We start from the raw sequence: 70709 nt of genomic DNA on the forward strand, positions 1-70709 counted from the left end.
TCACTGGTGTACTTGGCAGCCCAGGGGTGGTTTTACTGTAGGGCAGATGGGAACAGTCTAGAGTTTGAGAACTGTTACTCATGTCCCTAAATTACTCCAACACACCCAGCAATGAGCGACAACGCCCTCCTTTTCTTTGGAAGTCACACGGATCTGTGTAGTCTCCATGTCAGAGGGTCTGACGTCAGATCACAATTAAACAACATTAGGATAAGAATATTTTTTGGTTTTATTCATGGTAGAAAAGCTGTAACGGGGGCTCCAGTTTTAGATGGACGTAGGACTTTTCTATCAAGCCCCGCAGCCGACGGTGGTCAATGTTGGGGCTCTCATGCAGTTGGGGCTCTAGAGAGGGGAAACAAGTAATACAAGTGTCTTCATGGGCCTTGTCTTGTGCAATAGCTTCTGCTGTGCTCCTGCGCTATTGCTATCTCAGGATGAAAATAGTAATAGGCTAAACCTGCTTTATTATTACAATTTATTTCATGTATTATTATTTTTTCTTTTAACAGTTTTATATTCATTTAGGTTTTTTGTTTTTTTTGGTTGATTTACACATACGCTGGGTTACGGGTAAGTCTCTGCTTGCTGCTGACAGCAATTAACGGCCAGGGGAGCTGGGCAACTCAATTGAATTTTAGTAAACAGGCCCCAAAACTATATCACAGCGCTTCAATAAGCATTAGGGCGGGATTATGGGAGGGACCACAGGAGCTCCCCACATGCTGTTTTTTAAATGTATATTAATAAACAGCTGCCACTGAGGATCTCCTCTTTCACTGGGCAGTGGACGTGGATGCTCAGGGTCAATGTCTTGCGGGATTTCACTTGACTACACTGCAAGCTGCCAGCAATTGCTGCTGTTGTGATGGCTAGGTCAGAGGTGTGTAGGTGAGTGTGTGCATGTTTTGGGGGGGGGGGGGGGGGGGGGTGGAGCATTTGGCAGCATAAGTTAGGAAACCTGGACTGAGTCTAATTTTCCTGCTGCTGCACTAAAACCTGGTCTGGATTTTCCACATGATCCTTACGTGGAAGTATGCTGTATCCCACACAACAGTTAAAATATATTTCCGATGAAAATGGCAATGAGCATGTATAGGATGAGTGAGAAGTGGTTTGGTCAGGAACACATCCAGCAGCAGAAGCAGGTAATGTGTAACAAGCAGGACATGATGTACAGACATGCCTGCAGAATACATTAGCCCCATGCATAATGCCTATGCGTGTGATGTCACAGGATTAGGATTACAAGTACTACACCTTACTCATTATTCATTTGCCATTCACAAACTCTCCGCTCCCTAGGGCTCGCATACTGTGTATGTAGAAGATACTTGTCCGTGGTTATTTAATTATGTAACGAGCCCTCTTATAATACCAGAGGGTGCAATATGCAGGCAGAGGACGCCTGAGCACTCGCAGCATCAAGACCATATTGTATTATTTATGGGAGCCTGATCTAATATTCTACAGAGGACCCACGTCTGAAGGGCAGGCAGTGAGCAATTCCTCAGTCTACCTGTGTGTTGTACTGTTATCTATGTGCTGCTGGGGTACAGGATGTCATTATGGTATTTTCGTTAGATAAAGTACAATGATCTTAGAACTCCCATTTTACACACTGAGGCCACTGAGACGGTGATCCCTGAAAAATAAAAGAGGTGATTGGTCGGTGGCTTTATCTCTTCACAAGGTTGGATACGTCTTATGCTGTTATGTACAGATATATATTATTTTTATATGGAGTACTGTGCATTTGCTATAGCACAGGTATCTGCGTTTATCAGTCTATCGCAAGTTAAACAATTAAAAGAAAGTTTCTGATTACTCAATATGATCACATACAAATGTCGGTTGATAAATGTTCCCAGTTGGAACCAACAGTTGTGTTCTTCTTAAGGGGCGATTTTAACCACATGATAGACAGAATCTGTTGGTTGCTATAGGCAACGTCACCTTTTTTTTTTCATATTTAGAAGCTTTATTAAATGTTACCCTTAATGTTATGGTTATCTGTTTATTTAAGTTTGCTCTATGATGAAATGATATGTTTAAAAATCATCAAATCTTTTTTAATACAGTAATTGGACTTTAATAGACATTGATCATTGGGGTATCTGGATTCATTGCCATTAGGTGCCACACTCTTCCGGATTTTTACAGTGGCGGATTCAGGGGTGGCATCCGGGCTGTTCATGTTCCCTGGGGGCAAATTTCTCTGTTACTAAACGGCACAGTTTCACGGGACCAATATCATTCAAAGCCCATTCGAAAGTTATTTAATTTGATACTGGCCTTGTGTAAATGGGTCAATTGGTTCTGAAGAAATAGCCGGTTAAACAATATAGCCGGTTAAAGGGGGGGGGGGGTTTCTCTCCCCCTGACGCAGAAAATGCAGGGACTAGGCTGTTGTGAAAGGGGCCAACACGGGAATGTCCCTGCATGATCCAGGGACCTGCATTTTCTGGTGTGAAAGGGGTATTATTTCAAGTAGCCGGGACTTACAGTGCTCTGAATACAGCTGGGCAGCCCCCTGCTCTCTGCCCGGCTGTCAATGGCTGTCACTTCAGTTCCGCAAGCATGTATTCCTCCTTGGCAACGAGCATGTAATCCCACATGGCAATGAGCATGGAACCCCTGGCAATGAGCACGTAGGTAAACAGCACTTATGTAGCATAATTTTTAATAGGCATTATGGTGTTTGGCATAATACGTAACGGACATTATGATGTGTGGCTTAACGTGTAATGGGCATTATGGTGTAAATTTTTAATGCGCAATGTCCCTATTTATTAAGCATATTTGAATTTTGGATTAATTCATGTGGCATAATGTGAATTTTAGCTCATTCCGTTTGGCATCATGTGTAAGGGGCAAGTATAATGGGGTCTAGTATTTTGTTACATAATGTGTAGAAGTGGTATATGGTGTGGTACACTACACTTAAGGACACGCCCCCTTTTGAGTGGCAAGTGGCCAGGGACTATTTTTAATCCCATTCCCGCCCTCTCCCTGCTCTCCTCCTCTCTCTCGCCGCTTTCGGAGCATGTACACCACTAACACCCCCCTCTCCCCCTCCCATCCCCACTCCTATCATGGTGCCCCCCTGTCATTTTCTCCTGAAACCGCCAATGGATTTTCTTACACAGAGCCAAACAAAAAGTTGCCAATAGGAATGAACCGTGCAGCAGACTGTGATCCGCATGGTCAGAGGATGGGATTTCTATTGAAGATGGGATCAGAATATATTGCACCTAGAAGATAATACATAGAATCTGGTTGGTTGCCCATAGCAACGTCACATCTTCAATAGACCTGCTCGCTGGGATGCGTATATTCACAGGTTATCGCCAGGGCCGCCAAGAGAAATTCTGGGCCCCGGTACAACAACTTCCTGGGGCCCCCACGGGTGGAGATCCCCGCACACTCTGCGGACCTTGTGTTACGCCACTGTTTCCAAGGTGGATACACGTACAAAAATTTACACTGTAATGCCTATTACACATGTCACACATCCATTACATATTATACCACATGCCATAATGCTCATTACACGTTATGCCACACACCGTAACGCTCATTGCATATTAAGAAGTTAACATGCTCTACCAGGGGTTAACATGCTCTGCCAGGGGTTAACATTCTGTGCCAGGGATTAACCTGTCTGCCCTGATTTACATGCTCTACCAGGGGTTAACATGCTCTGCCAGGGGTTACATGCTCTTTGCAAAGGATTTACACATACCCTCCAACATGGCCCATTTCATTAGGTACAAAATGCTCTGTTCCTGGACTTCCCTGCCAGTGGCAATTACAGATGTGAGCCTGCAGCACAGTCCAATATTCAAAAGGGGGAGGGGGGTCACATATACTGCCACCCCAAGCATCACTGTCCTGGACTCACTGGCAGTTGATGTGACTGCCCCTCTTTGAATTTTGGACTGTGCGGGAGTCCAACCTCTGTAATTACCACTGGCAGGGAAGTCCAGGAACAGAGCATTTTGTACCTAATGGAATGGGTCATGTTAGGGGTACTTGCCACCAAATAAAAAAAAACCTGTGTGTCCAGACCAGGGCCCCCCTGACAGGCCCGGGCCCGGGTAAATTGTACCTGCTCCCCCCCTCTCTCGGCACCCCTGGTTATCGCCGCCCCCCGAATTGGCGCACTAGCCTGCGAGCGGATGCGTTTGCAGAAATGGCAGAAAATTCATTCGATAGTCACTCACCATCGAACGAAACTTCGGGTTGGCATGGTGGCGTTTCATCATTCAGTAAGCAGCAATTTTGCACACACTGGAAACATTATGCCATGGTGGGCCGTGCTTGCAAACTTCTAACTGCGTCCACCGTCCTGCCAGCGTTCTGGTTGGCTCCGGGACATTCTAGCCCCGCCCATGTTGGTGTAATCAGCTGCTGTGTCAGTCATTGATAAACGGATCATGATAATAAAATGCACCTAACAACACAGAACTTTGGACTTGGGTGAATTTAGGGATTGTAGACAAACATTGTAAAATGGTCCCCTCCCTCCCCACTCAGGACAAAGTCATCTAGGTGGATACACAGATATTTTGCTTACTCTTGGTGACTTGAATGATAATGACAATTGTATGCATCACATCTTTTTCTGGAGTCACAACTTGTGCCGTTACGCAATGTTCCCCGGATGCGTTTGCATTGCAGTACAGTATAACTGCTGTCATGTTGTCATACAGTATATTTGCTGTTGATTGACCGTCCGCATTCCCTGAATGACTTAGTGTATGCAGGGCAAATACAGTATCACTACAGTGCAGATGTGTCAGTCATTCACAAGGGAGGCTCCGGGATGTACTGTATACTGTGAATAATTGCTTTTAGCTGCTGTAAAAACACAACAGGAATCTGCAAGATAAAACCTGACTTATTTACAAGCATCCGAGTGTTTTGGGGTTCCTTGGTTGATCTGGTTAATCTGATTTTGAGGCCAACTACCAATAATACTTCAATGGTATGCAAGAACATAAGTGGTAGAAAAAAATCTGTAAAATGTAAACTATCATTAATTAAAGGTATCACTAAGTTATACCGGCCACCTGTCACGATTCCAGAAGGACAGTCCCACTGTTTGGACACTGTCCTGGTGTCCCACCCATGGGTTGCAGTTTCCAGTGGGCAGGTAGGGGACAGGGTATGCTGCAAACCTCCATCCATTTCCTGAGGCTCCTCCCCCTTTGTGACCGCAAAGATCCACCAATGTTGGGAGGGGAGTTATACTTGAAGTGTTCAAGTGGCAATCACTTAAAAACTAGTGGCGCTTTGGTGGGGAAGAACATTTTCTTGGTGGACATTAAGCAGTGGCATCACTAAGAGGGTGTGAGGAGTGCTGGCCTGGTGTTATATGTGTAAGGGGCTCTGACTGGGGGGGGTTAATATGTGTAAGGAGCTCTGGCTGATGTAATTTGTGAAAGGGGCTTGGCAGTAGCGAATGCAGGGGGTATTTCTAAATACCCAGAAATCCCACTGGACAGAGGAGAGATTCCCGGTAGCATGATATTACTAAGACCTGTATCCATGCGTCAATTTTCTGTGATTGCCGGTCAATGGGGAGGGGGAGGAGATAATGGGGAGGGGAGGAGATAATATGACACTATTCCATTAGAATTGTGGCATTTTGGCCCCCCCCCCCCCATTTCTGTGTTTGCCCCTGCTCTGCCTGTCGCAGTGTGTGTAAAGGACTCTGCCTGGCATAATGTGTGTAACAGGGTTCTCCCTGACATAATGTGTGTAAAAGGCTCTACTGTGAATTGGTACTGTTTTGGCCACGCCCTTTCCCCATGAGGCTACACCCCTATATATTAATGTGCGCATCTGCCACACCCTATCCCTGATTTAAATGTGTGTGTGTGTGTGTGTGTGTGGGGGGGGCACCAATGATCTTTTTTGGCACAGGGCATCAAAATGTCTACCTATGGCCCTGACAATGTTATTTTATCACATGCCAGCCTCTGTGCATTCAAAAGAGCAAAAAGGGTACCATCAGAGCAGGTTACCATTCACAGCTGTGCCCAGTGGCGTAAGTTTGTCAATGGCGCACGGAGGCAATAATAGTTGGTGCCCCCCCTCCCCCATAGATAGATAGTTACAAAAGGAGTATGAGAGATAGGAAAAAAATAGAGAGAGAAAGAATTATGTAGAAAGAGAGAAACAAGACTGCCAGAGAGAAAGAAAGAATGTCAGGGAGATATGGGGCTTTCATAGACTCACCCTCAACGTCTGCTGCTGCAGTGTCTCCCACCCGACTCCCGGCTCTTTGTCACTGTCTGACAGTGACACTGTTGGCTGGCTTCCTCAGCCTCAGGCCGACTTCCGCCCCAGCCAGCATCCAGGTTACAGGGAGGAGCGGCGACGCGGCCACTACACACAAGACTAGGGGGGCACCGCTACACACAAGGCTGGGGGGGGGGAGCCACTACACACAAGCCTAGGAGGGGATGGGGGGGCGCCTGCCCGCATGCACCACTGCACACAAGGGTATGGGGGAGGGGGGCCAGTGCCAGCCGCCCGCACCACTGCACACAAGGGTACGGGGAAAGGAGGGAGGAAAGCAGCCCCACCCGGCCCGCCCATGCTGTGCTGCATAACATAGCCACATGCCGCTGAATAAGATAAGTGCAGCAGCGGCAGTAATGAGCAGAACATCGGAGGCAATGGAGCCAGTGCCCCCTTTAAGCCTGGTGCCCGGCGGCAGGTGACTCCAGTGCCTCTAGGAGTTCCGCCTCTGGCTGTGCCCACCTTTCCACACGGCCCCACAGCAGCTGCAATGGCTGCCAATGTGGTATTTACAGCAAGCATAGAGCTAATGACCACTTGCCACTTATACCAGGGCCCAAACTAGGATTTATGTTATTCGGGGCAAGGGCATAACTACTATAGGTGCAAGCAGCTGCTATAGGGCCCATAGCTGAAGGGGGCCCATCATTACTGTGTTAGTTATATATGCTATATACATTTTGCACCATTGGTTGGTACATAGGGGTCCTTACAAGCTTTTGCTATGGGGCCTACAAATATCTAGTTATGCCCCTGACTCTGGGCAAGGCCGGAATTTGATAAAGGCTGCTGAGTCCATCAAAAGATGGTGTTAGCGTATGAGACCAGCTAATATGGATCAGACATCTGTTCGTATACTACTAGACTATGGGGATGGCGTGTTTTGGCGTTATACAGGGGGTAGCGGTGACATTTCTTGTGTTAAATACCACACTTGGTACCTAAATATGAGTTATTACCACAGAAAATGCCATCTCCACAGGAATAGGAGTGGATGGACCTCTTATCTTAACCATCGATAATTTTGTTTTGATGGTAGTAGTACTGTTACCATTCGATGGCGCCATTCCGATGTTTTCCAACATCAAATGGTAAACATTTGATGGTGATTCCATGGTCCCAGTGCTTCTGCGCATGCGTGGCCGTGCTGAAGATATTTGTGTATGCACAAATCATATTCATTATTTTTCTGTCAAATTCTTCTGATGCGATGGTCAGTTACCATAGCATTGATAGATTTAATTGCGGAAGCCCAGCTATCATTTGATGGTGGGCTTCCGAATCATAGTTGCCTACACTCCTGCATTCTGCAAGAGACTCCCTGTGATAACAGCAATCTCCCTCTCTCCCTCATTAGTCTAGCAATCGCCCTCATTTCACCTAGCCAACATTACACCGTTACATTTTTGGGGAAAAAAGGAATGAGAGATAGATACATTTACATTGAATCATCAGCACCATTTCCCAGCACTTTACCAAGTATAGTAACTCTTACTAACTGCTTTATTATTTATTTATTTATTCATTAGCAGTTTCTTATATAGCGCACACAGATTCCGCAGCGCTGTACAGAGAATATTTTGACCATTCACATCAGTCCCTGCCCCAGTGGAGCGTACAATCTATATTCCCTACCACATGTACACGCACACACAGACATTCTACGGTTAATTTTGTTGGGAGCCAATTAGCCTACCAGTATATTTTGGGAGGAAACCCACGCAGGCATGAGGAGAATATACAAACTCCGCACAGTTAGGGCCATGGTGGGTATTGAACCCATGACCTCAGTGCTGTGAGGCAGTTATGCTACCCATTACACCGTCCGTACTGCTTTGGGGCTCAACAACATTTGGATATAAGTCATTTTAAAAGATTCCTCTCATATGTAGCAGTACACACCCACTATTCTGGGGGCCAAGTTCACAATCTCTCCATATATGGAACTAGCCACACCCTTTGGGAGGAGCATGACACGCCCCCTCAATGGGGCACTGTGCAAAATTCTATTACCAACTATAATCTCCCTGAAACTAGTTTTCAAAAGTAGGCAAGTATGCTTCCATTGTACATTCCTACTCAGGAATTTATAGGGATATTGCTTAGTAAATAGGCATTTCCTGACAGGCAAGTCTGTAAAAAAGAGGCACCACCTGGAGGTACACGGAGACTGAGGCATTTGAGGCATTCTGTGTGTTTGTTTGGGACTACTACTCCGGGCAGGCTACAATAATGAGACGTGTAGTACCTCTGGATGTGAGTTGCGTGTTTACAGAACACTCCTGTCAGGTGAGTGACAGACAGATCACAGTATCACACACACACACAGAGAGGAGGAGGAGGTAGGAGGAGGCGCCCTGAGGGACACAGGTCAGGCAGAGCCCCCCCAGTAGTGATGGGAAATCTAGTTCGTTTTGGTGACTAGTTCATTATGATCTAGTTCACCCAAAAGATTAGATCAGAAGATTAGTTCATCTAGTTCATTTAGTTCATTATTCCAGCCCTGACTCAGAGACTGGGAGGAGTGCATGGATCTAGATGAACTAGACTAGATTATGACACACAGAGCAGGCATTGTAATACCAGCTCATTGTAGGAGTTATAGTCTTGTTAGAATGATCATATACTGTATGTTTAATAAATCAGATTATTTTCTAGTTTAGAAAAGCAATAAGTTATACAGCACCCTTCTAGGGACATGTTTATTGTTTAGCTCTGCAATATTAATCCCATTGTGGTTATTATTTTACCTTCCATAATATTCCATATTATGCAAGTAAAATACCCAAATTCAGAGTAATTTAATAAGTCAATTTTTTCTGCTTTTAAAATACAGTAATTAGAAAAAAAAATGTCTCCTTGCCCCAATGTAACTGACCTTGGAGAGAGATAAAGTAGAGACTTTGCAAAGTAACCAGTTGCTGATTGGTTGCTAGGGGCAACTGCTCCACTGTATGCATCATGAAGGTTCATACATATCCATCTCTGACTGTAATGTGGAGTAAACAGAGCTACTACAGTATACTGTATAACATGCAGCAGCCAGCACTGTGTCTGTGGCTGCATACACACAATACATATGCCTGAGCACAGCAGTGCCACACATGGTAGCTCAGAGGCACTGTACAGTCTCATTATGGTATATAGTCAGAGATTAGTTCAGGGATCTGTATGATCAGTGAACTAATTGAACTACTGAACTATTTGCAGGACTCATGAGTCATCAGGACAATGTAGTTCATTTGGATCCGCAGAGTCCAGACCATGTCTGAGCTCAGCACTGCCATCTTTGGCAGCTACCATGTACTGCCTCCTGTGTATTGCATGAGAGCTGATAACATGGCTGCTGCAGAAGCACCTAGTAGAGGATTTATCACAGCAGTATGCTCAGGACCCAGTACCAGAAGCAGCAGTAAGTGTTTGGACATCTGAACTAATCATATAATGATAGTATCACATAAAGGTGAGCAGCATGAGCACACATTCTCACTCTCAGACACACCACACATCTTTGGCTAGGCAGTGCACATTTTTATTTTATTAGATCTGTATTTGCTGGGCTTTGTTGTACTTTTAACTTTAGATTTAGGAAGTAAAGATCCAGTAAATGAGCCTTATGGAGCTGCTGGGCTCTGTCTGTCTGTGTTACACCTCCCACTTGCTTTACTTCCTGGTGAACTAAATGAACTAATCTTTGCCAGAGCAGTGATCTGAACGATTTAGTTCACTTTGAAGATTAGTTCATTTTGATCTAATCATTCACGAACTACCCATCACTACCCCCCAGCGGGCGGCCCCGGAACTACAAGTCCCGCCATGCCGTGCGCCGGCCGCGGAGTAGTTGGACGGTGATGGGCTGAACTCTTCCCATCCAGCAGCCGAGTACAGAGCGAGCCGAGGTCAGAGCTGGGGAGCCCCGGCGGGGACAGGCCCAGCACCGGCAGCGGGAGGATCAGTTCGGCGGCCGGGGGAGGCGGGGAGAGGGCTCTCCGCGGGATACAGGACATGCTTCTCCCGGGCTGCGGCAGCACTCCAGTCCCCGGCTTCGGCCTGGCCTGAGCTGGGAACGGATCCTGGTGCCCACGTCGGCTCTGTGACCCCGGCAGCGGCAGGATGACGTCCAAGGGTGAGTGCTTGTCACCGGCTGGTCCCCCCCTCCCTCCGACAACTCGGTCACCTGCTGATGCACCCCCCCGAAAACTCAGGAAGAGGGAGATGGGTACAGGGCTGGGTACCTCCTCTGTGTGGGGCCCTAAATAGCTGTCACCAAGTTACTCATGGGGTATCTGCAGCTGCCCCCAACGTTGTAGCAGGCACTGCCTGGTGAGGGTGCCCTGTGTGGCAGGCACTGCCTGGTGAGGGTGCCCTGAGTAGCAGGCACTGCCTGGTGAGGGTGCCCTGAGTAGCAGGCACTGCCTGGTGAGGGTGCCCTGAGTAGCAGGCACTGCCTGGTGAGGGTGCCCTGAGTAGCAGGCGCTGCCTGGTGAGGGTGCCCTGCGTGGCTGGCGCTGCCTGGTGAGGGTGCCCTGCGTGGCGGGCGCTGCCAGGTGAGTGTGCCCTGCGTGGCGGGCGCTGTCAGGTGAGTGTGCCCTCTGTGGCGGGCGCTGTCAGGTGAGTGTGCCCTCTGTGGCGGGCGCTGTCAGGTGAGTGTGCCCTCTGTGGCGGGCGCTGTCAGGTGAGTGTGCCCTCTGTGGCGGGCGCTGTCAGGTGAGTGTGCCCTCTGTGGCGGGCGCTGTCAGGTGAGTGTGCCCTCTGTGGCGGGCGCTGTCAGGTGAGTGTGCCCTCTGTGGCGGGCGCTGTCAGGTGAGTGTGCCCTCTGTGGCGGGCGCTGCCAGGTGAGTGTGCCCTCTGTGGCAGGCACTGGCTGGTGAGGGGGCTCTCTCTGTAACGGGCACTGTCTGGTGGCAGGTGCTGTCTGTAGCGGGCACTGTCTGGTGAGGGGTCTCTCTGTAGCGGGGACATTCCGGTAAGAGTCTCTATAGATGACTTGTAGAAGGTTTGTGCATTGTGTCACTTGAGAGAATGCAAATGAAGTATTCTCTGGGAGCTTAGCGCATTGTCCTCTATAAATCCCTGTAGTGAGGATCTGCCTGGGATCCAGCACAATATGTGATCTAGCAGAGGGGTCTGCTCCTGAGATTCTAGTAGGTGAAGTGTGCAACCAAAACCTAGCATAGACCTTATCCTCCTTACCAGGAATACAGCATTGCATTGTAGTGCTAGGACCATGGTTCCGTGTCTCTACATTACATCTGCTGCTAGTAATGCCATGATGTCATTTTACATATGAGTTTGATTGCATTAAACCACCTGTTTGCAAGGTTGGCTGTGCTAGGTCCTATCCTTGCCACCTGACCTGTATTGCATAACGACACATAGTGCCCTATGGCCTTTGCACCAGGTGTTGATGAACCTTCCCCAGGAGTATACTGCTGAGGGAGAGCAGCTGTGGGACAGCTTGCTGAGTGTTTGTGTACCTCAATGGAGACAATGGTCATTTAGCCGGTAGAGGCATTGGGGAAGTTCTCCTACCTCACATTTGTAAATCATGAGAACTCCTTGGTGATTCAGAGGGTTTGTGGCGGTTTCGTAGGGGAGATATATATATATATATAAAAAAAAATTTTTTTTTCTCCAAAGAGATATTACGTTGAACTACAATTCCCATCATTCCCTGCTTGCCACTAAATAACTGGGGATCCCTGTGCTAGCTGGTTACGTATCCGTAAAATGCAACAAACTTCTCTGGGCCCAAGTGCGGCCTTCCAGCCATTCACCACTGTTACAATTGTGGATTCTAAGTTATTATGCTTGTGTAAAATGCCTGCGTATTACAGATTTGTGTCGCTTTCATTGATGTATTCTTTTAACATGATACAGTAATATGTGGCCCCGTAAAGGTTAGAGGTCAGTCCCATAGGTTATTGAACTGTATCATTTGCCTATCACCATTATTCAAGAACGCCTTGGTGGTAGATTTTCTACAGTCAAATGAAGTTTGGTGCAAGTTGCACTTTAATAGTAATTTAATACAATTCTACCAGTGCACAGCTGAGTTCTGCTGAACACTATTAATCTTTGGGTATGTGAGGTGTATTTTTGTAATGGTTGAGTGTCCTGCGCTATAGTCCTGTCTCTGCCGCACCCCTTTGTATTTTTTCGGAGAGGCAGCTTGGACTATGTCCTGGATTGTATAACTCCCTTATCTAAAATGAAGACATTCCTGTGTTCAAATTTATGATCTTAATAAGCGCGTCTGCTCTGTGTGCTGCCAGCTACTTCTGAACGGTCAATGTAAATGTATGTAGTTTTATGGCACTTAACTTGCTGATCTGTTGCTATAAAGTATATGTATAATATTATTTTTATTTATCTCTTCTACAATAATATTAAGATGGGAGACACCTTACCGTTGCCTTTTAAATTATATACCAGTCATCTCCAAACTGTGGCCCTACAGCTGTTTTGAAACTACACATCCCAGCATGCCTTGCGATAGTTTTAGCATTCCCTAATAGCAAAACTGTGGCAAGGCATGCTGGGATGTGTAGTTTCACAACAGCTGGAGAGCCATAGTTTGGACATGCCTGGTATATACAATATTTACAATTTGTTGCATTGTATTCTAAACATTTTTTATTTGCCATTAATGTTTTGTTTTTTTTTCCTGACTTTCTAAATATTTCCTTTCTGTGATAGGTTGTGATTGGGTATTATGGAATTTGTTCATTCATAGGCTGCAGCAGTGAAGTCACAGCAGCTCAAATGACTGTAGTCTCCAGTTTTTGACATGTGCTGGCTCCTAATATTGTACTAAGTGTGTGTGTGTGTGTGTGTGTGTGTGTGTGACAGGGGTAGGGTCCTTGAGCTGTCCGTAATGGATTGTGGGGAAATATTTACTATAGAGATGACATTGAATGCCAAGAGTAGCCCTGAATTTTGTATTTTACCCACACGGACCCGCTCCTGGGGTTTGTGCTTTTAAGTAGCGTTTTAAACATTTTAAAGGGGATCTGGGAAGACATGCGATAGGGTATGAAATGAGCTGTCTAATGTACTCCTTTTTAAGTATAGACTAGATATCTCATCGCTTATCTAATAACAGGCTGTCATTACCCCGGTTAAGTAATTGCAAAGTAATTATAAATTGCTTACGGAATTGACGTTCGGCAGAGTTATTTTTCAGGCCTGAATCATGTCAGATGACGAAACAGTCTTTCTGTGAAATGTTGTATTATTCCACAGCCCATGGCTTCCCCAGCTTCAGAACAAGCCCCGATTCACAATCGGACGTCTGAGCAGGTCAGACGGGCACATGGCGCGGCCCCGGGAACTTGGCACACGTTCACCTCACAAGGTGCTGTTTGTTTAAGCACCGTGGAAAGGGTTATGACATACAGGTTACTTTTTCCTCTACTTCGTACTATCAGTGTGTTTAGCAGTACGGTGCCAGAACGAGTTGCTGGTTGGATTCTCAGTTTAAATTGTGTTGTTCACTCTAGTGCAGGCGTTGGGCCTTAATGACGGCGCTACGTCACCTGCGATAGGCGGTGTGTATGTATATGAGGGTAACGCTTACACAATGTTATCCAAGGGACTGCGATTCTATAATAGCAAAGCATTGCGTATTGAATGTGTACTGCAGTTTGTCTAATGTGCAGGTGGTGAATTCAGTTCTATGCCATGTGGTTTTCCTGTATGGCGCATCGCAACACCGACATTGCAAGTTTTTGAGCGCTAAGAAGTATGTTATAAAATCATTAGGTCTACACCTAAAATAGGTCGACATGGATGGAAGGTCGACAGTGAAATGTCAACATAGGTTTTCACTTTTTTTTTTTTTTAGCCGACATGTGCCGACAGGCGGTATTTCATGCCCTACCATCCACTACAACGTGGTGGGAGAATATAGAGTGTCTATGTCGACATTCGGGACAAATTTTTTTTTTTAACTCCTATGTTGACCTTTTGTCTGTCAACCTAATGCTTTATTCGACCTTTGATAGATGTTGACCTTAGGCACGTCGACCTAGTTCAGGTGTCGACCTATTGTAGTTCAACCCAATGACCCATCCCCACAAGTATCCCCTTCCTTTATTGTTTAGTGGTACTGGGCTGTTTTGGGCATTATACTTGGCCAGGAGCGGGCATATAACCTGGTATATGTGCTGGCGTTCCCAGCACGGTCCCAGTTATTCTCATGCTGACGTGGGTTGGGGGTTTACCTGCCTAACTATAGTCCTTGTTATTTTCCATCCAGATAACATGAGAGCAGCCCATGGATGTCTGGTACAGCGAGCCTGTTAGATCAGCATAAGGGTCTGACATAGACGCAGAGGTGTCAATGAGCGTTGGCGGATAATTTAATCAACACATTCAGAAATCTATTTATAATGAGCTATTTCTGTCTGAGCCCTCGATTTTGCGTTCTTTGTCTTGCCAGAAATGGCTGGCTGGTTCCGACGGCCGTGCGCGGCACAAGTTCTCCTACGAATATAAAGTTACTGGTTTTGTCCTGAATAGGAATCTTATGCCTCCGGATTCACCAGGAGACTGCAGGCATTCTACCATTAGGTTATCATTACTATGTACCAGTTTAGTTATAATTTTTTCTATATGAATCTAATATTTTTTTTTTTTGGACCATTAAACCAGAATTGACTGTTGCAGAAGTGGCCATCCTGTCTGTAAAGCAGGCATGTCCAAACTATGGCCCTCCAGCTGTTGTGAAACTACACATCCCAGCATGCCTTGCCACAGTTTCCCATTCCCTAATAGCAAAACTGTGGCAAGGAATGATGGGATGTGTAGTTTCACAACAGCTGTGGAGGGCTGTAGGTTGGACATGCCTGCTGTACAGGTTCCTACAATTACGTTGGGTATGCACCTCAGTGATTGGCCAGCCAGCCAGCTGCCCCACCGATGTGCCAACCGATTTGATAGTACATTCTAGCATCCTGCATTTAACAAAGCCCATACAGTCCCTCTGTTATTGAATTGCCCCCTTGTACAAAAGGCACAATGCCTGCCAGTACCACCCTGCCTACTGTGCTGTCATCTAGTGTCATACCTGTTATCTTTTTTTTTTTTTACATTTTGGGTAAGATGTATCAAGCTTCAATAAAGTAATACAGTGGAGAGTGATAAACAACCAGCCAATCGGCTCCTGCCTGTCATGTTACAGGCTGGGTTTGAAAACATTACAGGTGGTAGCTGATTGGCTGGTTGTTTATCACTCTCCTCGTTATCACTTTTTGAAGCTTCGTGCATCTGGCCCTTATTTATTAATATGGGTTATGTTGGGAAGAAAATATTTACAGTCATAAGTCTGTATTTACAGTCTTCAGCCTGTGAGCAAAATACCCCCAGCGTTTGTTTATGTATTATGTGTATTTAGTTCTTTATCTAGTGCGCATATTACACAGCCCTAGAGAGTATTCTCATCATTGGAGCTTACAATCTAAATTCCCTATCACATGGGTTGTTAATGTTTTTTTTGGGGGGTCTGGAGACAACAGACCTACCAGTACACTTTAGAAACCCACAAAAGCACATCGATAACATACAAACTCCACACAGACTGGGCTCTGGATGGGATGGAACCATCGTATGACTCAGATCTGAGATTCAGTGTGAATCACTGTGGCACCATGCTGTCGGATACGATACCCGGTGCTGATGCATTGCTACTTTATTCCAATGCGGAAAGGCAGAAGCACAGGGAGAACCGGAGCTGCAGCTGTACCTCCTTCTACACTCCAGTGGGTATTCTGTTAGCCCCAGTCATTTACAGGGTGTTTAGAAAGCCTCAGGCTTTAATGCCCGGGACTGTTCATTTATTCTCACCCAATAAATTAACTGTTAACGGGCGTTAACACGCAGCATCTGTGATCAGTTCCGAATAGCCCTGCTGCTTTAATTCCCGTGCTGTAAATTGCCGCTGCTTAGTGTTTGGGGTAGTTGGGAATGGATGGGGGGATGTCTGTGCATATTGTGCACCAGTGACCCGGCATCCGCAGGTCCAGTGTATTGGTTCCTAATTAGCTCCTTGTGTTCTCTGTAGTTTAGTTAGTGTGACAGACTACAGCTCTCATTCATATAGTCCTAGACCATTGTGGTGGTAGCATCTGCTCGGTGCAAGTCTGCATGGGTTACACACTGCTTACCATATACAGAGCCCCTCACACTGACTGCTGTGCCAGGTTCTTGTAGGGTTACAGTGGTCTGTACACTCATCCATTCCCTATCATTACATTGGCCAGAAAAACACGGACTGACCGTAGTGACAGTCAAATGTGCAGAGCAGGATAACTGTCCTGTCCCGCATGGCACCACATATGCCTGTGTGTGTGTGTGTGTGTGTGTGTGTGTGTGTGTGTGTGTGTGTGTGTGTGGTGCTTGCTTCCCAGAAATACAGCCCTGTCTCCAGACTACCCCCAGGGACTCGTCTCTTTCAATGAAGAGCAAATATTTTACATGGTGGCCGCTCAGCCCACGTGCACAAAGCTCTCGCTTGTCAATACAGCGAGCAGGCTGCTATGGGAATGCTGAGCGCTCCTTCCTCTGTACACAACCGCCACAGGATCACATATCTGTCCAAGCTGACGGAAGGCAAATGTGTTCAATGACTTGAGAATAGGGGAACCATGCAGGCAAGTGTGGGGCTGCCAGCCACCACCGGCACTCCTAATACACAGGGCGAGGAAAAGAGTATTAGGGGTGACCTTCATTAAAGCGCTCTGGGCATAGTCTCTGGCTGCCAGGCTGTATGATGTGCGGGTATATTGTTGTTGCCACAATCGGCTGCCAATGCTGGTCCCTGCTGGCAGCATTATTTAGGTGACTTGGTATCGTCCTATATGGCTACCACTATGTACATAGAACCACTCCAGCCTGGGTTGGGCTCAGGCGCTGGTGAGAGCTGCTAACGATGAGGGTAGTAGTAGCGCTTAATTGAATCTATTTGACATTTTCACTTGGAATTCATTGATTGCTATGAGCTTTTCTTTCTTGCTGCCACTATGTGCCTGGCTGCTGGCTCCGGGCTGCTAGGGTACTGTGGTTTCCCAGACTCCTAGTACAATATGGAAAAGCACATTATGGGTGTTCAGTTGTTTTTGGGTACCCATAGGTAATGTATGCCCGAAGTCGTTTTGCCATCAAGTGCCCATTATTTCTGTGAGAGGTCGACCTTTTTGGTGCCCAAACTTCTGTCCCTGCAGCGCCCAATACTTCTGTATGGGTTTAGCTGCTTTACGCAGCTATACCCGGTGCCTTTGGGCACGACACACAAGGGCCGCCTGCCCTTATCACATAATCGTTGAATACTGTAACTAGCAATCTGACTATAGGTCTGATTCACACCTGATCGCAGCCCATCCAACAGTTAGCCATCAGCAGCCCACACACACACACACACACACACACACACACACACTGAAATTGATTTCCACTATATAGTCATTGCTGCCCTGTCTGGATTCCGATCTGTGCTGTCCCGGGAGTGCCAATCGGGGTCGTAAGGTAAAAAACCTTTGCGATCCCGATGTGATTTTGACTATATTGTCAAAATCTCATGCTGAATTGTACGGTGTGTACACACCATTACTCGGTGCTGTGGGGATATCGAGATTAGGGCTGCTGCTGACATCAGCGTCCCTCCCAACGGCCGGCATCCACCTGCTTTTTTTGGGGGCAGAACTCCCAGAAAATGCCGGGGTGCCGTTCACAAACGCCCGCCAACTGTCACTTATCTTGCGAACAGCCATCGCTGGCTTTGTTCGCAGGCGGACCTCCTGCATGTGCACGCCGCGCAGTTTACCATTCGCATGCACACTCATCAGATACAGGCGCTATATTGGGAATATGGCAATCAACGATGTGTGTGATTTAGATACTAGTTCTACACTTACAAGTCTTGCACATATACATGTGTATATATAATTAAACGGATTCACTCGGACACGCTATAAATTAAATCGTTCGGAGGGTACAGTATAGTGAAGAGGTAGATTTTTTTAAGAGGTAGTGCTTGAAAGGTGGGAGAGTCTGGTCAGGAGTTGAGCAGCTCAGGAGAAGACTTGGAAGTGGGAGATAGAGGTGATTATTGAAGGGGGTAGAGAGCCGGAGGCCGGATGCAGAGCGGAGAGGTATGGGGAGCCAGTGATGGTGATCTGGAAGTATTGGCAGAAAGTTCCTGGAGGTAACAATAAAGTTAATGGAAAAATACAACCTTCAGTCCCATCCTGGGGGGAGTTTTGGTTATTCCATAGTGAGGATATAGGTGCTTGGTCAGCTGGTGCTTCTGGCGCAAGAATAATGCGTTACCAGGGTGACAATGAGAGGCGCTAAAGAGAACAATTGTTGCCCATTGGAACCAATCCGGTTCAAGCATCCATTTTATAAACGGCTACCTACAAGCCGGTAGGTTCTACAGGCAATACCCCCACTAGTCCGGGGAGCCACACAAGGGGTGGTACATGTAATGCCAGTCTGTAGCAGTGTTAGACGGGGAAGCTGTGCCCATCTCCGAGGCTGTATGCCTGTGCTTACGGGGGGGGGGATGAGCGTGCAGACATGCCATTCCCCTGAGACCGTCTTGTGTTCTAGGCATACTTCTGCACTGATATCATCCTATAGAGGAGGTGCTGATGAACTTTTTTCCAGCATTCCCGGCCGCTTAGCCGGGTGAGAGGCGGCTGCTGTCCTGCGAGCCAATAACTGCAGTTTGTTAACTTATTCTTTTATTGTAAAAAAAAAAAAAAAAAAAAAATTTCGTAATGGCGCAGGATTATATGATCACTGCAAACGCTGGTGAAGATGCTGGGACTGCGCTCAGGAATCGTGTCGCTGCAGCACCTAAATATTTTGCTGCTGGAGTGTAACTCCTTAGGGGTAATGGTTCTACCTCTCCCTGCACTGGGGCCCTCACTAGCATGGAGCTTTGTAGAGCAACCAAACTGACCACCTGAACTATGATGTATGTAATTGCATGTATTTATAATGCGGTATGGATCTGTCGTTTACGTGAAAACAGCCGCCAGAGAGAGAGAAACGGGGGAGAGTAACATACGTGAGACATAGGGTGCAGAGAACCCGGCGCGTGCATGACAGCTTGCATTCTAGAGGGAGGGGGGTGGTGGGAGTCTACTCTGATAATATGTGAAATACCTGAGGTACAGCAGCTGCAGCGAGTATACACTCGCATATAGAAGTAAATGCTTTCTGAGATAGGAAGCTTAAAATCAAGATAAATCCCATCAGTCATTTTTCTGGTCACTCTTTAATGCTGCAGAGTGTTAGGAAGCATTAGGGTTAGTCTTTGGGAGCAGGGAGTTTGGCCACGGGAAGTGAGGATTAGGGTTAGTCTTTGGGAGCAGGGAGTTAGGCCACGGGAAGTGAGGATTAGGGTTAGTCTTTGGGAGCAGGAAGTTAGGCCACGGGAAGTGAGGATTAGGGTTAGTCCTTAGCAGCAGGGAGATAGGCCGCGGGAAGCGAGGATTACGGTTAGTCTTTGGCAGCAGCGAGTTAGGCCGCGGGAAGCGAGGATTAGGGTTAGTCTTTGGGAGCAGGGAGTTAGGCCACGAGAGGGGAGGATTAGGGTTAGTCTTTGGGAGCAGGGAGTTAGGCCGCGGGAAGCGAGGATTAGGGTTAGTCTTTGGGAGCAGGGAGTTAGGCCGCGGGAAGCGAGGATTAGGGTTAGTCTTTGGGAGCAGGGAGTTAGGCCGCTGGAAGCGAGGATTAGGGTTAGTCTTTGGGAGCAGGGAGTTAGGCCGCGGGAGGGGAGGGATGCTGTTAGACCATGAAAGCTTATAGAAACTGAACAAATCGCCTGGGTTTGAGATCAGGTCAGATGCAATGCGTGGTCCTGTGAGCATTGCATCGGAACCTGAAGATCGGATGAGCTGCGCTATAGTTTATCGCCTCGCCAAGCCTCCTGGGATTTAGTAATTCTCATCACCACAAGCGCTACAGGATCTGCTAGGAGTTGGATGTTGCAGGTTACACAGATAATACCAGTGGACCTGCTGAACCAGGTAAGTTACAACTAGACCATCAGGGACGTTCTTAATCCTGTTCATATGTCATCACTGCTACATGATAAATATCAATATTGTTAATGTTGACATCCCAGGCATTGTGACCAAGTAAGGGGTATAAAAAGAGATTGGAAGCATTACATGTGCCCCGGTACAACAAGAAACCTTCATTGCTCCGCAGGTTACTATTACTGCCTCACAGCGCTGAGGTCATGGGTTCCATTCCCACCATGTTCCCAACTGTGTGGAGTTTGTATATTCTCCCCGTGCTTGTGTGGGTTTCCTCCGGGTACTCCGGTTTCCTCCCACAATCCAAAAATATACTGGTAGGTTAGTTGGCTCCCAACAAGGAGCTGCGGAATATGTGTGCGCTATGTAAAAATCTGGCAATAACTCATCAGCTACCAGGGGGCTTGGGGTGTGGCATATGGGGATCAGGATAGAGGGCGCACAATGAACCGTGCCACCTATGTAGATTGGCACAGAACCTGGGTCAGGGAGTTGAACACGAGGAGGAATGTCACCTTGCAGCCTGATAACTATACAAAGCACACATCAAAGTTATCCGAGGAATGGCGTCAGAAAAAGGCGATCAGTCTTGGAATGTCCCAGTCACATCCCAGTCCCCCGCCCCCCATATGTTAAGAACTGTGGAATGACCCATAGAGTGCTTTGCAAATGGAATCCCCTATCCATTTAATCAACCTTGCAGTGTAAGGTACACGTGTGAAAAGGTTGTCTCCTGTTGGACAGGAGGTGTGTGTGTGTGTCTCTCTTTTGCAGTGTGTTGCACAGGCTTGTAGATGATTGGTAGAGATCTGCTGTATGCAGTAGGGGCTGGAGCAGAATGTTCCAGAAACTTAACTGACTAAAGTTTCAGCTTTTTGACTTCTTGTATCAGTTCTCTTTCTGGTGCTGTCTTACAGATTAGTTTAATCAAGTGGAGAGACGATTTGTTTTATTAAAGATAGTTGTGTTTTGTTTTTTTTAAATACGTTTGCTGCGGTTATGGATCATTAGGTCGGCATGTCATTAGGTCGACACAAGCTTTAGGTCAACATGGGCAGTGAAACGTAGCACCGCTGCGCTCGGCACACTATTTTATTCTCCCACCACGCCCTAGTGGATAGTAGGCATGAAATACCGCATGTCGGTTCAAAAAAGTGAATAACCCCATAATGACCTGTTGACCCATGTCAACCTTGACCCAATGCTTGCCGTCCTAATGACCGTATTATCCCTTTGCTGCAGTGTAATGTCTAAAGCTGTGTACACACGGGCATAAATCGCTGGCAATAAGGTCGCTGAGCGACCATATTGCCAGCGATTGGAGTGTGCACCAGCGATAAATCGACGGGTGCGCGCTGCCGTTTTCAGCCCCCTAATGGTCGCTGGTCGGAGAAGCTTGCTCCATGTTCTGATCAGTATATAGACTTGTGCTATCTGCTCGGTTAGAGGAGGTAATTGGATGGGAAACTTGCCCAGACCGTAGCTGCCTCCTAGCAGCCCTTATGTAGAGTATGGTGCAGCTACACAGCTGCTGTAATCCCTCTGCCCTCACCCGACCTGCAGCTAGGCTGCTGCTCCGCACAGGGTTAAGTACATCTGTGCAGCAGGGGACAAGGTGCTCAGCATCTGCCAGTGCATTGTGTGTTACGTTTCCGGTGGTTTAATAGCAGAGTACCATCTGCCGCATGCAGGACAGCCCTGGTCACTGGCAGGATAAACTGATTTACCATCCCACGGGGGTCAAAGCTGCTGCACAGTCCAGGGTGTGCTGATCCTGATTCAGAGGAGGACCGAGTTTGCACCCATTCTTCAAGTGTGACGGGAGAACCGGTTACGGGATGCTGCTGTACCCCGACTAAACACTTTATTTATAAGAAGAGCGTGTGTGTGATCCTGGTTCGTGTAGTACCTGGATGATTTAACCTGCGTTGCTTCATTTATCTGCATCCCCAAACAGCTGGCACTTACTGCCTACTCGCACTGGCTGGCCTCAGAGGAGGTGTTACCCGCCAGACCGCGTACTCTCTCGCCAGGAGCAAGGCTTGTGTACTCACCTCACCGACAAGTCCATAGGGTCCACTAACAAGTGCTGCCATTTCCTTTTAAATGTGTTCCGGCGAGGAAATCCATTAACTGAACCTTCATGTGGTGCGTTTTGTAGCCGGTCTCTGATGAACGAGGACATTAAATGGATTTATTACAACGATTAATTGATACCTAAAAAAAATGATCCTAATGTATAAGCTTGCAAACCAGGCCTCCTCCTTCCCTGCTATATAATGACTAAAGGGATTTAAATCGGGGCTCCTGCCTTTTGCAGTACTGCGCGCCGTTTTGGGACAGTGTAAGGAGTAACGTCACTTAATTATTCAGTTATTTGCAACACCTTTGTAAACCTCCATATTTGTTGAATTTACAATTGTTCATAAGGGGTTTGTGACCGGATGGCCACGCTCCTCCTGGGGATTGCCGATTTTATTTTTATTTTTTTATTCTTCTGGCTTGAGGGATTAGGGATTCTCTCTTACCATCAGTAACCGCCTGTTACGGACTCCACCAACTGCACAGTAGGGGTTTAACACCTACACCAGGACTTGGAACTGCTTATTTCCACCCAGGCTCCAGTGGAACCTGGGACCACTTCTCCTCAGTTCCTACCTACGGCACTTGGAATCGGCTACTTCTGGGTGTGCATAGACACAACGCCGCCTGGTTTAATGATTGCTAATTCCCACACCACAGGCCATTCCCTGCAGGGAGGTGGCAGAGGGATTGAGCCGGGAGACACTGGGCTCAGTCCATAGCAACTGGAGTACGGAATTCTGTTCTGGTGGTCGCAGGATACAGGCAGACACAGCATCTTAACGCTGGATAATTATTGCCAAAAAGTCTTGGCAGGTGGCGCTGGGGGATATCGGAGCATACCAATGTTACACCACCCACAGGTCTCGCAGACCCTGTTGTATTCTGAAGACAAGCTTTCTTTTTCTAGATCTTCCATCCAAACCAGTTTGATTTCCTAACGCACCATCTGGTTTAGCATAGATAGATCTCTCTCTTTCATAAACACCTTCAGAGTGGTGTAAATGAGTGGCAGCGGGTGTCTGTATATGGCACTGATTAATATCCCACATGCAGGTTATTAATTTGTTGGGGCCAGTGTTCTCAGCGGAGAACACCTAGCCCTGCCAGGTCGCTGGTCACACATCACTGGCACATCACTGTGTGCTGAGGGATCATGCTGAGTGTTCTGGGAATGCTCAGTGGGTCCCTACATGTGTAGGGCCCAGTAGGCTTGGTGATTTTTACACTAAAGGGGTCACTCCAAATGTTTGGGAAGGGTTCTTTACTGAAGTGTTGGTTATGGCTTGTAAACTCTTCCCAATATTTCTGCCCATATGATCAGGGGTTATTAAAACATTCAACATCAGTGTACTCAGTCCGCATTGCGTTGGAACCCAATAAAAATGTCCTTTTTGTTTGCCAGCTGGGAGTACCCATATTGGCGAAACCCTTGGTTCCCCTGCTCCTTAGGTACATAATATACCATCTATGAAGTATAACATATAAACAGGAAAGTACTACTGTTTGAAGGTGGTGGGATAACTACTGGCAGCGCATTTGTGACGCACATCTTTTGTGTTTTGGGTTGTATTTTTGGGTTATAACGTGTTGAACCCTAGTGTGTCACAGGCAGCAGCGGGAAGGTGTGCGCAAAAATTCTATCACACAACAAAGAAGCAAACATACTATACGTTGCAGCTGAGCATCCAATCAGCAACTCCCCCTGCAGCCTGACCTGCTTTCCTGTATATTGTCACATGGAGGGGATCTTGCAGGTGGTTATGGGAACTTGGGGTGGTGTGGGTCAGTGCGATGGGAGGGGTTCCCTTACCTAAACACTGCACAGGAAGGTGGCCAGACTGTATAGCAGGATTTGTACAATAGAGAACAAGCGCTTTTAGTTTTTAGACTTTTCCGCCTAAAATATATGTTTATATTTCTTTTACTCCTGGCCCTTCCTGCGCCAAACTCTTTCCCCCCTACAAAATCATTAGCGCTCATCATTGTTGTGACTTGTGCGGATAAGCTTGTTTTGAGCCGTTATAGTGTGTGCTTAGCACAGTAGTCGCAGTGCGTCCAAGAACAGGCCTTTGTTTGTGTGATTCGTGGGCCGGGCCCAACCCATTGTAAACACCAGTTGTAAAATGCTTGGGTCCCAGGCTGCAGTCTGGACATGACTTTCACAGTTCACAGTGTTGCTGTCAACCAGAGTTCATGCTTCATTTTCCAGACCCTGACATTCTTCTGTAAGAAGGAGGTTTCCAGCTGCTGAACATGCCAGCAATATTGGGTGTAGGCTGCTGCATTTTTTCTTTGTCTTGTTCCTAAAGTCTGGTGGCTCAGTGCTCAACGCTTACAGAACTACGTTGGCATGCAGCGGTTTACGTCCGGCAGCTTGTGTGCCCTGTTCGACCTTTCAAGTGTTTGACACCAGAGCTGTTGCTCTTAGGATAGGTAGAAGATTCCACGGCTAGTCTTGGACCACGTACCCACTGGCGTGTTGTATTCGAGTTCTGACTTGCGGTTTAGATGAGACGATTGTTTAGTTTTCTTACCGATGTATTAATGTGACGCAACAGAAGAAGAGTCTACATCATGTTAAATACAGTGTGCGAAACGCGTTATTATACAGCTGGCGGCTGCGGAGCTGCTGCGAAAGTTCCACTGGTACATTGAGAAAATGTTTAGTGGCACTGCTTACCACACCCCTACATTCCATGCCCCCGAGTTCTTTCCCACACTTTTACTAGGGGAGAACACTTGTGTCAGCACGCGTTTCGCACAGTCTGGCAGACACAAAACCATCTGAAGACTTGGAAGTGTGTGCTTGTAGCGCTGTGTAATTGTTTTAGTAGTAACCACAAAATCAATAGTCCCAACAATGAAGCAGCCATTCTGTGCACTCTGAAGCGGTACCTCGTACCTCGAACCTCGATGAAAACTTATTTTTGAACAAGGTTCAAGTTTAGCAAAAAACGTCTTAAACGATCTGTGTTATGTGACTAATACTGGTCACCCCAAAGCTGTGTCCAGTTCATCCAAAGCAACCGTTCTTCCTTTCAGCTGGTGAGTAGGATGCGGGTCCATTGGGAGGCGCGGCCCCGTCTGTAAATGACTTTGATTTAGCATGTACACCTCCTTTTGGTTTCATTTGGTGGACCCACCGGAAACCACCCTGCATCTTCCAAAACCCGTGCAGTCCCTGCCTGGGGTGGTGTTCTCTACTGTGGTGCTTCTAGCACAGTGTGGTCTGTATTTCAGTACTGATATGCAGATCATACCTGTGCTAGGTATGGAGAGCGACACCCCAGGCAGGGAAGAGAAACCGCATGGGTTTTAAAAGCCCTAAGCTAACCTGTCCTTCCGCATCGGGCAATTGTTAGCAGCCAATCGATTGTCCCCTTGCACCTACTGATGGATTTAAACTCCCAAAACACGTCTGTTCCACACTACACCATGTGCTGCTATTGCGGAGAGGGTTAAGGAGCGAGTGTAGGAGCAGCACCTGTAGGAGTTAGAACAATGCCCCCTTCTGAGCAGCGAGGCGGGCCCCAGAAAAATGACGAGAGGGGCGGCCAAGCAGCGTCCAAACTGAGCCCGAGAGAGGTTTATTTATATCCGATTGTTTTCGTGTTGTTGCTGCTGGTTTTTCTCTAGCGTGCGTCTTTTATTTATTCCTCTCCCAACTTTAAAATCATGGTGGACTAGGTAATGACACAGCACACGGCGGACGTACAGCAATCTGCATTGCACCCTATACATCTGCCTCCTGCTGATTCCCTGATGGGCGTAACGCGATCTCTGTCCATTCTCACCCTAAACTTCTCACCTATGTCCCACCTGTCCACAAACCGCCCGAGAGGAGTTCCTGGTCCTGTGACGTGCTGGCCTGGATCTTCTCCTGTCCGAATTTGCGCCCTCAACCCGTGCGGAGCCAGGACTGGCCGGGGATCTGGTTTGTAGGTAAGGCGAGCCATCAATCTAACCTATATACAAAATGACAGTGACCAGGGCATGTAGCCAGGTTATGATCTGAATACAGCTTATAAAGTCACCTGGAACAAGGGCCGCCGCCGAGGTGTAGTGCCTCCCGCCTCAATGTTGGTGTAGCGTGAAGAGGTGGTGCCCACGCGTTAGAGGTGGGATTGGCTGTGTTTGTGGGAGGCGTGGTCACACCTCTCACTGCTGAATGCATCCCACCAGCCTAGGGGAAGAACCACTCACATTATTGCTATCGTTCATCTGTTGCATGCTATAAATTGGTCAGTAGAATCTTACTGGTTGCTATGGGTAACTTCACCTGTCCTCTTGAGAAGTTTTGCTAAATCTTCCTATGAAACCTCAGAGGTGTCCTGCCCCGGGGTACCGGACGGAATATTGTCTGCGTCCTGTAATTGGCTGGCTGAATTCGGATAGTAAGCTCTGTGACCGCCATAATGTATGTTTTTTTGTGCGTCTCCTAAGCGATCTGTCTGTAAATCCGCTTTATGGCGGCGCGGAGCTACGTTAAAGGCTGCAACGCTTTAAGGATAATAAAATGCTTTTCCGTAGCGAGGGCTAATTACTTCTGTGTATGTGCGATCTTCTGGAACCAATAAACTGGGTGCACTTGGCACTTTGCCTCGGAGTAGGACACTTCCTAGCATTGCCCTGGTGGTGAGTGTGCCTGCGATGTTCCTGCTGTGTGATCAGCTTCAGATAAGCTGATAGATAGCCGTACTTTGCCTCCTGTGCTGCGTGCCGGCTGCGTGTAATCTCACTGGCTGCCTCAGGCCTTAGGGAGATGTTTGAAATATTCACCGAGGGCAAAGTTTGATGTACATATTATTTTTTTTTAAATGGTGCGGCATCATCCTATCCCTTGTGCTCGACACTGCTAGTATCACGTTACTGGTGCTCGTTTTTCTAACGTAAAATGCAAAGCTCTCGTTTTGTGGAGCGCGTCCTCTGATCTGACCTATTAAAGAGCCTTAATCTGTGTCTCTGCTGACCTTATGTAAACCACGAAGCATGACGTACTTGGGAGGGGATTAACGTGTTCCCCAAGGGCTGCAGAATCACTTGGGTCGGTTGTTTTCTGGGTGAACATCACCGATGGTGTCCGCCGATGATCGCCGGCGTCCATTATTTCTGAGCACGCCCTTCTGATGTGGTGTGTAGAATGCCGCACAAAGTCTGGCTTTTGCGCACCCCACTGGCCAGTCTATTTGGGCACGTGTTTGTCGCCCATTTACTTGCAACCACTGAATATCGTCACGTTGCGGTAGACGGGAGCTCGGACGATAAAACTGTTAAATCACCCTTTAAAAGTAATGGGTCTGTTGGCGTGGGGGGAATATTGTAAGTTAAATCGCATGTTGGACAATATAAAAATGGACTCCAAACATGATATATAGATGATCTATAGAAAGATGAGTTTTGGCTCCCGGCTGGCTGTGTGGATTTATTCCCACCCTGTAGTGTCCCTGTGAGTAATATTCTGTGCGGCGCGCTCTCCCCACCTGTCTGCACCATGCGGCGGTCATGTGATCCTAGTATTATTGAGGCTTTCTTGGATTGGGTTTAGGGAAATGCTTTGTTTTCATAACAGTGTGTGCCCCAAGGCAAACAGCAGCGTGTGCCACCTGTCCTGCTCACCAGCTCAGTCTTACTGCCAGTCTACCCCCATGGCAGAGGATAGCAGCATGTCCATGCTGTTCTGTAATAGACCTTATGGAAAACATGGACTATATAATGGTGTGAGACCCAGTATCAAATAGATTATCTATCTTCTAATGGTCCTTTTCTAAACACTGGGGTATTCAATGTGCCCTTATATTTCTGACCATCATAAATATCAGGGCACACCTATTCAGTCTGACGTTTTCGGACATCTTTCTCCCATGCAGATTCATTTTAAAAAGATGAATCTGCATTGTCGAAAAATGACTGCCAGATTGTAGAATCTGCTTTGGTTTTCAATGTGAATCTTAATTTTTTTTTTTCTTTTCGCCAAGCCACAAGTTTTTTATGACTGCCAGATTGAATAGCTTTGGTTGAATTGGACACTTATTTCCGACAGTCCGCAAAAGAGATTGGAAAACCTCCCAGAACCTGTAAGATGACAGTTAGGAGCTGGTTGCTGCGACTTTTTCTTTCTAACTTCCGCACTATGGAATGTTTTATTCCCAATACACACACACACTGATGCATGCACAGATGCATTGATACACACGCACGCACTGATGCATTGATACACGCACTGATGCATTGATACACGCACTGATGCATTGATACACGCACGCACTGATGCATTGATACACACGCACGCACTGATGCATTGATACACACGCACGCACTGATGCATTGATACACACGCACGCACTGATGCATTGATACACACGCACGCACTGATGCATTGATACACACGCACGCACTGATGCATTGATACACGCACGCACGCACTGATGCATTGATACACGCACGCACGCACTGATGCATTGATGCACGCACGCACTGATGCATTGATACACACACAGACATGCACTGATGCATTGATACGCATGCACTGATGCATTGATACACACACACTGCGCTGTAATGAAGCAGGTATCCAGCAGAATGACTTACTGCATGAATTCTCTATAGGCAGCTATTGTGGCTCTATATCCTTTCTGCCATAGGTGCATTATAACTATTGTACATGAGACATGTGGTTACACAGTGCATACAGACACCTAGGCCCTTGTTCCCATTCTGCACGCAGCAATAGAATAAGGAGGGGGTTTGTTTCGCAGTATGCGTTGAGCACTGCTGGCCTTGATCAGTACAGAAGGCAGATTCCAGATGCTACCGCCTGGTTATCTACACACGTGCAGGAGAACGGCGACCTCGTCAGACAGACCCTGCAGTGCTTATATAGCCCCCCCAGAACACCTCTGTAATAACGTGCTCTGTAATACCGTGTGTTTGTTTGCATGGCCGTGAGCATGGTAAAATGAAAGTTACCTGAAGATAAGAACTATTACTCATGACCTACATTGTCCTTAATCTATGTGTACCATTGTATAATGAGCATGGACGTGCTAAGCCGAACTGGAAGAGCAACCTCCGCATCCCCTGCAGGAATTCCAGTCCGTCGTATGGCTATCGGAGCACTCACATTGGCCGTAGCACTGATACGGTTCCATGCTAGTGCTATAGGATGACTGGATAATACACCTGCGCGGTGTTCCGGCCTATTTACTATTACTAGCTGCAAGCTCCTGGGGGTATGGATCATTTGGTCTACAGCAAGTAGGACGACATGGGTCTAGGTCGGCACAAGCATAAGGTCGACAGTCAAAAGGTCGACATTGGGTTTTCACTGTTTTTTTTGACCCGAATGTCGACACCGTCGACATGGACAGGGTAAAGTGCACCACGTACGCTCGGCACACTATTTTATTCTCCCACCACGCCCTAGTGGATGGTAGGGCATGAAATACCGCCTGTCGGCTCAAAAAACAGTGAAAAACCCTGCCGACCTTTTGACTGTTGCCTTAATGCTTGTATCGACCTAATGCTTGTGTCGTCCTAGACCCATGTTGACCTTTCCCCATGTCGACCCAATGCTTGTCATGCTGTAGACATAATTACCGTATCCTGCTCCTAGGCCAGGCTGAATGTCATTGTAATGGAGCGTAAGCAGACTGTGCTATGCAGGGAGACTGGAACACTTAGGGTTGTTTCACACGCTCCGGCACCTGCCGGGCGGCGAAACCCCGCACGGCCAAATGCAGTGCCACACACAGTAGTGAAAAATGGACATGATTGTGTCCATTCACACGGGAGGGCCACGGCCCGGCCGCCTGGTTGCGGCCAGATCCCACCACTGGAAGGGACGGCTGTGGCCATCCCCTCCATTCTAAACTTACTTGTGCGGCACGGCTTCTCGGCCGTGCGGGGATTCGCCGCCTGGCAGGAGCCGGAGCGTGTGAAATAGCCCTTACACTGCCTTTCATGTGGGACGCTCTGCCCTGGGAACCTCGGAGGAGAGCGCTGCATCGCTAGGGACTCATTCTGCACGTCTCCATTGCAACTGTGCCTGTGAGCTGTCTCTAACCTGCTGGCCCGAGGCCTTGGTGGCAGCGGGGTCCCTACAAGTCTCAATGCCGTGTAGCAGCAGCTCTGCGGCAGAATGGGGAGCTGCAGTGTTCATACTCCAGCATATTGTGAGGAAGAGGAAACGTCTGGGATTATCAGGACACGCTTCATTTCTGTGTTTACACACTCACTTTCCCCATCCGTAACGCCTGTGTTATGGCCTGGAGTTGTATTATCCCAAGTGCGTGGTGTATAGTCCGTGCATCTGTGTGTCTGGTGTGGTTATTGTGGTGTCATTGGCCCAGATTGGAAGATTGTGTCTAGGTCGGCAATCGATACGTCAATGCCAAAAATGTTGACATGCGCACAATTCACATTGACTGCAGGTCAACATGACCAAAATGTCGACGTTGATAAGGTTGACATGAGTTTTTACATTTTTTGTTGTCCGTGTCAACACCTGAGTATGTGGACTCACAATTAATGAGCCCGCGTCCACTCGGACGACACTCTTTTGCTCACAATCAGTTTTTCACTTTTTTGTCAGTGTAGACACTTAAGCACAGTGAGTGTACTACGTCCCCTCGCATTACTCCCCATGCGTTACCGTTCCCAATGTGAGTCCACGTCGGTGGTGAAGTATGGAAATGTAAAAAAAAAGTTAGAAAAAAATGTGAAAAACTCATGGCGACCATTGCCTGTCATTGCACATGATGACCTTAGGTGTTGTCCTATCATCCGGATCCCAGATTGCGGGAGGTGACGTGTGACTGCCAGCAGAGCGGATTGAGAATCCCGGTTGTAGCCTGTGGAGCGGTGTACCGTAGCACTATGCTCTGCGCTTCCAGCTGGTTCCATGTAATTACACCAAGGTGTCAGACGGGTGCGCTATTACAGATCTGTGGGGGGTTAGCAGTTATTAGGAGCCGACTGACGTGTGTCATTCATCCATTGCTTGTTCACATTCAAAAACGCTTGTGTGGCCCAGTAATGTACATGTGAAACACAGCATTGTCTGTCATGTGTAACATACATGACACAGCGGGATCATATGTAACGTTTTCACTGCGTCTGAGCAGTTATCTCTGTGCCTTATAATTGCCGCTGCTGTTTCATGGCTGTCCTCCGTCTTAATCCCATCCGCCAGGCAGCACTGGGAGCTGCTTATGGTGTAAGTTGTACGTAATGTAGTGACCAGCGCGTGCCGTAACTCCGTATAGAAGGCCGATATCTCCCCGTCTGCCAGCAGTAATCCTATGGAAGGGTCCGTCAGACCAGTGGTTCCCCAGCTGGGTACCGTGACACCCTGGGCTGCCCGGTGTTTGGTGCCCAGGACCAATTCAAATTATTTATGGCCAGTGCGCATTGCGTCATTGAGTTGACCCTATTTAGGTCAACATGCATTGTGTCGACCACTGAAGACACCTGAAATGGAAGGTCGACAAAAGTATTAGGTCGACAGTCAAAATGTCGATATGAGTTTTTTTTTTTTTTTTTTAAAGTTCCGCATGTCGACATAATTGACATGGACACCGTCAATGTGTACTGCGCCCCCTCGCATGGCTCCCTGTCATGCCATGCATTCGGGCACGGTGCCTTGATTTGCTCGGCACACTTTTATATTCTCCTTCCACACCGTAGTGGATGGTAGGGTATGAAATACTGCCTGTCGGCACATGTCGGCTCAAGGGAAATGTGAAAAACTCATGTCGACCTTTTGGCTGCCCGCCTTTTCCCATTGTCGAACCTAATGCTTGTCGAACTAGTGACCGTATCACCCTAAATGAATGTCTTAGAGATGTTATAACCGGTCTTAGACCAGTGATGTCCATATAGGTATCACACAGTAACCTGACACGGGAGCTATGGATGGTCCTGCCCAGTGAGCTTACAATCTAACCTCGACCACACTGCGCTCATACAAACCCATTCATCCTCCCTCTATACGTCTTTGTTTCACTTCCTTTATATGTACACGTGTCACACTTGCCTGTTGTGTGGTTTCCCATCAGTGATATCGGTACGAGCTCAGACTAAAGCCGCACGGTGCCCAAAACCTCAGACACCGCAACAAAATACGGATGTGACACACTGGTCTATGTGATCATTCAGTTCTGGCATAGTTACGGGCGCTGTATTCTCGTGGCCCTTCCCACCATCTGCGTTATACGGAGACTGATCGATGTCTGCCACGATAAGCCGGCCGCTCTGGGCAGTGACCTCATCCTCTGGCCAGCGGTGACTCTGTTGGGGCTTTCCAGCAGTACTGTACATACAGGGGGGGGACGACTAAATGCAGGTCCTCTGTAATGTGACAGACGTCTTGCCTGGGTGACCTGAGGAAGACGTCCCAGCCTATGACATCCGAGCCTGCATTACAGCTACTGTATTTGTGGGTTCCCCATCACTAATGAAGCATTGGGAATCCACACCACAGCTGTGACCTGCCGGAGACCCTGGCTGGGTTACGTCACCTTTGGCTTAGAACCGTGGGTAAGCCCAACACCCATCTCCTGCTCATTGTGGGTTGGCAGCTCTCCATGTTTGTTTGGTCTTTCACGTTTGTAAATGATAGAACTCGAGGGATGTGGCTGTATATTTGCAGTTTTGAGCAGCAGTCTGAGCTTGTGTTCTCTGTTATCAGCCATGGTGTGCATTGTTGAGAATAGTGAATCCATCTTCATCTCTAGTATGTTCCGGTTTCCTACTGTTCACAAATACAGTTAGGTGTCCCTCTGCTGTGGTGCTCATAGCACAATCTAGTCTGTATTTCAGTGTTGAAATGCAGACCAGGCTGTGCTTTCAGCATTTACTATAAGCTAATGTTGTGTGCATCTAAAGACTTGAACCAGATTTAATTGGCCAAACCATAGGTCTCCATCAGCACCAAGCCCTACGTCACGGGGACCGGAGCAATAGCAGCAGAGAACACAGGGTTGTGAGTGGTCACAGTAGGACTGTATACAGCATTGTTCGCGATTCTGTTTGCGATGACTGATGTTTGTGAGCGCTGCTAGACCAGCAGCTGGGTGCGTTGCTCTTCCAGATGACGGAACACATTTGCTTCCTATTCTGACAGGAGATGGGATGCAATTTGTTTTCAGAAAATATAAATCAGTCGAGTGACATTGCAGTAAACAGAGATGAGATTTCGGCGTACAGCAACTGTATAATTCATCGATGTCAAACGGAAACACTTCCAGCCGCAATAAAAAGACTGCGTGGAAAACCATGCTACATTCGCTGAGTCACAGGACCGTTCTAACTTTATGTGGCTAATAAAAATAAAATGAAATGTATATTTAATTAGTGATGAATTTGCTAGTGGTTTTACTTTAAATTTATATGCTGGGCCACTGTGCTGTGTGTGTGTGTGTGTGGCCACACACACGTGGGCCTATTGTGGGGCAGATTCAGCCGTTGTAAATGGGGTGTCTAGGGTAGGACACTGCTGGGGCCTGTGGGACCTACTAGTAAATTTGGTTGATGTACTATAGGTCAGGGTTGGCCAAACCGGTCTTTAAGATCTACTAACAGTGTCTTAATTTCCGTTCTTGTTACCTAGGTAAAAAATGGGACGCTAACGCCGCTCTCCCGGACTACGATAAGCTGCGGCAAGCAAATGCAGGTGGGCTAGCACACACCTACAGCGACACCCGGACCTTCAAACCCCCAGAAGCGGCTCATCCTATGAGACCGGCACTACAGCGGCAGGATGACCTCATACAAGGTGCGTTTCCGGTTATCCTTATTGATGACTTTGGTGCGGTGTGTGTTTGTTATTTATGGTACATTTTCTATTGTGCTTATAGTCTGTGTGTGTTTTTTGTGTATTTACACAATAGACTTCTATTGATTTGGTGCCTATTTTTTGTTTTTATTAATTAACTTTCTTTTGTTGGGGTTTTTAAATAAAACAATCGTACAAGTAATTGGAAACCATAAAAGACTGAACAAGAAGTAAAACAATTAGGTGCATAGTATTTCTGATCCTTCTGCCCATTGGCAGGAGAGAAGGGGGGGAGGTGTATGGTGACCATTAAGGCCTGGTTACTCCCCCACAGGTGGGTTTTTATCAATCACCATTAGCTCCTCTTCCGCACTCAGGGGGCGATGTATCAATGCTTGGAGAGAGATGGTACCAATTAATCGGCCCCTTTTTATTTTTTACAAACACCGCCTGTAACATAGCAGTTAGGAGCCGATCGGTTGGTACTTTGGGATTGGGTCAGACCTGTCAGCAAAGCCGCAATTTTTGCAGATGGACAAAACCATGCTGCACTGTAGATGGGGCAGATGTAACATGTGCAGAGAGAGTTAGATTTGTGGGGAGTTATGTTTCTGTGCAGGGTAAATACTGGCTACTTTTTACCTACACTGCAATTTTGGTTTCTGGTTGAACTCGCCCCACCAAAATCTATCTATCTCTGCACTTGTTACATCTGCCCTACCTGCGGCGCAGCATGGTTTGTCATCTGCAAAAATTGCAGCCTTGCTGAAAGGGACCTTCCTGTGGTGGGATGAGGTAGCAATTGGGCTGAACTCTATTCTCTGCTTTGTACAGTAGCTTGGACTGGTCAGATGCTAAGGGACCCGGACAGTCTTGCAGAACATGCAAACCAAAGCCCTAACTCCAATAAGAAATCGCTGTGCTCCCAACAGGGTCCAGAAAATGTTGCGTTCAGATTTGGGAATGTTATCTGCAGCTGTCCCCATACAATTGGGTTAAAATGTAATGTGCACCTGTATTGGAAAATGACCAAACGACTCGGCACATCTTCAGGGTTTTTGCATTTGACATGTCATTTGCCAGTGACAGCCATGTTGTTGTAGTCCTTCCTATAAGGAGTCACATGTTTTGCGAGCATAACCTAACCCCATTTTCGCTTCCTGTTCCTTTCAGAGAAACGCCTGTCACGAGGTATATCTCACGCGAGCTCCTCCATAGTCTCCCTGGCCCGATCCCATGTTTCCAGCAATGGCAGCAGCGAGCACACCCTGGAGACGCCGGTCTGCACCTTCCAACTCCCCGACCTTACCGTGTACAACGATGATTTCCGCAGCTTTATCGAGCGTGATCTGATCGAGCAATCCATGCTAGTGGCCCTGGAGCACGCTGGTGAGTTTCCTTCACTTTACCCCAGCTGGCTGATGATGGTTCTGTTACATAGAGTGCGTAACATGGCACCACACCTATACAAGATGGCGGCTGATCCAGTGTTGGTACTCCCCAGAACCACAGTAACGATTGCATTTCCCAGAGATTGTTTAAGCAGCGGCTCTGTCCTAGTTTTCTGTGGGCCATTTTTCAGAGTGATTTCCTTGTGCCAGTGTTCCATTCCGTCTGAGCTGTGTGCACCTCATTCAAGCTGTAAGAAGGGGGGGATGTAATTAGTACCTGCTCCCCAATCTTCCACCCCTCTCGGCTCCTCTACATAATTTCGGATGGATGTCATTTGTGCAAATACCCAAACCTTGCAGTCTGTAGATGCGAATAGGACAGAGGTTCTTTATATCAAGGCTGTGTCTGGGCCTAGTACTGAGGTGCTCCTCCTGTGGTCTGAATTAATAGGTCGGGAAGATCTAGGTAAACAGTCAGTAGGTCGAACACTATCTGTTGACGGGCAGTAGGTGGTACATGAAAAAGGTCGACGTGGTTTAGGCCAACTTTGAGTAAAGGTCGACATAGGAAAAGGTCCACACACATTTTCATTGTTGTTGATGTTTATGTCGACCATGGACAGTGTACCGCGTCCCCCCGCATGGCTCGCTGCGCTCAGCCCACTAAGATATTCTATCTCTATGTCCACTTTAAAAAAATAAAATAAATTGTCAAAAGGTCGTCACGATTTTTAAAATGTTGACATTTTTTCATGTGTCGACCAGTAGTTGTCGACCTATGTTCTTGGCAACCTGTCGACATGAGATACCCTCGTCCTGTGGATTGAGACCACTTGGTGTGCATCCGGACGGTCTGATATGGAAATTTTGGGGCTCCCAGCATGCATTGGTGCACTGACTCTTTTTAAAGCGGGTAGGGGGGAAATTGTGTTTGACTGGTTTAAAGCTACATTCATGTCATGTGATATATACACTTAGGCGAGCCAGTGCTTGGGGCACTCTATCCTTGACCCATTGCTCTATGGTAGGTACTTGCACAGGATGCTGTATTTGGTCAGCCCTAAACAAACAGAGGAGATGTTGGTATTTTGCACAAGTGTTGAGATTAATAACCCTACGGCCTTGTGCTAGGGGAACCTGCGGCTCTGTCCCGGCACACCTCCCAGTCAGTGTGGCAGAAGTGTTTGGTTGCTGTGGAGGGATTGCAGAGAATGATGGGCAGCACCTCATTGGCTTGGGAAGCGGTGACACCAGACTGTTGTTCAACCTGCTTTTGGGCAGACTGCAGATTCCTGTAGGATGATGTCACTGCTTGTAGACCAGGGCAGTACAGAGGCTGCTCCCAAGCCTGTGACTCTGAGAATAAAGCCAGACCCAGGACAATAGAACCACATGGAAGCTGTTCTCTCTGCAGCATGCCAGGGGTGGGCTCCCAGGAGACAGACTGTCCTTTATATGGAGTTTGTTTGTGAGGGCAATGTTTTTACCTCACAATAAAGATGATAGAATATGGTTGCTACTGGCAAAAGCACACATTTTTCAATGTGTGGCCCTCAGGCAGCTGTGGAACTACTCGCCCCAACATGCTCTTCCAACGTTTTAACATGCCCTACTAGCAAAACTGTGGCACGGCATGCTGGGATGTGTAGTTCCACAGCAGCTGGAGGTGCACATTTTAGACTGCCTTCTTCCCTGGAGTCTAAAATGTCGTTTTTTATTTGACATTCGCAGATAAAACAAAATGGCCGTCCCCCTTTCACACCTGAAGAGACCAAGGGGCCCATTTATGAAGAATTGCATATGCAGTGAGATCTGGGCGAGGTATTCGCCCCCTGATTGCAATATACGGTTCCAACAGTGGGATGTACAAAATAGACGGATTCAATACAGCCATTGCGGTGGGTTCCAGGGGCAGCCATGTTGGATGCTGAACCAAATTAGGTAAATGGGTACTTGTGTAGTTTCACGGCACCAGCATGGCCGCGCGCTACTTCCGGGTTCTGCGCTCGCCAATCTTTCTAAAATAAACTCCATGCCAACGTTCATACCCCCACTATCCACGTTGGCATGGAGTTGATTTTAGATAGCGTGGCGAGGGTGAGCACAGTGAGCCCCGCAAGGGGACTCAGACGCACGGCCATGCTGGCGCCATGAAACTACGCAAGTGCCAGTAAGTGCTAGCACCAAGGCTGGCGGCGTACTTTCAGATCGCTTAGAAAATGCCCTGAAATCGCCCCCTCTGTGTAGGCAATATAAAGATAATGGTTCAGCAGCCACCATAGAAACCGTCCTGCCTCCACACGATATACAGATTACCTGTGACTTCGCCGCATTCCCAGAATGCCTGGGATAGTCACATGACCTTGTCTCAGTAGCGTCGTGCATCCCTGGCCCTGTGCCTTGCAGGTACATTTAATGAACGTGCTGCAGTAACTGCGTGTTGTTTATGCTGCGTGTACTATCTCTACAGTAATCACCAGACAACAGTTTTGTCATTTTTAATCCTGGATTTATGCAGTTTTGTGACTGAGTCTGAGCTACGTATATAAGAGTAAGCAATCGTTAGGACTGTACCTCGCCTATGCCACACAAGCCGGGCAAGGCCACCTCGTGTGGCCATACCTTAAAAATAAGTCCTACAAAAGTTATCTTCCTGGAAGTGCTGCGAAGGGTTAAGTCCGCGCAGCGCAATCTCTCTTTGGCTGGCAGCTCTCTTTTGTTGTGCTCATCCCTCCTGGAACTCATCCATTTGGCTCAGGATGTATTGACTGAAAATAGCCTGTGTTTCTGTGTGGAGCCATTGTCCCTTGGAGCAGTGTACCAGGCAGCTAGAGTGGATTCTTCCCCCGATATCTGCCATTTATCTCCCTTGGCCCCGGCCCAGTCTGTGAGCCTCCCCTTGTACATTTTCTGTTTTCTCCAAGGCCCTCAAAGCAAATTCCGGAAGCGCCATCGGCTGTGTCGCGTCAGCATCGTATTTATTGCGGCGCGCAAGTAAACCTGCAGGAGGGTGATGCTGCCTGTGTCCGATCAGTATACACAGCCATCTCTTATATATCATTTAGATGTGTGTGTGTGTGTGTGTGTGTGTGTTAGGAATTCGGGCTGAAAAAAAAATGAGAAAAACTCATGTTGACCTTTTGGCCTCACCATTGTCAAATTAATGCTTTGTACACATTCCGACCATGTCAACCTTAGCCATGTCGAAACATTTCACGTGTGGACCCAGGCCCTGTCGACCCTATGACCCGTACCCCTATGGCATTAGGAACTGGGGCCTGAATCCCCCTTAAGCCCCGTACACACTAGATGCCCAGCACCATGGCTGATTATAGTAAATGATCTCGTCCGCGGGTGGAGGAAGGGAGCGTACAAGCGATGTCGGAGCACGTTCCGGTATCGCTCAGTGACCGCACCGGGACCAGATGTACATTCTGCTCGTTGGCTATATTGCCAAATTGGCCGGCATGTCCAGCCGAGAGGAAGAATCTTTAACACGGTGCTGGAGTTCATATCGGTAATGACATTGAGCATACACACCCGGTCTACGTGCTGCAGTCGGCACAAGCAGTCGTTCAACACGGAAAAACATGAGTTTTTAATTTTTGTTTTCATACTTAACCATCCCAATGGGCATAGAGAATAAAATGCATGGTGAGCGTAGCGGTACACTTATTGTAACCATGTCAACATAGACAACCGAAAAAACCTGGAAAACCTATGTGGACCTTTTTTATATATGAATAAAGAAAAAAAATAAAATACAGTACAAAAGATAAACTTTAGTTAATTGTCTAATGATTTGACACCAGTTTGACATTCAAGCATAGCAAAGGGACATACAATAACAGGAGGCTTTGATATAAGTGGTGAAGGCAGTGCAAGGAGGTGAAGGGTGCCCAGACAAGGCACAAACAACCAGGACAGAGTCAATTAAATTAGGGGGAATGGCCTTGGCTATACAGCTATGAGGCCCCAGACCTTGTCATATTTACTTTCACATCCATGTTTAGTATACATAAAACGTTTATGGGAGGAGGTGACATTAACAAGCACGACCCACATAGCATGAGCGGGGGAGTATGGGCTCATCCAGGTTCTAGCTATACAGACAACGGCCACAGTAGGACGGTTGTTAACATATAACCGGAGAGGAGTAGGCAAAAGCTCCTCTAAGTCCAGACCAAAAGTGCAAATACGAGGGGTAATGAGAGGGACCTGAACTCCCGTGTCCCGGATACTAAGAGTAATTGCCCATGTCGACCGTTTGCTTGTTGACCTAATAACTGTCGACCTAAATCTTGTTGGCCAAACCGGTCCTCGAGATCTACGGCCGGTCCGCATTTTCCAGATCACCTAGCTGGTGCACAGGTGCAGTCATTACCCCTTTTCACATCGCACACCTAACCCGGGTCTACCGGTATGGATTAAATCTGAGGAAATAACGACCTGAAGAGAGCACTGTGATTGGTCGTACACTAGGTGACGCATCAGCTCTCTGCAGAGGAAGTACCGTTGGGACATATTCTGATTGTTCTATAATTTGTTGATTGACAAGAGCCTTTAGTGCGAAGCCATAACACTGCTGCCCTCTGTCTCTTCACAGGTCGTCTCAACTGGTGGGCCCAGGTGGACCCCTCCTACCAGAGACTGTTGCCTTTGGCAACCACGGGTGATGGGAACTGCTTGCTGCACGCGGCGTCCCTTGGTGAGTCCAGGGAGATGTACACAAGGGGGACCCTAAATATCTGATTTGATCTCTAACAGTTGGCCCTGTTTTAGGGATGTGGGGCTTCCACGACCGAGACCTCATGCTCCGGAAGTCCCTCTACACGTTGATGGATAAAGGGGTGGAGAAAGAAGCTCTGAAGCGGAGGTGGCGATTCCAGCAAACCATGCAGAATAAAGAGGTAGAAGTGGGTTACGTCTCGCTGAGCCAGAAACCTGCATTGCACAGAAAGGATTGTTGGCGCAGGGCTGCCTGTGTGTCATGTGATCTATATGCCGCGGGGGGGGGGGGGGGGGGTAGTAGTAGCAGAGCGATAATGTCTGAGCAGTGGCTTATCCAGATCCTGACCGTGCCTCTGTTTGCAGTCCGGCCTGGTGTACACAGAGGAGGAGTGGCAGAAAGAGTGGAACGACTTGATCAAACTTGCATCCAGCGAGCCGCGAATGCATTACGGTACCAACGGGGGGAACTGTGCGGGGTAAGTAACTCTGGTAGTGTCTTCTATGACACCATGTACACACCCTGTGCCCTATTTCTTATCTTAGTAAATTTCCCCCTAAGTGCTCAAGTCCAAAGCCCACGTGTAACACTGAATAGGCTTTATATACAATGAGAATGTCACCATTGTTAGAATGCCGACGCACACATGTGTCCTCATACACCGAGCCTCGCCACCCAGCGGGAGATACCTGGAGAGTCCAGCCACATCCAGGGTGATCCTCCTTCCTCTCCTCGCCGTGTTGCTGTCTGCGGCACTTGTGAGGCAGAGAAAGCAGCTGGCAGTTTCTGTGCTGTCCCCTAGGCCAGGCAGCGCTCACCGGGAATGTATACAGAACTATTTTTAGAAAGTGCCTGGATCTAACCTGTAATGTGAATACGAGCGCGCTTGTTTATACTACGGCTGGGAGTGACTTCCGCTCTGTGCGAGGGCCTGAGCTCACGCCTGCACGCGAGGTCAGCCCCAAGACCACCACAAGCAAATCCCAAAATCTCCCAGCGATACCACCTCCTCTCCTGTCGCTTCCCTTTATGTAGATTTGCATAATTTCGTTTTTTTTTTTTTTAATCTCCTTATTTTCTAATATCAATTGTCACAACAAAATGCTAATTGTTGATCTTATTCAATGTTTTTTTTTCAGTATTTTCCGATAGTCAGAAAAGACATAAATGGGTGAATCCGCGTCTTTAGTCAGACACGGCCGCTTATTCCACAATTTAGCGTCCGTTTCAGATGATGCAGATCCGACTTTTAAGTCAGTCCTGCAGCATCAAGCCTGGCTAAAAATGCCGGGATTGAGTATGTCCTGGCCGATCTTTCCGAATATCGGAAATATTGGGCAGGATTGAATGCCCCCTTAGTGTCCTTAGATTGACATGGATTTGGTCAACGCATGAAAAGTCGACATGTCACTTGGGGGGGTTTTAAAGAGGTTTTGAACCTTTTTCGTACTTGACCATTCACTGATTGGGAACCGTAAAGCGTTCCGGGTTGCAGCAGTATCGGAGCGAGGCATCAGGCCGGAAGCAGGGCGAGCGAAGCAGTACACTAATTTAGGGTCCTTGTGCCCCAGATGTTGATGTGAAAAACTCATGTAGACCTTTTTATGCGTTGTTCTTTCCCCGTCGACTTTTTGATTGCATTAAACCTTGTCAGCAACGGTGTATGAGGACATCTGCGTGCTTAGAAATAATCTCCTCGTATCAGTATGGTCCTAAATGTGTGAATGTGCTAATATCACTGGTTGTTCTATAGCAGGGGTAGCCAACTCCAGTCCTCGAGAGCTACCAACAGTTCACGTTTTCCAGCTCACCTCGTAGGTACACAGGTGCACTCATTACTGACTGACACATTTTAAAAGATCCACAGGTGGGGCTAATGATATCACTTGTGATTCTGTGAGGAGACCTGCAAAACATTAACTGTTGGTAGCTCCCGAGGACTAGAGTTGGCTACCTCTGTTCTATAGAAAGTCCTAGTAGGAGCGCAGCGGTCATTCCTGTGATGCTTGTGATTATTTTGCAGAGCTGAAGGCCCAGAGGAGCCGGTGTATGAGAGCCTGGAGGAGTTCCATGTCTTTGTACTGGCTCACGTCCTGAAGAGACCCATCGTGGTGGTGGCAGACACTATGCTGAGGGACTCCGGGGGAGAAGGTAAGGCCAGCAGTCAGGGATAGCTTGTGGCAAATGGCACTACAGATTGGCGTGTTATTGAGGGGTGTTGTGTCTCCCCCGTTACAGTGTAATCCTGAGTTCAGCCACTGGGGAAGATTTATTTTTATATCTTTGTGGACATTGCATGTATTTATGGGAGGAAAATCCTCTCCTGTCACCTCGCACGTGTGTGCGCTCAGCTCTCCGGTCACCTCGCACGTGTGTGCGCTCAGCTCTCCGGTCACCTCGCACGTGTGTGCGCTCAGCTCTCCGGTCACCTCGCACGTGTGTGCGCTCAGCTCTCCGGTCACCTCGCACGTGTGTGCGCTCAGCTCTCCGGTCACCTCGCACGTGTGTGCGCTCAGCTCTCCGGTCACCTCGCACGTGTGTGCGCTCAGCTCTCCGGTCACCTCGCACGTGTGTGCGCTCAGCTCTCCGGTCACCTCGCACGTGTGTGCGCTCAGCTCTCCGGTCCCCTCGCACGTGTGTGTGCGCTCAGCTCTCCGGTCCCCTCGCACGTGTGTGTGCGCTCAGCTCTCCGGTCCCCTCGCACGTGTGTGTGCGCTCAGCTCTCCGGTCCCCTCGCACGTGTGTGTGCGCTCAGCTCTCCGGTCCCCTCGCACGTGTGTGTGCGCTCAGCTCTCCGGTCCCCTCGCACGTGTGTGTGCGCTCAGCTCTCCGGTCCCCTCGCACGTGTGTGTGCGCTCAGCTCTCCGGTCCCCTCGCACGTGTGTGTGCGCTCAGCTCTCCGGTCCCCTCGCACGTGTGTGTGCGCTCAGCTCTCCGGTCACCTCGCACAGTCACTTTCCTTTCCCCTACTACATATAGAAATGGATGACTGGGGAAACAGCCAGATAAGCCGGAACTCCCCAACCGTCCCCAGCACACACAGCATAGCAGGGCTGCCCCTAACATACACATGAGACCTGTACAAAGCACAACTGAAAGACCTGGGAGAGGAATATATATCAGTAATGGGCCAAATACATCAGCAATCACAATTAATGGATTTCCAGATCCAGGGATTTTTTGGCCAGATAAATGGATTCTACAATCTATTCGACTTTGCCCAAACATTACAGATTTATTTCAGTGATCGGCAGATTTTTCCATCTAAAGATTGCATCTTCATATCTGGAAATTGCCCAATCGATTGTCATTTCAGCTGTTCATAATGTCAATAGATGAAGAAGACGAATTGGGAATGCCCACACATATAGAAAAGATCTGCAGATAATACCAGATTATTAAACATGTTTAAAAACCTGATTAAGCAATCGATTGGCGATTTTGGTTGGAATTGCCAAAAGGGGGAGCCCACACATCAGCAATTAATTGTGGCAATCATCTCCATATCTGAAAATTGTCACAATTAATTGCTGATGTACTGTATGGGGCCCTTTAATAGATGAAGAAGACGAATTGGGAATGCCCACACATATAAGAAAGATCCTCAGATAATACCAGATTATTAAGCATGTTTAAAAATCTGATTAAGCAATCTATTGGCGATCCCTATTAATTTTTGATTGGGATTGCCAAAAGGGGGAGCCCACACATTTAAAATTAATTGTGGCAATCCTCTCCAGATCTCAGGATTGTCACCATTAATTGCTGATGTATGGGGCCCATAAGCTGTTTAACAGCCAAAGTTTGGAAATGACTGTTGTCATTGAGGCGAGTGCGGTACTGGACACTGAAGCAATCACTATTCTGTAGGTTAGACCCAAGAGGCCGGAAGCTGTGCGGAGCAGTTCTGCCTATTCTGCCTAAGGCTCTGTGTCCCGTTCCTGCCTGTCTGTTACACATTCTGACTCCGCAGCATATCCCGATGTAGTCCAGCTAGTTGTAGTATCACAATGGGCTGGGTCCCAAAACGTGGCTATATAAGTGGAAAGCAGGATCACTTGGTAATAAACAGTTGTGTTCTAGGAGAAAGAAAATTGTGTGTTACACTGCCAGCACTGCACCTCCTCCCTGCCCCCTAGATGTCCCTCCCGGCACTGCACCTCTTCCGTGCCCCCTAGATGTCCCTGGCGGCACTGCACCTCCTCCCTGCCCCCTAGATGGCCCTATGCGCGTTCTCTAGGTTCCCTACATGGCCCTGCCTGCACCGCCTCCTGTAGGTTCCCTACATGGCCCTGCCTGCACTGCGCCTCCTCTAGGTTTCCTACATGGCCCTGCCTGCACTGCGCCTCCTCTAGGTTTCCTACATGGCCCTGCCTGCACTGCGCCTCCTCTAGGTTTCCTACATGGCCCTGCCTGCACTGCACCTCCTCTAGGTTTCCTATATGGCCCCGCCTGCACTGCGCCTCCTCTAGGTTTCCTACATGGCCCTGCCTGCACTGCGCCTCCTCTAGGTTTCCTACATGGCCCTGCCTGCACGGGGCCTCCTCTAGGTTTCCTACATGGCCCTGCCTGCACTGCGCCTCCTCTAGGTTTCCTACATGGCCCCGCCTGCACTGCGCCTCCTCTAGGTTTCCTATATGGCCCCGCCTGCACTGCGCCTCCTCTAGGTTTCCTACATGGCCCTGCCTGCATGGGGCCTCCTCTAGGTTTCCTACATGGCCCTGCCTGCACTGCGCCTCCTCTAGGTTTCCTACATGGCCCTGCCTGCACTGCGCCTCCTCTAGGTTTCCTACATGGCCCTGCCTGCATGGGGCCTCCTCTAGGTTTCCTACATGGCCCTGCCTGCACTGCGCCTCCTCTAGGTTTCCTACATGGCCCTGCCTGCACTGCGCCTCCTCTAGGTTTCCTACATGGCCCTGCCTGCACTGCACCTCCTCTAGGTTTCCTACATGGCCCTGCCTGCACTGCGCCTCCTCTAGGTTTCCTACATGGCACTGTGCCTCCTCTAGGTTTCCTACATGGCCCCGCCTGCGTTGCGCCTCCTCTAGGTTTCCTACATGGCCCCGCCTGCGTTGCGCCTCCTCTAGCTTCCCTACATGGCCCCGCCTGCGTTGCGCCTCCTCTAGCTTCCCTACATGGCCCCGCCTGCGTTGCGCCTCCTCTAGCTTCCCTACATGGCCCTGCTGGCTCTGCTCGTTCAGGTTTCCTTGTTGGTGCTGCTACTTTGGGTGTCACAAATAGCAGTGCTATTGCTCTCTCTTACTGTAGCTTGAGGTACTTAATTCTCGTCTGTGTGTGCACATTCTGATGCTGAGCTTTCTTTTATTTCAGCATTTGCCCCAATACCTTTTGGAGGCATTTACCTTCCTTTAGAGGTCCCGGCAAGCAAATGCCACAGCTCCCCGCTGGTTCTGGCATATGACCAGGCCCATTTTTCTGCCCTGGTGTCCATGGAACAGAATGAGCAGACCAAGGATCAAGGTACAGTATAATGTGTAGTGTTTCTTTCTCTTTTTCAATGGTCCTGGTGACACAGCTCAACACTGGGATGTAGGAGGGTCCGAAGGAGCCAGGCACCTATCCTAAAGCTTTAGAGGGTAGGCTCCTCCCCTACTGCATCCCTGGACTCTTCAGTTCGTGTTAGGTGCCCACTGGAGTGGGTACTATTCTAAAGGGCTGCGGGAGCAGCCGAAGAATTAGAGTAGTTAGGGAATTTTTATTGTTTTATTAACTTTCACCCTAGCTAGGTAGGCACAGAGTGAGGATTCTCATAGTGAATCCTCACACTGCTAGCGCAGCAGGAGCTGACAGAATCGCGTCCTGTCAGCTCACTGTGCACAGGGGAGACGCTGTCTGGTCTCCCTGTGCAGCGCTTACAGCCTCTATTAAGAGGCTGCCTGGGCTCCGGAGTACCCTGAAACCGGCTCCACGTTTAGGTGGGGATCATGGGGGACAGGCGCTCTGTGATGGCGGCGGCCATTTTATGCGGAGCTTACACGCTGAGCTCCTATATGAGAGGACAGCAGCGTTGTGACAGGCATGTTCCAAGTGGTCCCCAGTCGAGGGGGAGACACTGGAACTAGGAAATCCTACCTAGGGAGCGGCTGACTGGGGGTGGTTGGCGCCAAAAGTCACGGACCCCGCAGCAGCAGGGACTTTTGGTCTCTTCCCTCACTCTGACTTTGGCGCCTTTCAGAACGCTTGCAGCGGAGCTGAGCTGGCTTACTGATCCTGGCAGAGTGACTTGGATTTCCTGGGCATTGTTTCCCCGCAGTTGAAACCAACAGACAGCTAAGTGACTGGGTGCATTGCCTCTGTATAAACGCTTGTACATTGTTTGCACTGTGTATACTGATAGTTATACATTTATCGCTTACATCATGTCTGAGCATCAGGCTGTGGTTTTGGGGGAGGGAGCCTTAGTGCACTGAGCGTGTGCAATGTTTGCACACAAAAGTTTGTCCCTGAGCAGATGGCCAAGGGGGGCTTATGTATTACTTGCGCTGATGTGAGACCCATGGGCAGTGAACCCCATAGGGCAGAGCAGATTGAACCTGCGTGGGCCAGGGCCCTAGGCAGGTCAGTAAACGCTTTGGTGCAGCTTCTGGACAGGCAAAGTGATGTGTTGGTAGAATCACAGAGACCTATGCCATCATCTCAGCAGTCTTCTGGCTCCTTGCCTCTTACCCAGGCAGATCCTGCTCTTATTCAGGTGATGCAGGATACTGCTAAGGGGATCAACAGGTTCAGTGAAATACTGGACAAAATAGATGTTGATGTTACAGGGACCCCTAAAAGGTCTTATGCTATGCCTCCGGTGGTAGATGAGGAGGAGGGAGCGTATACTGACACCCCCTGGGATCAGGGTGATGATTTTGAAGAGACCTCTTCTGCTGGTATAGAGGATCTTATTGTAGCTGTGAAACAGGCTTTAAAACTGTCCGTGGAGGATAAGACTCCTGTTAAAGGTGTTTTTAAGCGACAGCGGAAGGAGGCTGTTACTTTTCCTTCAGATGAGGGGTTACAGGAATTGTTGGAAGGGGCTTGGAAAACCCCGGATAAGAGGCTACAGATGCCTAAGAGATTCCTTAGTCTGTACCCCATGCCAGAGTCTCATGCGGAGCTCTGGGAAAAGGTGCCTGTTGTGGATGCTTCAGTGGCACGTTTATCCAAAGCTACGGTTTTGCCAGTACAGGGCGGTGCAGCTTTTAAAGATTCTGTGGATAAAAAGCTGGAGGGAAACCTCAAGGCTATTTTTGAAGGGGTGGGATTTACTCTACGGCCCCTTATTGCTTCAGCCTGGGTCTCTAAGGCCATGATAGAATGGGCTGGTGAATTATGCACCATGCTGCAGGCTGACCCTGGTGCTTTGCTTCTAGCAGAAAAAATTAAAGCTGCTGCAGAGTATGCAGTGGAGGCAGAGGAGGAAGCTCTTAAAATGGCGACCAGAGTGTCCACAGTCTCCATTAATGCCAGGAGAGTGCTCTGGCTTAAGGCCTGGGAAGCGGACAATGAGTCCAAGAAGGCCCTAGAGATGTTAGCTTTCAAGGGAAAGTTACTTTTTGGTACTGAATTAGAGGAGATTATAAAACAAGCCACGGGCGGCAAGAGTACATTTCTGCCGGCTCCCTCAGCAAAGCAGACGTCCAGATTCTCTGCTTTTAGGCCGTCCTTTTGGCCCTCCCCTAGAGGTGGTGCGTCCTTTCGAGGACAGTCTTTCAGGGGAAAGTTTCAGTCCTCTAGGGGCAAGACACAAAAGTCCAAGTTTGGCTCCTTTCACAAGAAGCCTGCCTCCAAAGGAGAGGACAAACCCTCCGCATGACTGTCAGGGGATGTGCCCGACAGGGATAAAGGTGGGGGGGCGTCTCACACACTTCAGGGACGCATGGGCTTCTCTAGGCCAGGATGCCTGGGTGTTAGATATTATAACCCAGGGTTACAAAATCCCTTTCAGAGGTCCGCCTCCGAAGAGGTTCATCCCCACATCCTTGCCAAAACAGGCGCTCCTTCGCACAGCTCTTATGAGAGCGGCTCATTCCCTTTTGGAAAAAGGGGTGGTTACTCCGGTTCCCAGGGCAGAGTGGAAGAAAGGCTTTTACTCCACGCTGTTCCTGGTGCCCAAACCAGACGGGTCTTTCAGACCAATACTAAATTTGAAATCCCTAAATGTTCATCTATGGGTAGACCATTTCAAAATGGAGTCCTTACGGTCAGTACTCCTGAGTTTGGACCAGGGAGAATTTTTGGCGTCCATGGATGTCCAGGACGCATATTTGCACGTTCCTATACACCCGGAACATCAGACCCTGTTGAGGTTTGCTATAGGAGACCTGCATTTACAATTCCGGGCGTTACCCTTTGGGCTGGCAACCGCACCAAGGGTTTTCACCAAAATAATGTCAGTAATGGCGGCGGTGTTGAGACTCAGGGGAATCACAGTAATACCCTATTTGGACGATCTCCTGTTCAAAGCAGAGTCAGCAGCCATGCTTCAGAGTCACTTGGCAGAGGCCATCAGTTTTTTACAAGCTCACGGCTGGATTTTAAATTCGCAAAAATCTCAGTTGATACCATCACAGAGGCTCCAATTCTTGGGGGTCATACTAGATACCCATCTCCACCGGGTATTTCTCCCGGAGGTAAAGGCCAGGGACTTGGTCACCTTAGTCCAGGAGATTCTCAGGGCGCGGAGCATCTCAGTGTGGAGGTGTCTCAAGCTCCTGGGGAAAATGGTGGCATCATTCGAGACGCTTCATTATGCCAGGTTCCATTCTCGGGTGTTCCAATGGAACATTTTGTCAGCATGGTCAGGGAACACTCAGACCATGAAGTCGGAGATGATAGTGTTGTCTTCGGACACTCGAGATTCCTTGAAATGGTGGACAGATGTGAATTTCCTTCAGTGGGGCCGGTCATTACAGACCTGGGACTGGTTGGTAGTAACTACCGACGCCAGCCTAAGGGGCTGGGGGGCAGTAGTCCTGGATCTCAGGCTGCAGGGCCTGTGGACGACAGAAGAATCAGTATTACCAATAAACATCTTGGAGCTGAGAGCCGTCTGGAAAGTGATTTCCTTGGCGGGAGACAGGTTACGGAACCTCCCTTTGAGGATTCAGATAGACAATGCCACAGCTGTGGCGTATCTGAATCACCAGGGAGGTACACGCAGCAAATTGGCCATGTGGGAGGTGTCCAGAATCTTCCTATGGGCGGAACAAAATGTTCCAGCTGTATCGGCTATATTCATTCCAGGAGTAGAGAATATAGAAGCCGACTTCCTGAGCAGGGAGGAGCTCAAGGAAGGGGAATGGAGCCTACACCCTCAGGTGTTTCAACAGATCACTTTGAAGTGGGGAACTCCGGATGTGGACCTGATGGCATCCAGGTTCAATCATCAAGTGCCCAGGTTCTATTCCAGAACGAGGGATTCACTAGCGGAGGCAGTGGATGCCATGACTACTCAATGGCAGGGAGATCTTCTTTATGCATTCCCTCCAGTACCAATGTTAGCGAGACTTTTGAAGAGAATACAGGACCAGAAGGTTCCGGTGATCCTTGTGGCCCCAGATTGGCCAAGGAGGTCCTGGTACTCGAGACTTCAGAGGTTGTCTGTGGACTCATGGCGTCTACCTCTGAGACCAGATCTGCTAAGAAAAGGCCCATTCAATCACCTGGATTCCGATCGATTGATTTTGACGGCCTGGCTATTGAAGCCGCCATTTTGAAAAGGAAAGGGTTTTCTGAGGCAGTAGTGCAGACTATGATAAAAGCCAGGAAAGCTGTATCATCGGCAAATTATTATAGAGTCTGGAAGACTTACATTAGATGGTGTGAGAGGCGAAGGCTCACACATCTCACTTCAAGTTAGCAAGAATGTTGGAATTCTTACAAGATGGTTTTTCATCGGGCCTAAGCCTTCAGTCATTGAAGGTGCAGATTTCGGCCTTGTCCATCTACTTTCAAAAAAGGATAGCCATTTTGCCGGAAATTCAAACCTTTTTACAAAGGGTATCCAGGTTGAAACCCCCATACAAGCAACCAGTAGCGCCTTGGGATCTGTCACTGGTTTTGGATTGCCTTCAGAAGGCACCGTTTGAACCTTTAAGGTCGGCGGACTTTAAGTTTCTCACGTGGAAGCTAGTGTTTTTGTTGGCAGTAGCATCTGCTAAAAGAGTGTCAGAGTTGGGAGCTTTGTCATGCAAATCTCCCTTCTTAATTTTTCATGATGACAGGGCTGTTTTGAGAACAGTACCTCAGTTTTTACCAAAGGTAGTTTCTGCCTTTCATTTAAATCAGGAGATAGTTCTACCTGTGTTTCAACCCCCAGAGGGTTCTAAGAAAAGGGACAAGTTGAAGACTTTGGATGTTGTGCGTGCTTTACGCATCTATGTGGACAGAGTAAAGAGTGTCAGAAAGACTGACACATTATTGGTATTGTATGACATACACAAAATTGGTTGGCCTGCATCTAAGCAGACTATTGCTAGGTGGTTGCGATCTGTGATAGCCTTTGCATACACCAAAGTGGGTAGGCCTGTACCGGCCAGAATTAATGCGCATACCACCAGGTCAGTTGCCACCTCTTGGGCGGTTCGACATGGGGCCACAGCTGAGCAGGTTTGCAGAGCTGCCACTTGGTCATCTGTTCACACCTTTGCCAAATTCTATAGATTCCATGAGTTCGCGTCGGAGGACGCATCATTCGGGCGAGCAGTGCTGAGAGCTGCAGACCTGAGCGTACTCTCCCAAAGGACCGGCTCTGGAACGTCCCAGTGTTGAGCTGTGTCACCAGGACCATTGAAAGAGAAAAAGGGATTTTTGTAAGAACTTACCGTTCGAATCCCTTTCTCTGATATGGTCCTGGTGACACAGCGATCCCTCCCTTACGCTCAGTAAGTATGCCAGAAGTTCATGATGTTCATGTTAAAATGGTTAAAAGTTAACAGTTTCTGTTATAAAATGTGCATATAATATGTGCAGGCGTTTGTACTGAGTTAATGTATTCCAGTGGCTTTGAAAGATTGAACTGAAGGGTCCAGGGATGCAGTAGGGGAGGAGCCTACCCTCTAAAGCTTTAGGATAGGTGCCTGGCTCCTTCGGACCCTCCTACATCCCAGTGTTGAGCTGTGTCACCAGGACCATATCAGAGAAAGGGATTCGAACGGTAAGTTCTTACAAAAATCCCTTTTTCATCGCCACAATGTGGTGTACAGATCTTGGGACGCTGTTCCCAGTCACATCATCTGTTGCGTGTTCCACACATTGAGTTGTACCGTTAAAAGAAGCCAACAGATAATGCCTGAGCTCTGCTAAGCATTCCAGCGTCTGTAGCCTGAGCAGCTCATTGTCAGTCTGACTTGGTTGGCGGAGAGGTGTTTTAGAATCAGATTAATAATGAGAACCAGATGGACATTTGCTAAAATGACTTTGCTTCTCACTCGTCTATTCTCTACCTTGTATACAGTGCCTTTCATCCCTCTGACCGACTCAGAGCACAAGTTACTGCCGGTGCACTTTGCAGTTGACCCGGGCAAAGACTGGGAGTGGGGCAAGAACGACTCGGATAACGTGCGGCTGGCAGGGTACGCTACCACCATTATTTTTTTCCATTTTGCTGAATGTAATGTACCGCATAGTATTGTCATATACAGTGTTCAGGGCCCTAGTTGTTGGATCTTCAGGATTTCCCTGCAAAACCGGCAGAGAGAAGGTGTAGACCTGGTCCTGATTCTAAGTTGCACGCGGAAGCACTGGGCGGTGCCACTAGACTCCACTCTGGGTTCAACACTGGCTCCATTAGAGTTACAATTTCATCTGTAGGTCGCAGGACTACCACTGGCAAAATACATCTAGTAGATTCTTGCAAACAGATGACCACTGACCTGGTTTTAGCTAGCTACACCAGTCGATCCAGCTACATGGCCCAAGTGGAAGAATCGCTTTCCCACTTGGCCGTATAGACGGCTGGCTACAATCGGCAATAGCAAACCCCATAGAATCTGTGGCGGTAACACACTTCTTTGTGTTGGGCCTAATTTTTATATTGATCAGTATGTTTCAAAGGGTGTTGTCTATAGGCCACCTCCGTATATAGAAGACCAACAATATGAATGTGTGGACAAGCAATGATAAAAAAGTTATTACAATGTGTCGTCTTTGCCTTCTAGGGTCACGTTATCGTTGGAAGCAAAGTTGAACTTGCTGCACAGTTACATGACTGTGACCTGGCTCTCGCTGCCGTGTGAGATGCAGGTAGGTGGGAAGTCTTAAAATGTATACAATTTCTGGAAATGTTCAATGTTCTGAAACATGTGTTTTTCCTTTGTACACTCAGGCTCCTCTTGCCCAGCCAGAGTCCCCGACCGCATCTGCCGGGGATGACGCGCGGTCCGCGGCCGAGTCTGGAGAGTCAGACAAAGAGTCTGTTTGCAGCAGCTCCGCAAGCAATGGGGGCAGCAAGACTGGGAAAGAGAAAGACAAGGAAAAAGATAGGCTGAAAAAAGAAAAAGACAAGGAGAAAGAAAAGAAACGAGCAGACTCCGTGGCCAACAAGTTGGGCAGTTTTGGGAAGAGCTTGGGGAGTAAGCTGAAGAAGAACATGGGTGGGTTGATGCACAGCAAGAGCGGGAAGTCGGGAATGAGCAACGGGCAGACTGACACACTGGAGAAGAAAAAGAAAGGGTCCATGAAGGGAAGGAAAGGCAGCAAGGAGGACCTGTCCCAAGGTGAAGCTTCCACGTCTTCAGAGAAGTCCTTGCTCAAGTCCGGCACAGACAAGACCCAGAGCGATCCTTACAAGTACAGCCACGATGTCAAGCTGAGTCTCAGCATCCTGCGAGCAGCCATGCAAGGGGAACGTAAGTTCATCTTTGCCTGCCTCTTAAAAACCAGCGATCGTCAGCCTTACCAGAAGCAGATGATCCAGCGATACCTGGCCGATGCCCACGAGCGGTTTCTGGCTGAGCAGAAGCAGAGAGAGGCAGAGAAGAAGACCATGATGAACTGCAGCACAGCAAAGAGGTTGGAGCAGGACATGCTGCAACCTAAAGAAGACGACCTTCTCCCACTGCCGTCCTACTCCCAAGTGACTAATAACTATGGGATGCCGGGCATAGAGTACGGTGTGGGAATGAAGGGAGCGCTGCCTTCCAGTTACTCTGGGGGCTTTACTATCCCCAGACCTTCCATAGCGAACACTTCAGATGGTCCCCATGCTCACAGCTACCAGGACAGTAGAAGGCAGGTAGCAGGTGGCTCTTGCAACAACCTGCCCTCCTACGCCACTCTCCCACGGCACTGCATGCAGGCCCGCCCTCACCCGTACCAGTCTAGCCCGCCACATGTGGGCCTGCTTTCTCCCTCAGAGGCAGAACTTCCTCCAGTCTATCCTGCAGAGGGTGACCAGGCGGTCTGCATCACGCACAGCAATGGCTACAGAGAGTACACAGATCCCAGCTCCCTGCCCAGGGTGGTAACCTCTGATGGCAGCAAAACACGGACACTCTATAACGTCCAGCAGACCAAGTGTAAGCAGATAAACTGCAATTTTTATGGACACCCGGAAACGGGGAACTACTGTTCGTGCTGTTACAAGGAGGAACGGAGACGGAAAGAGCGGGAGAAAGAGGCTTTAATTCACAGGTTTTGAGGGAATGAACGTTACCTGGTGTTTTTGATTTTAAAACCCATGAAGTGTTCCAGTAGGGGCAGCATTGGGGGAGGTTGCAATACTGTTTCTACAGACTTCTCCTGTAAGGGTTAGGTGGTCATCGTCAACTCCCCAGAGAAGGTGCATATTAACAAAGTGTACAAATTGTAGACGGTATCTAGAGCAGGTGAGGAACAGCCCCCATGTTTTTCGGTAACAAGGGTGGAAAGGTTTATTGGGAGAAAGACCAATGCAAAATGGTTTTTTTGTAAGTGACAACAGATTTTCAAAACGTTGACTGCCTCCTTAGCACTTTAGATAAAAAAATAAAAAAAAAAAAAAAAGATTTCTTATTTAAACTCAAGAATGATATGGTTTGGAAAAACATAATCCCTCAAGTGCTGAAAGCGTAATTTGGACATGTATTGGTTCCTAATTTGCCAGGCGAAAGGGGCCTCCAACAATAAATACATACATAGTTACACCATTCTCATTGCCTTCATACCGGCTTCAGTTGCTTTGCAATTTCCCTGAAATTGATGAATAAAGCTACATATCCTCTCACATCTCCCGCTTAGAAGCATCAGGTAAAGTCTCCCATCGCCAGTGCCGAGTGGCAGCCATTTTGTTTGCTGAGAACGTTGCCTACTTCACTAGCAACTAGTGATAGCACTGAGGCACAAGGCAATAAGGTTGCGGTTTGATAACGAAGGTAGACATCTTGCTAAAGGCAATAGTCTTACCACACACACTACAACCAAATCACTCAGCTCAAACATGGCTAAGACATTTCAGTCTCAAGAGCCAGGTTCTCTTGTGTTAGTGAATTCCAATAAATGATCTGTGTGCTAGATTGTGAAGCAGCCGCCATCTTGAATGTAATAACTACATTATATTGGAACTAGACCGTGAAACAGCAGCCATCTTGAATGTAATGACTACATTATATTGGAAATATCCAAATGTTTGGTGTTCCTTTTCTGATCTCACCATTCTATAGTTCCCTCAAGGAAAGTGCTTAAACTTTTTTTATATAAAGAAGATAAAAATCACAGAAGTGGGCACAGCCTAATAGGAGTATACTGTACCTCAACCCAGCAATCAAGTGCGTGAAGTTTCCTCAAAGCCCAATGTTTTTACTACGGATACAATATTTTTGGGAGGTCCCCCTCCCCCATTAAATCTAAAAAGATTTATTCAACATATATTAGGACTCAATAACCTATAAGACAGTTCATGCTGCAAATAAAAAGCTGGTACTAGACCATAAATACATGCAGAATTTTAAGGTATTTTCTCTACCACCATTATTTCAAACCCACTTTCTGTCTGTAATCAATGGATACAAATAATATTGTAAGAATATATAATATTTGAAATCAGATTTACAGTAGGAATGTCAAAATACAATAAGACCCTTCTTCTGTAAGGTTAAAAAAAAAATATTCACTCCTTTTTGTTGACCACTTTTGGATGTTAGACCTATCCGTTCACCTCAGATGGTGGAGGTAGCCATTTTTTGGGCTGGAACAAAAAGCTTCCTATTCATTCACCACGGAGAGTAGAGGCAGCCATCTTGTGGTTTGAACCTATAAGCAGCCTATCTGTTCACCAGAGCGTGGAGGCAGCCATTTTGTGGGCTGTACCAATAAGCAGCTTAGTCATTTACCACACAGAGTGGAGGAAACCATCTTGTGGGCTGAACCAAAAGGCAGCCTATCCTTTCGGAGATTCTGATGTCATTGACCTTAATTTTTTTTTGGGGGGGGGGGGGGGGTTTGTAGTTTTTATTTATCTATCAGCACAAAGTAATGCTTCTAAGCAACACTCCCCCTAATGATAACATTCTGTGCTCTAGAAATTAAAACCATGCTGGATGCTTCATATAGCAATAAACCTTTTACTAGTAACAAGGGAACTTCTTAAAATTTTTGCTTTGATTGAGGCACAGAAATTTAAAACCACGTCCACTAACACGTGTTCTGCCCTTATTTTGTGGCGCTGCTTACCAGCTTTCATCGTGATCTACGTTTCCCATACTACCTCTGTTCTGGCTGATAGAAATATCTTTTAAAAAATATATATAAAATGTTATATATAAAAATATTATTATGCCTGTGGCTCTATTTTGAAGAGCTGAGAATACTATAACGGAACCTGGGGAGAGAAGGTGGAAAAGATATTTTTGATATTGTGATGTTTTCGATTGATCCGTGGGAGGGAGATCAAATAACGATTGGTAACTTTTGGTTTTGCTAATTGTCTGCACCACGAATTTGCCTTTTGTGTGATCTTTTTCATCTCGTGGGTAGCATCATCTCACGTTATCTCATTTCCAATCATCTGTAATGCGCAGAGCTGACTTCCATTTTGCTTTGGCTCCCCTATAATTTTTGCAATAGTTTTTGCATTCAATTTGTGTTTTCTTTTATTTTATTTTTTTTGGACATTTTAGCCATAAAAAAACACTATGTAAATATGACCTAGCAATGACATAAATGTTTTATTTTATGCAATGCATTGAATGTTTTTTTTGTTTTGTTTTTTTCGCTAAACTTAACGTTGAATTTAAAGATCAAACTCTTTAGGCACTTTCTGAAGTATTTCATGTTTTTTTGTTTGTTTTTTTAACCTTTTTACAGCTTTTAACAAACTGCAAATTTATTTTTGATACCCAATAATGCAATATGGTAAAGTTTATCTGTCATCTAAAGCAGTGGAGGCAGCCATTTTGTGAGCTGAATCTGCATACATATGAGTATACAGCCCAACGCAGCATTGGTGAGGTAAAAAAAATGCTTCAGCCCATAAAATGGCTGCCAATTCGGTGACCTGTGGAAAGTTCTGGTCAGCTTAGTGATGATTTGGTGCATTCAGGGTTTAACGCTCATTGATTTCCATTGGATGGGCAGAAATGCAGCAGATCTTATGTAGGGGATCAGCTTTCCTGGTTTTGGAGTTAAAGAATCTTTTTCTAATATTTAAAATAATAAAATGTGCAAATCGGTTTAGATTATTCCATGTTTTTTTTTTTTTTTTTTTAATTTCTTTTATTCATCACAATCTCTCTTTAAGTACATTCATCATCTACACTGGTGGCAGCCATCTTGTTAGCCTGTCTGTTAATCAGGAACTAGTGACTTGAAGAGTTTGGGAATTATTGTTTCTACCCATAAAATGTCTGCCAACACTGTATAGCAAAAACAGTCCCCATTAAAGCAGTGATATATTAAACGTTTGGCCCTCCGGCTGCTGTGGAACTACACATACCTGCATGGCCGTCCACAGTTTTGCTATTCAGGCATGACACAACTGTGGCAGTGCATGCTGGGAGTAGTTAGTTACATCGCAGCTGGAGAGCCGCGTGTTGAACATCCCTGCTTTTAAACTCGCTCGTTTTGCGAATAACCCATTTTAAAGGAATATTGTTTTGTTTTTGTATTTAAGATTTTTTCCATGTCTCACTTTAGTACTAATACTGTCGTTTCAGTGTGATCCAGCGTCTGGATTTAGGTGTTAAATTATTTTGGGATACAGAATTTCCCATTCATTGTGTTTTTATATGCAGACCTATGCAAATCTACCAACTCAAGTCTGCAGAAATTTACCAGAGTTGGGAGAAAATGCTTATGAGGATATTATGGAATATTTGCACATTTCGGTCTCCTCCCTAATCCATAAGTGTAATGAATCTGTTTTTAAAGTGTGTGTGTAATTAAAATATATATATTTTATATATTGTAAATTTGACCTCCCTGCACCTTTCAAAATCTGTGCAGTTTCTCTTTTCTGGCTGGGGTTTCAAAGTTGTGGCGCTTCTAGCACAGATTGTTCTGTATCTCTTTGCTGAAATACAGATGCGCCTGTGCTAGAAGCCAGAAAGCAGAGTGTGACACCCCAGACAGGTAAGGGAAACAGCATGTATTTTGAAAGGTGCAGGGAGCTAAAATGAAAAATATATATATTATTTGCACACACATCTGTATGCTTACACCCTCTTCTAAACTGACAGCGCAGACCGCAGAAGCACCCATGCTGAGGTGATTATTTAGCAGTATTTGCACAAACCTTCCTAACTGTAGAGCACAATGACGAGGCGAGCGGCGGTAACTGCGAGGTGGTGTATTGTTAACGGAATGTTTTTGAAACTTTAATTTTTTTTGTTTGTTTGTTTTTTCTCGAGAAAAGCTTTAAATAACAAACCTATTCTGTTCCGAACAGCATTGCCACTTAAAATTTATTGCAATAAAAATGAATTAATGTTTTACCAATGTTGAGGTTTTTATTGGTTCTCTTTGTCAGGTTTTTATTTTTGACCCAGTGTTTGAGGGGTTAATGCAAATCCTGGTCGTGAGCTGAAGTGCCTTGATTACAATTCTATTGCGTCGTAGAAAATTGTGCGTTCATTTAACTTTTAAATTATGGGTTGGATTTGTTTAAATAAAAATAGTTTTATCTGTGTACGTGTGAGTGTTTTTCTTTTATGGGGTCATTGTGTGTGACTCACATTACATTGCATGTTCATGTGTAAAAGTTTTTAACGCACCGAAGACACAAATGAAGCGGAAGTTCAACATGTAACATGTGCAGAGAGAGTTAGATTTGGGTGAGTTAATTTGTTTCTGTGCAGGGTAAATACCGGCTGCTTTATTCTTACAATGCAATTTAGATTTCAATTTGAACACACCCCACACAAATGTAACTCTCTGCACATATTACATCTGGCCCACCTGCAATGCAGCATGACTTTGTCCATCTACAAAAATGGCTGCTTGCTAACCGGATTAAATCAGACCATAAGTACTGAAATCGCTGGTGTCCTGGAGAACCTATGCACCTTTCAGACCGCACATATTACCTGGTATTTTGCCGTTTTTTTGCCGTTTCCAAAAACGTTAATATGTGCGGTCTGAAAGGTCCACGAATTTACCGTTTCCCAAAAAACTGTATTTGGAACCTAAAAAAGGGTCCTACCCGTTTAATACCCATTTTTTTTTTTGCAAGGAAAATTTCAAAAAGAATAATCAGGTGCTTTAGACAGGGGCTGGAATTCTATATAAGCAGCTGCTCAGAGGGGGGTAGTCAATCCCCACCGAAACAAAAATATACACATCACGTGTGTGAGCAGCGATATTACATAAAAAATATATATATAATCTCTCAAGTGTTTGAAAAGATAGTATTTTACTTTTATATATTTATAACCACATAAAATGAACAGAATAAAATACAATGGAACAATTACATTTGAAGGTAAAATAAATAACACTTTCACGTCTCAGGGGAATGATCGGGGGTGTGGGTATTGGCCTAAGTGGGAATAAGTCACGAGGTAAGTGCACTTTACCAGTTCTTGTGTACCAATATCAATTTGGTAGGCTCCAATCCTCATGTGATGATGGTTCTCACTAATATTACGGAGCTGTGAGCTGCCACTGGAGGTAGATGTTTTAGGCTTTCGCACACAGGACCTGCGTCCTCTCACACACGTGACCAGTTAGAAAGTAAGCCACCAGAGGGGTCCAAGGAGCAGTGTCCGCTAATTGTAGAAGCAAGGGGGAGGCAGAGGAGAGATAAAAACCGGAGCCAATGTGTCCATTAGGGGCTTGGGGGTCCACAATATTGGTCCTGAGCGTGAAGAAAGCAGCTGACGCATTTCACTGCTAACAGCAGCTTTATCAAAGGTGTCTGGCAGTATGTCTGGTTTGGGTATATATACCCTTTTTAATGACCAGCTAATCAGCATGTGTGTGGTTCAAACACTGATACAATTAAACATAATATGCCATAAACATACATTTATATGAAGAGACAGACGTACATTATTAAAACCCCAATGTTATATTGGTCAAAGAAACAAACTAAGTATACTTGTATACGAAATTACTTTCCTATAGACAAAGGCCATTCACATCATCGGCACCAGCATAGGGTGTATAAACAAATGTATACTTAATATTGCACTTGTGAAATCAATCCAGGGGGGAAAGGGATCCTCCTAACATTATTAACCAATTTTGCCAAGAGAGATATATATATAAGTTGTAAAATCATATATTAAGGCTGTTGGAATGCATTTGCGTTCCAACTGTCGATCCGGAAGTACTTCCTCCATCTTGCCGGAAGTATCAGCGGGATGGGGGGGTTAGGCTGTAGTGTCATAATAACAGAAGCTGTTCTCCGATAGATATCCTGGGCTTAATTCTAGAACATTTGTGGTGCTAGTACAGAAGCTGGTCTCCGATAAGATATCCGGGGCTTTATTCTAGAACACTTGTGGTGCCGGCACAGAAGCTGGTCTCCGATAGAGATCCTGGGCTTTATTCTAGAACACTTTTGGTACTGGTACAGAAGCTGGTCTCCGATAGAGATCTAGGGCTTTATTCTAGAACACTTTTGGTACCGGTACAGAAGCTGGTCTCCGATAGAGATCCTGGCCTTTATTCTAGAACACTTTTGGTGCCGGTACAGAAGCTGGTCTCCGATAGAGATCCAGGGCTTTATTCTAGAACACTTTTGGTGCCGGTACAGAAGCTGGTCTCCGATACAGATCCTGGCCTTTATTCTAGAACACTTGTGGTGCTAGTACTGAAGCTGGTCTCCGATAGAGATCCTGGGCTTTATTCTAGAACACTTGTGGTGCTGGTACTGGTACAGAAGCTGGTCTCCGATAGAGATCCTGGCCTTTATTCTAGAACACTTGTGGTGCTGGTACTGAAGCTGGTCTCCGATAGAGATCCTGGGCTTTATACTAGAACACTTGTGGTGCTGGTACTGGTACAGAAGCTGGTCTCTGATAGAGATCACTTTTGGTGCTAGTACAGAAGCTGGTCTCCGATAGAGATCCTGGGTTTATTCTAGAACACTTGTGGTGCCGGTACAGAAGCTGGTCTCCGATAGAGATCCGGGGCTTTATTCTAGAACACTTTTGGTGCTAGTACAGAAGCTGGTCAAACTGAAAAAACAACTTCTCAGTGTCCCAGGTTAAAGGTATTTTGTAAAACATACAAGATCTAGAATAATGCCTTTTTCATAAATGGGTATTTGGGGGGAAATGTACACTATACTGAATCCGGGGGACAGAAAATAGACTGCTTTATGAGAAGTTCAGTGCCGTTATGGGGCGCTATCTACTAAGCCTTAGAACGGAGATAAAGTGCATGAGTTTGGTTAGCTTGGTACGCTGTGAACATAGCAGCTTACCAAGCACAGGAGACACTGCCGCGCCCCTGCTCCCACCGACGAAGACTCTCGTCAACTTTTATTTTCGAGCGCTGAGACAAAGATAGGGTGGGCGGCTGATGTCTGTCATGGCACACACCGTCCTGCCCAAGTACCCATGCAAAAGCCCATCAAATGCTGGGCGTTCCCATAAGCCACCCCAGCCGCCATCTGCCCCCAGCCTTGCAAAGCCATCCGCAAAGGGGAGCTGCACATCCGCATAATATACCATGCGTAGAGCCCCAAACATCGGGCCCCTGTCTGAACAAATTAGAATCACCCCCAAAGTACCAGCTGACCAGCTCCTAACTTATGCATGCCCTGAAAAATTACAGGGGCTGGAAGGCATCCACTGAATGCCGACATCCCAATCAGTGAGTTGGTTTAGGCTGCTAAAGGGGAGTTTTTAGGGGGAGCAGGTCAGGACACTTAGGGAGAATCCCAATGGGAGCTCCGTATCAGAATGCTGGGATCTGTACCCCCGGGATATCTTCATCCACTTTCTCGCGCCATGTCTTAGTACACCGGACAGTCTGTCTTCGGTAATAGTCCGTGGTGGGAAACCTAGTAAAGATCACTCAGACGCATGTATTATGTATTAATTCTTGTATAATTGTGAAATCAGAATCAGGAGGTGACTGGAGCAGGGAGTCAGGATGGAAGGGTTCAATGCAACGACGACGTCAGCCATCCAGATTACATGGCCAACGCAATACCATGCAAATGAAGTTGTAGGAACCGCTACAGTGGCTGCATGTTCCTGTGGCTATCCGGCCTGCATGGATGGTATGCCACATTTCTTAATATAAATAGTGCCAGTTAGGGGAGCAGGAATTGACAGACTACTGACATTTTACATTAATATTACTGGGGATCCCCACCCTGCATCCCTGTGATCTATAACAGACTGCAGTGCTGCATGAGCCAGGCCTGCATTTTAATTGGTCGCCAGGATCCTGAGTTGAAGCCTTCGCTCCGGGACCTCTGGGCTGCAGCTCAGCGGAAGAGGAGATGGGGGGGGCAGGAGCCGAGTTACAGTAAGGCAAGTGAGGAGGGGGACCCTGTGCCCGGACTGGAAATGAGTCCCGGGCCCCAAAATTCCTGATAGCAGCCCTGGGTACATATAATTTCAATTGATTTGATCCCACATTTACCTTGTGACATAAGATGATATCTGTCATCGTCTGCTTGGAATACTCGATTCACTCTGGAAGTTGGCAGCTGGCCTCTGGGAGAATTGCCCACTCTTCTGGGTATTTGGGCAAGCAACGCAAGATCAGGGATCTCCCAGGTGTCCCAGGAGTGTAGGCCTCACAATCAGAAAGCCCACTGAGCAAAACCGGGACGGAGGTGGAGCTGCTTGGGCTCAGATCGGTTTGTACAATGTGACTGATTGGTGGGCTGGTGCGCACATCGACCACCCCATAGTTTCATGCATGTGCCACCTCAGGCTGCACTGAAGGGCAGATTTGTAATGGCTGTCTTTGGTCCGTGCCTGGCACCCCGAGCCCCTAATAAATTCCCCTGACCTGAACTGGTTTTGCTAAATACTGCTGGAAGCAATTTGTCTTTGTGCATCTAGTGAGGAGGAAATGCAGTCTATACTGACTAACCAGGGGTTAGTGTGGACTGATTGGGTGAAAGTTGACCAAATGAAGTTGTGGTCTAATTATCAGCTGATGCCTTGCTACAAGTCTGGCCAACCTGTGATTCCAACTATTGTGAAACTACACATCCCAGCATGCCCTGCCTAGCTTTCGAATGTCCTAATAGTAAAGTGTGGCAGGGCCTGCTGGGGAATTTGTAGTTTCCCAACAGCTGGAGAGCGGCAGTTTGACCAGGCTTGCCTTATTATGTAAATAATGGTTATTAGAGTAATATTATTAAAAGTGGCAATTCACAATATGTCCACAAGGTGGAGCCAGATTGTCACAGACCTCTTGCGTTAAACATTTCCTTTTCCGTGTATTCCCGGTTTATATTCTGGACCTGATTGTTGTAAGGGCATAAAGTAAGAAAGTTTTTTTTGTCCATGGACAAACAATGTTGCACTCAAGGGGAGCAAATACTTGTATTTTTTTGTATGCAGGATAAATACTGGCTGCTTTTGCATGTAGACCACAATTGGTGGACAGGTTTATTATTTTAAACCGTAAAAACAGTCATTTAGATTTCAGTTTAGATCCCCACCTCCCATATCTATTGCTGGGTACACACTGGGTGATCTATATCAGCTGTTTGGGGTTCCGGCGATATAACAGAACAGGTCCGCGAATGTGTGTACCCAATATGTTTATGAATGATGTTGCTTACAGACCTATATCGGTGGTGGTATAAAATCCAGCATCAGGAAGCTCGGCACCTGGTGTAAGTTGTTAGGGACCGATTCATCCCCATCTGCATCGGACGAGCGGGTGTGATCTTTAGTGATCCCCTGCGTCTCAGACACTCTTCCCAAGGGGAGAGAATAATCAGTGGCGATTATGTGCTGATAGCTGGGACTGTAAATGAGGATTTATCTATATAGACGTCGGGAACATCGGAAGACTATATATTATGGAAATCTGCATTGCAGCACTGTACGTTTACCGGGTGGGATGTACTAAGCCAGAAAATGCAGCCAAAACTCTGATCACTGCCAAAGTCTTGACCGTATTCCTATAAGAATAATCCCATAATCCAATTATCACCATGTGTCAGATGCCCCCAGACTAGAGCAATACAAAATGTGGAGCTTGCCGAACGGTTCTGGGTTTTTTTCCCCTCTGGAATAACGCAATTAGAATTTATGAAAAGTTTAATCTGATGGATCTATGTGTCCGTTCAGCATAAAGGTGGCCATACCTTGTCCGATTTGGCCCGATTTTGTATTATCCCAGCTGTTGTTGAACTACACTTCCGAGCATGCCCTGCATCAGTTTTAGCATGGACGAACTGTAGCAGGGCATGCTGGGTTGTGTAGTTCAACAACAGCTGGAGGGCCAAGGTTAGCAATCACTAAAAACAGAAAATACCTCATTCTTAGCTGTGGATCACTCCTATTAGTGATGAAATAATAGTAATTACAACTCCCCTGGCCAATCACAGGGCCTGGATCTGAGTACAGCTTTCATTGCCAGAAGGCAGAGGAGGCGGTGCAGGAGTCATGGAACTGGAGAGTAACCTGGATAATGCTATCTCAAGATTGCATTATTATCACAGGGCTGCCTCTGGGGAGATGTGACCAGAAATGCACATTTAAGGATATTAGAATATTTCTAATTCCAATTGTCCTCTAGTACATTCTGGTGCTACTAAAACAATGTGAAAACACCCTGTCACACATTATGTTAGTAATATAATTTTGATAAATATTCCCATTCTCCATTTTATACAAAAAAACTGTGTTGGATTGATTTGGATGGTAGGGAGAAGGTGCGAGTCGGATATCTCCTGATACCACAGTGTGGTCACCTCAGCAGTGAGAAGCTTACTGGCTTAAGAAGACGGGAAGATGTTTGCTGGTTATTATAAATAAGCATGGCCTAATGAATCACTGTCTCCGATCTGGGGATGCTTTTGCACACACCACAAGAATACAACCTGTAACGTTCCTTTCAGCAGCGTAGGGGTTACAGTTCATCTGCAGACTTTCCAGTTATTTCATGCAACGCCCCCCAGCTTTGGATCTTCTGGACCTTCACTTCCCTTCCAGCATCTTCGCACCAAGCTCCCAACTGTCAGCCAAATGCATAGAACTGGCCCAACATGTATTGGAGTTAATGATAGTTCTATGAAGATTGCAGCAACCTCACTATCTCCCAGCTGCTTCTACTTTGCAAAACGTCTGCTGTGGATAACAACGGCCCCTTCTGCTGCCCAGATCCTCACGTGGCTCCTCATCGAGCCGCTGTGGCTTGTTTTGACACTCCCGCTCCCTACCACTCTCCCTCCTTATATCTTACATCAGGGCCTTAATCGCCGTGCAGGCCTACTGAGCTGGGCTTTATGTAGACCACTGCTACCTTGTTGCTACTCTGTTCATGATGGCAATGCCCATTCACTTGTAGTGATCCTGTTCATAGGGTGGCAAAGCATAGTGCCAGGGCTGGGGATTTGCAATGCAGTTCTGTGGGAGTATTGCATCAGACCTGTTGGAGAATATGTCATAGGAAGGTGCAGACCGCACCGGGATGTCACCCTTTCAAATTGCAGACAACTCTGCTGGAGAAGCCAACAGTGCAGGCTAAGTCTCCTAGGGCAGCCCAACATCTCCCTTGGAGAGAAGAAAACAGAAGTGTGCCACGAGTTCAAGACCATTCACTTTAGGCCACATCACCTTTTTGGGCGCACACCCCTTCAGTGTGTGTAGACGACTTAACTGGCATTGGGGTTGTTACCGACCACAGTGATGCCTCTCTGTGATAAAGCATGCCTCCCAATTTAGGTAGGAACAGTCTAGGTCATGGGTCCTCAAACTACGGCCCTCCAGATGTTGTGAAACCACAATTCCCAGCATGCCTTGCCACAGTTTTAACACTCCCTTATAGGAAAACGGTGTCAAGGCTAGGTCTTAGGGGACACAGGGCTTGATTCAGAGTTGATCGCAGAAGCAAAATCTTTCTCAAATGGGAAAAACCATGCTGCACTGCAGATGGGGCAGATGTAACGTGCAGTGTTATGTACAATAAATGGGAGGAGGTTAAGGTGTGCTGTTGTGTGCACAATGGTGGAGCTGGAGGGGTGCTGTGCTGTCAACATTGAAGGGGCTGCAGGGATGGAGGGCTGTGCTTTCAATGTTTAAGGGGCTGGGGTAGTGCTGTTGACGTGAAGGCTTGGGGATGTGAGTGCTGTCGACGGGGTGAATGCTGTGGGTAATGAGGGGCTGTGGACAATGTGTGCTGTGGGCAATGAGTAGTGTGGTGCTGTGGACATTGGAGGGGCTGGGGGGAAGTGCTGTGAATATTTAAGGGGGGTGTTGGAGTGTGCTGTGCTGTGGACATTGAAGGGGGATGGAGAGAGTACTGTGGACATTGAAGAGGGATGGAAAGAGTGCTGTGGACATTGAAAGGGGAGGGAGAGAGTGCTGTGGACATCGAAGGGACTGGGGAGGGGTTGCTGTTTTGTGATGTAGACATTTAAGGGTATAGTACTGTGGGGTAGACACTGGAGGTGGGAGTGCTGTGGCTGGACATTGAAGGGATGGAATGCTGTGAGAGCTACATTGCTTTTGAACCGTAATCTGCAATTTAATGACTAACAGTATAACTAATGTGCTTTAGCCGAGGAGAACAGACTGTGAAGAAGAGCCAGGCGGCTGCTGTTGTTTGGGACTACCACCCGGAGGACACAGTCATCAACTGGGAGACAAGAATTATGGTATGGCCAGCAGGTAAGAGTGATGGCCTGTTTTTTGAGGGGGGATGGTGTAGAGTTAGGGATGGCCATCGACCATCGACACCCGCGAAGCCCCGCCCCCACATTTTGATTGGCCCACAGGCCACTCAATCAGAGAAAATGGATGACCATCGATGCAAAAACATCTATGGTCATCCATAGAATGGTTATACACTATTGATGGGCATTTGCACTTTTGCCATCGATGGCAACCATCGATGTCTAAGGCAGCGATGGCCATCCCTATGTGGAGTCTGTTACTCTACTTTTTTATGAAGCACAAGAATAACACAACCTCTTCCAATGCTGTGTGACCGCAAACTATCTGTGTAGAGGGGCGACACTTGTAAAACTAGTGATGTCTAATAAAGAGCATTAATAAGAGATATTGGGGGGTGGGGTACCAGCCAATCAGCTCCTTACTGCTATGTTCTAGGCTACAATTGAAAAAAAATCACTTACTGTAGCTGATTGGTTGGCAGCTCATCTCTATTCACTTTATCTCTTTCCAAGACTTGGTTCATTTCCCCTAAGGGTTTAAAAACAGCTGCACATTGTACTGGCCTCTCTGCATAAAAGGGTTCATACAATGTAATGATTAATACAATCTGATCTCCTAACCCTGATTCCCTCCGCTAGTGCCTTACCCTAATTCCCTCCACTAGTGCCTTACCCTGATTCCCTCCGCTAGTGCCTTACCCTAAGCCCACCCCCACCCTCCCCTGGCCTAACCCACCCGGCATAATTATTTCTGGCATTCCGGCAGTCGGGGTTCTGGCAGTGGCATCCTCATTGATATCTTGCTGCGATATTGGCGGTAGTCGGGATGCTGGAGTCAATATTGTGAACCCCTGGTCTCCCATGCCCTCTCATATACTGGTCTCTCAGGTCTGGGGCAGTCCCCTCTCCCAGGATACTGTGTAACACAGGCTACCGGCATCTTCCTGTAATGCTCAGCTCGCACCACACACACTGCATCAGCTTCTGTGCACAAGCTCCTATGCTCATGTTGCAGAGACATTTTTTAATTCAATTTTGTAAAGAATAAGTTCTAATTGAAGATTGGGACAATTATTTCTGTCATGGCGGATTCTTTGTGTAGGAAATCTATTTTAAGTGAACTGCACGTAAACCAAAACATAATATTTCTGTTGTCAGAGATTCTAACAAACGGAGTTAAATCATTGCGTAATTAATTACAGTATATGTGGTATAATGTGGCGGCAGTGCACCTACTGTTTGGTATTATGTGATAGCAATGTTCCTACTGTGTGGTATTATGTGATAGCAATGTTCCTACTGTGTGGTATTATGTGATAGCAATGTTCCTACTGTGTGGTATTATGTGACCGCAGTGTGCCTACTGTGTGGTATAATGTGACCACGGTGCGCCTTTTTTTTTGTGGTATAATGTGACCGCGGTGCGCCTACTGTGTGGTATAATGTGACTGCGGTGCACCCACTGTGTGGTATAATGTGACTGCGGTGTGCCTACTGTGTGGCATAATGTGACTGCGGTGCGCCTACTGTGTGGTATAATTTGACCGGGGTGCACCTACTGTGTTGTATAATGTGACTGCGGTGCCACTACTCTGTGATGTAATGTGACTGCGGTGCAGCTACTGTGTGGTATTATGTGACTGCGGTGCCACTACTGTGTGATGTAATGTGACTGCGGTGCAGCTACTGTGTGGTATAATGTGACTGGGGTGCACCTACTGTGTTGTATAATGTGACTGTGGTGCCACTACTGTTTAATATAATGTCACCGCTTTGTGCCTACTGTGTGATATAATGTGACGGCAGTGCACCTACTGTGTGATATAATGTGACCAGGGTGCACCTACTGTGTGGTATAATGTGACCTCGGTGCCACTACTGTGTGGTATAATGTGCCTGTGGTACTCACACTGTGCGGTACAATGTGACCACAGCGTGCCTACTGTGTGGTATAATGTGACGGCAGTGCACCTACTTTATGATATAATGTGACCAGGGTGCACCTACTGTGTGGTATAATGTGACCTCGGTGCCACTACTGTGTGGTATAATGTGCCTGTGGTACTCACACTGTGCAGTACAATGTGACCGCAGTGTGCCTACTGTGTGGTATAATGTGACCGTGGTCCCACTACTGTGTGGTATAATGTGACCGTGCTGCACCTACTGTGTGGTATAATGTCACCGCAGTGCAGCTACTGTGTGGTTTAATGTGACTGCGGTGCCACTACTGTGAGGTATAATGTGACCGAGGTGCACATACTGTGTGGTACACTGTGAACGCAGTGCACCTACTGTGTGGGATAATGTGACCATGGTGCCACTGCTGGGTGGGATATTGTGACCGTGGTGCAAACTACTGTGTTATAATGTGACCGGGGTGCACATACTGTGTGGTATAATGTGACTGCGGTGCCACTACTGTGTGGTGTAATGTGATTGCAGTGTGCCTACTGTGTGTTATAATGTGATGGCAGTGCACCTACTGTGTGGTATAATGTGACCATGGTGTGCCTACTGTGTGGTATAATGCTGTGCCGCTGTTCTAAAGGGGGGGGGGGGGAATTAGTGGAGACTGCTGCTGTTTCGGGAGGGGGTTCTAGAGCAGATGCAGCAGCATCCATCTTGACTCATCCCCATTATCTCTACACTGTTCCCCAATCCGCTATCACACCTGTAAACATACAGGGGCCGATGCAATCCACATCTGCTCTCGGACCCCATACACAGGACTAAAGGCCGATATCGGCCTGTACACATCTGTGTGCATCTCTGCTGACGGAACGCACCATCTGTATACTTGGTTTTATGGGGGGGGGGGGATTTAGATATTTCTGTGGCTGAGAGCCCCTATAATAATCTGTATAAAAGTATGGAGTGCAGACACGGGAACATGTGGTGATTAATCCCGGATCCTCATGCAAAGAATTTCAGTTCTAGACACAAACACTGCAAGCTCAGCCAGATGTGACATTGTGTAATGCCGCTGTTACAGCCACGCAAGGGTCCTGTTACATCACTGAAATAACTATTTATCTCCCAGGATACACCCTGGCTTGTGATACCCCTTTTCCACTGACCAAAACAAAAATGGGTAATTGCCGGGTATTACCGGGATTTTATACACGAGTAAATCTAAAAGTCGTTGGTTGGTTCTCAGAGGGAGGTAACCTGCAGTGTGTAGAATGCGAGGAGCCGGCACAAGAAGCCGGTGAGCCCTACTCGGGCACTTCCCACTTTCCTCTACATCCCCTAGAGCAGGCATTGCCAAACTGTGGCCCTCCAGATGTTGTGAAACTACAGATCCCAGCATGCCTTGCCATAGTTTTAGCATTCCCTAATAAAAACTGTGGCAAGGCATGATGGGACTTGTAGTTTTACAACAGCTGGAGGCCCATAACTTGGAAAGTGCCCTAGAGCATCCTGAGGGAGGTTTCGGCAATGCTGCAGGTACCAGGGCTGGGTAATAATCCCCTCAGCATGCCGTCATAGGCCAAGGGGCATGGCGCAGAGCAGCCATGTTAGGGCACTACCCTCTGCTGGAATGTTTTCAGGCTTTACCCACTGAGTAGATTTGCATTTGAGCAAAATGTTAGAATTATTTGGCTACAAACTGGCCAGCGTATATTTGTGCCCAATCTTGGCATCACCAATCAGCGACCTGCTTTCTACCTCACAATAAAATGGCTGCCAAAACATAAGGTTTAGCAGTGGCATGTCACGAGGGAAGATAGGCCCGTACTGCTGTGAGGGAGAGACCGAGGGTCTAACACACGTGATGTCGCTACATTGCGAGAGCGCTGGCGCGTGTTTCCTGGCTACATGTGTATCCGAGGATTACATGGTGTGGAAGAAATGAACAGTTTCAGGCGAGAGAGGCATGTGGGCTGATTACATCCAGATGGACTTCTGTACAGACAGGCCCGTCCTCACCCCTCCTGCATTGTGCCGCGGCCAGAACGGAACTGGAGCCTGTGTGATCTGTCCCAGGGCTGGCTGGTAGAGAAAGCAATGGAATGACTGGTCGTTAGAGCAGGGAATACTCTCATCTATGAACCGCATGCGTTCCCTGCATGTGTGTACCTCCTCATGTAAATAGGGTGTACATTCTAAGAACCCCCCCCCC

General features: G+C 47.3%; 1 protein-coding gene across 2 annotated transcripts; it reads left to right on the forward strand.

Moving 5' to 3' along the window:
* The first annotated feature begins 10109 nt into the window (after positions 1-10109).
* Positions 10110-58445, forward strand: OTUD7B (OTU deubiquitinase 7B). Of its 2 annotated transcripts, none has more exons than XM_083167032.1 (11): positions 10110-10438; positions 34054-34218; positions 35392-35607; positions 40216-40317; positions 40392-40519; positions 40704-40816; positions 42362-42489; positions 45670-45819; positions 51803-51920; positions 52506-52590; positions 52673-58445. In XM_083167032.1, exons 1-11 carry the CDS (start codon positions 10426-10428, stop codon positions 53984-53986), a joined length of 2532 nt encoding a protein of 843 aa, XP_083023158.1. In that variant the 5' UTR covers positions 10110-10425; the 3' UTR covers positions 53987-58445. The 2 variants fall into 2 exon arrangements, with proteins under 2 accessions (XP_083023158.1, XP_083023159.1); XM_083167033.1 differs by lacking the exon at positions 10110-10438 and adding an exon at positions 20249-20348.
* The last annotated feature ends 12264 nt before the right edge of the window (positions 58446-70709 follow it).

This window comes from Crinia signifera, chromosome 12 (genome assembly GCF_055691185.1).
Source record: "Crinia signifera chromosome 12, ASM5569118v1, whole genome shotgun sequence".
NCBI classification, from domain to species: domain Eukaryota; kingdom Metazoa; phylum Chordata; class Amphibia; order Anura; family Myobatrachidae; genus Crinia; species Crinia signifera.

Coding starts and splice junctions, on each gene's coding strand:
- OTUD7B (XM_083167032.1), top strand. Junction 51,921..52,505: donor GATAACGTGCGGCTGGCAGG/GTACGCTACCAC, acceptor TTTGCCTTCTAG/GGTCACGTTATCGTTGGAAG. Junction 52,591..52,672: donor CGCTGCCGTGTGAGATGCAG/GTAGGTGGGAAG, acceptor TTGTACACTCAG/GCTCCTCTTGCCCAGCCAGA.